Here is a 72,089-nt window from a genome sequence, read left to right as displayed (position 1 = left end):
GAATTAAGACAAATTTATAAGAACACAAGCCATACCCCAATTGATAAATGGTCAAAGGATATGAACAGACAGTTCTCAGATGAAGAAATTAAAGCCATCTATAGTCATATGAAAAAATGCTCTAAATCATTATTGATTAGAGAAATGCAAATCAAAACAACTCTGAGGTACCATATCATACCTATCAGATTGGCCAACATGACAAAACAGGAAAATGATTAATGTTGGAGAAGATGTGGGAAAATTGGAACACTAATACATTGTTGGTGGAGTTGTGAAATGATCCAACCATTTTGGAGAACAATTTGGAACTATGCCCAAAGGGCTACAAAAATGTGCATACCCTTTGATCCACCAATAGCACTTCTAAGGCTATATCCCAAAGAGATCAAACAAATGGGAAAAGGACCCACATGTACGAAAATATTCATAGCAGCTCTTTTTGTGCTGGCAAAGAATTGGAAATTGAGAGGATGCCCATCAATTGGGGAATGGCTGAGCAAATTGTGGTATATGAATGTAATGGCATACTATCATGATATAAGAAATGATGAACAGCGTGACTTCAGAAAAACCTGGAAAGACTTATATGGTCTGATGCTGAGTGAAGTGAGCAGAACCAAGAGGACTTTGTACACAATAACAGCCACATTATTCAATGACTAAGATTGTTAAACTGAACCCTTCTCAGCATTATGAGGATCTAAGACATCTCCAGAGGCCTCGGGATGGAAAATGCTGTCCACATCCAAAGAAAGAAGTATGGAAGTCGAATCGCTATCACTTATTTTTACCTTCTGTTGAGTTTTGTTTCATCTTTCTGATGGTTCCTCCTATTGGTTTTAATTTTTACTTACAACTTCACTAATGTGAAAATATATTTAATGGGAATGTAAATGTAAAGCCTATATCAGATTGTGCGCCGTCTTGGGGAGGGTGGGGGAGAGGAAGGGGGAGAAAAATTTTCAACTCAAAAGCATATGGAAGTGATTGTTGATGAATCAAAATTAATTAATAAAATTTAAAAAAAAAAGGAGAAGAAGGTTAAAAACAGCACTAAAGACCACAGAGAGGGCAAGAAAGATGATGAGGATTGAGAAAAGGCCATTCATTTTTGGAACTAAGAGATCATTGTTTACTTCAGAAAGAGCAGTTTCAGTTAAATGTTGAAGTTGAAAGCCAGACTGTCAAGAGTTAAGAAGAGTGAAAGTTAAATAAGTAGAAGATGGTAGCTGATAAGGATGCATAAAATGAGGTTTTTTGAGGATGGAGGAGATATAAGTATGTTTTTAGGTTATGAGGAAGCAGCTAGTAGACAGAGAGAGATTGAATATTAGTGAGAGAGAAGGGAATGATACATCCATAGGAGAACCATTTATAATAGCAAAAAGCTGGAAGCAAATTATGATCTCAAAAATTGTGTAGTGACTAAACAAATTTTGATAGATACATGTGATACAATATTATTGAGTCAAAAGGAATTACAAACATAATGAACCCAGAGAAACATAAGGAAACTTTTATGAACTAATACAGAGCAAAAAATGTGGAATGAAATGAACAATATACACAATGGCTACGACATTGTAAATGAATATGACACTAAAAGGCAACAAAACTCAGGGAAAATATGTGAAGCTAATGCTAAATGACAAAATAAAAGCCTTCTTGATTTTACAAATTATAATCTATAAAAATGGAAAGGTGGGGTCACTGCATTAGAAGATTTTGCTTAACTATTTTTTATGGGAAGCTAATGTACGTTTTTTTGGAAGTGACTGGTGTGTTAAAATGAAATGTATCAATAAAGAAACAAAAACAATCACTGATAGCTTAGTTCTCTAAGTTAAAGTTCAACTAGACCTCATGAACTGAGCTAATTGAGGATAGTTAAGTGTTTTCAGTAAGCTTATTTGGTATTCCTGGAGTATGAAATTCTCATAAATTATTCATACTTCTAAATTTTATAGGGATAGGGACAAGGACTGGATGCCTGAGAAATCAATTGTATAGGGAACTCCCAGGTAAAGAAACTCTACTGAGGCAGGTCAGAACCTTCTGTACAACTTAAGGTCTTAGAGAATTACCTGTGGCACTGACTGGGTGACTTGCCAGTTCATGTAGCCAATATATAATGAAAGGTAGGACTTGAACCCAGATTTTAGGGCCTTAGGGCCAGCTATCTATTATGGCTATCTACTGTCTTCCATAGATGAAAATATGTTAAATCTATAAGCTATGACATCTGTAACATATGAAATTTTTGGCCAATGGAGTATTTGACAGAATCTCTCATGATATTCCTTTTTAAAAAAAAATTTGGGTAATTGGGGTTAAGTGACTTGCCCAGGGTCACACAGCTAGTAAGTGTCAAGTGTTTGGTCTGAGGCCGGATCTGAACTCAGGTCCTCCTGACTCCAGGGCTGGTACTCTATCCACTGTACCACCTAGCTGCCCTGATATTCCTTTTTTTTTTTAACAAGATAGAGAGGTGTGGATTATATAATTGTACTATTAGTTAGCTTCAGAACTTTTAGAATGACTGGATAAAGAGTTATGATTAATTGATAATAAGTCTGGAATTCTCTAGTAGTATACTGAGGGATTGGTGCTTACCTTTTTTTTTATTCAACAGCTTTATTAATGATATGAACAAATACAGTATATTTATCAGATCTGCAGATGATACGAACCTGTTTTGCAAGGGATAGCTAGAACATGAGATAACAGAAATGGTATCTAAAAAATGGTGACACAGTAGAATGATAGGCCGAATATAATATGGGAAACTTAATAGGAGTGTGTGTGTGTGTGTGTGTGTGTGTGTGTGTGTGTGTGTGTGTGTGCGTGTGTATGTATATACCACTTAGGCAGAAAAAAAAATCACCTACATATATCCATGATAAGGGAGACTGGGCTGGATGTGCCTATACAGGAATTCATTTTTAAAGGTTCTGAGGATTTTAGTACACTACAAGTCCGATATGAGTCAATAGTGTGAGGTGATAATAATAATAATAAAATTCATGTGATTGTGGGCTGTATAGATAACAGTATAATATCCAAGCAAGGGAGATGATAACCTCATTGCAACCTGCCTTGGTCAGGCCACTTTGGAACTACCATACTTATTTATGGGTATCATATTTGAGAAGAGACATTGATAAGCCAGAGTAAGTCTAGTGGGGAGTAACTAGGATAATGCAAAAGAGTCATTTTAGAAATTCTAGGGAAGTTGAGCCTGGAGGAAGAAAGGGAGGATTTGGAAGAATATGATAACAGTCTTCATATATTTGGGGTGCCATCATGTAGAGGAGAGATTCGACTTGTTCTCTTTGGCCTTGTGGAACAGAACTGGGATGAATGGGTGAGAAGGACAGAAAAACAGATCTAAATTAAAAATGAGGAAGAATTTCTTGACAGGGATAGCTACCCCCAAATGAAGAGTTATCTCATAGCTGTAAATAGGTTGGCCTCTAGGTGACGCAGTGGCCCTCCCTTCTGTCAGTCCTCACCCCCACCCCACTCCTTTACTCAGCTCCCTACCCTCCTACTTCCCTGTAGGGGATACATTTCTACACCCAACTGATTGTATGTGTTATTCCCTCTTTGAGCCAATTCCAATGAGAGTAGGGTTCAAGTGATGCCCATCACTCAGTCTTCCATCTTCCCCTCCAACATAATAGGTCTTTCTCACCTCTTCATGTGAGATAATAAGGCCCGAGGTCAAATATAACCTGCGATACTTCCTAGCTGTGTGACCTTGGGTAAGTCACTTAATCTGTCTTTGTCAGTTTCCTCAACTGTAAAATGGGGATAGTAATAGTTCCTAAGTTGTTCTAAGGGTCAAATGATATAATATTTGCAAAATGCTTAGCAATGTTTAATAAATGCTTATTCCCACCACCATTGGTCTCCCTACCATGGAAACATTTCAAGACTGGATGACAATTTATCAATGTGTGCGAAAGGTTCATGATTCAGATAGTGATTGGACCTCTGAGGTGCCTCAATGTCTGTAATTTTAGAATATAAGTACATACAAGTGGTATGAACTAGGTACTATGAGAAGGTCCAAAGGAGAAAAAGACTAGTTTGCTATGACTTATAGAAACTGGATGACTTCATTCTAAACCCTTTGTAATTTTTGGGTATATAAAAAGCAGCTGTTTATGCACAAAGACATATCTACTTTAGATTGACATTAAGGGAGTGACTGAAAGTCATAGACAGGGTTTTCCAAGAGTAATAGCAAAGTTTTAGGTTTTCATAGCTTTAAATGGCATTAAATCTGTTGGGCTATCCTGTATAGTAAAGCACCCAGGGGGCATTTTAAGCCCTGAGCTACATGCTTGAGAAGCTGGGCATGTAATGAGCACTCCTGGTATACTCACCTCTGAGTTACCAGTTCACTCCTCTGATCCCCATACAAATAGGACCAATATCCTCACATCTAAAACTTTCCCTCCCAGTGCTTTCCCCAAGATCTTATCTAGTCTAAAGACATGATTAATCCTAACAATACTTTATAATTTATCAAATATTGCTAGCTCCAATTCCCAAAGGATTTTAATTTCTTTGCCAACTTCTGACCCTGAAAAGATTACTCATTTGTACATAGATTATAGTACATTTACTAAAGCAGATTCAAAATTAACAAAATACTATTGCTTTAAAACAAAAACAACAACACTAAAGGACAGCTAGGTGGAACAATGGATAGAGCGCTAGGCCTGGAGGCAGAACACTCATCTTCATGAGTTCAAATCTGGCCCCAGACACTAATTTTGTGACCCTGAGCATGTCACAATCCTGTTTGCCTCAGTTTCTTCATCTATAAAATGAGCTGGAGAAGGAAATGGCAAACCACTCCAGTAGCGTTGTCAAGAAAACCCCAAATGTGATCACAAAGAGTCAGACATAACTGAATAACAACAAAACAACACTCTAAAATAACTGAACTTTCCCAACCCTCTTTTGAGAACCACCTTATTGATTTCACAGAAAATGGAGAGTCTTTGGGACAGAAGAATTTGGTAGAAAAACGCTTCTAAGTGTTTCTTCCATACTGAAATCAGAAAGGGGAATGAGAAAATCATCTCATTACATGCCTCCTCTTCCTGGATAAACCAGGTGAAAATTTCTCTGGCTCTAGATTTCATAGGGACTGTTCTCAATTCCTAGGGTTTTATTAGGTGAGTTTGCCATTGGACACTTCCATGTCTTTGGTATCACAGTCTCTCTGACTTCTCCCCGCTCCCTGCCACCACAACCTTCATCCTTACCCTCTCCCCTGTCCCAGCTGGTGAATTTGAACTCCTAAAGGACTCACATTGCTTTGTGCTGTTTTATCAGGTCATAAGCATGACTTGCAGAGGCACAAGAGTGGGAGTCCCCCAACTGTCAGGGGTGTGTGTGTGTGTGTGTGTGTGTGTGTGTGTGTGTGTGTGTGTGTATGTATATGTATATGTGTGTGTGAACGCTGAGAGAGAGAGAATGAGAGAGAGAAAATGAGAGAGAATGAGAGAAAATGAAAGAAAAAGAAAAAGAATGAGAGAGAGGATGAGAGAGAGAAAGAGAGAGGATGAGAGAGAAAAAGAGAGAGAAAATGAGAGAATGAGAGAATGAGAGATGATGAGAGAGAAAAGGAGAAAGAGAAAATTGGAGACGATGAGAGAGAGGATAAGAGAAGATGAGAGAGAGAGAAAGAGAGAGATTCCTTTACACTTTTAAAATTTCCACTGGAGCAACCCTCCAATCATAATCCTTTGTGATATCCTTCCCAGAAGGATATCCCAAAAGACCTCTGGGTCTTTTTGGTGTCTAACAGTACCAAAGGTGCAGGAGAATCATATAACAATAGAAGGCCATGGCAAGCAGAGTTACATATAGAATGTAGGTAATTTAATTTAATTGCTTAAAACTGCACTGAGACTTTTGTGACACCCTGTATACATAGTACCTTGTAGTGAAATAAAAACTAAAACCACAATATCTTCAGATTTAAAATAAACATCTTACAGTTTAGAATGATGTCTCCAAACCTATTAAACTTTGCATACCCTTTGACTCAGAGATACTGCTTCTCTCATTGTGATTAGTTGTGTCCAATTTTTTATGAGCCCATTTGGGGCTTTCTTGGCAAAGATACTGGAGTGGTTTGACATTTCCTTCTCCAATTCATTTTATGGATGAGGAAACCGAAGCAAACAGGGTTAAGTGATTTGTCTAGTATCACAAAGCTAGTAAATGTCTGGGGCCAGATTTGGACTCATGAAGATGAGTCTTTCTGACTCTAGGCCTAGAACTCTATTCACTGCGATAGTTAGCTGCCTTGAATAGTTTTTTAGTAAATACTATTTTGGTTTACCTATTTGAATAGCCTCATAGCCTTTCAAACAATCAGGTCTATGATGTCTATATGATGTCTGAGTCTACTTGGTTAATTAATGGTTCTAATAAAGCCCAAGCAGAATTTATGGAAGAAAAATTTTGCATATATATACACACACACACATACGTATATATATACACACATATATACATATATAAAATATATATATATATATTATATATGTATATATGCATATATAATATATACATACACACAAACACACATATACATATATATACACACACATATACATATATACACACATATACATATATACACACATATACATATATATACATACACACACATATATATCTATATCCATATCTATATCCATATCTGTATCTATATCTATATCTATATCTATATCTATATCTATATCTATATCTATATCTATATCTATATCTATATCTATATCTATATATCTGAAAATAATGCTTTAAGGTATATCTAGTGCTTTCCTCAGGACAGCTTTGTGAAGTATCTTGTCCAAGTACTATTGTATTACAAATAGGAGATGAAGACTCTTAGAGGTCAAGAGATTTATCATGGAACTGTCCATAGAGTTAACAAGTTATATAGTCCATGCTAGAGGCTATATCTACCACCAATTCCAATTTGCCATTTCATAAATGCAATCCATTAGTCAGAAGGAGGCCTAGGATATTGACTTTGAGTGACTTAGCACAAATCCCCCCTGACTTTTGGGAAAACTACTTAAATATCTTCCTATACGTATGTGACTAATGCCTTATATGAAGGACTACATAGCATATCAACACATTTCAGTAAAAGAGATCAGTAATAGTTATCTCTTGTATATTCTAGGAGGGCAGCTAGATGGCACAATGAATAGAATGCTGGGCCTGGAGTCAGGAAGACTTATCTTCATGAGTTCAAATTTGACCTCAGAACCTTACTAGCTGTGTGACCCTAAGCAAATCACTCAACCCTGTTTGCCTCAGTTTCCTCATCTGTAAAATAAGCTAGAGAAGGAAATGACAAACCACTCTAGTATTTCTGCCAGGAAAACCCCAAATGGGGCCATGGAGAGTCAGACATGATTGAAAAGACTGAACAACAAAAACATATTCTAGGAGATGGTTGGCTGGTTTGTGAATCATTCAGGCTATTTCTTCCCCCTTCACCCTCTTGTTTCCTACTTTTGAATCATTTACATAGTCATTATCAAAAGATAGCGAAAAAGTTATAAATATTATCCACCAATTTTTTTTTTCGCAATTGGGGTTAAGTGACTTGCCCAGCGTCACACAGCTAGTGTCAAGTGTTTGGTCTGAGGCTGGATTTGAACTTAGGTCCTCCTGACTTCAGGGCCTGTGCTCTATCCACTGCACCACCTAGCTGTCCCTAATTTTGTTATTTCTTTGTAGACTGATAGAGTTTTCCAATGTTTTCTGAGCATAGAATTAATTTTTTATGCCCACATTTATTAATATGTGTGGGGAATGACTAAAAGAATTAATATACAACCCACTGAGTCTACGCTTTTCTTAACTTGTTCTTAAAGCCTTCATCTGACCTCTTCTTACACATCCCTACCCCCACTTGGCTACCCATGATTCAATTCTGTTTTATATCAGTCCTCCCCTGGTTTCCTCCCAGTAATTTTAGGTCCCCTACAGCTCTCTCCACATTGGCTTTCTTCCCATTCCCCTTAATTTCACTTGGTAATCTGTTGGTTTTCTATAAATTTTTCCTCTGATTCACCTAAGGCTGCAATAATTAAGTATGTGATAAATGATATATTGCTGAATATAGTGTAACTGTCATAGAGGATGTTAATAGTGATATCTAAAAAAAGTTTATAATTATTTATTGATTTAGATTATCATCGTCATTCATATCTTACATTAGCATGGATAATTGGATAGTATAGTAACAGTCTTTCTTATGCCATCTACCCAGGACCCCTTGCTATCTTCCCTGCTACTTCTCTCTCTTCATTACCTCCACACACAGGACCAAACTCAGAAAGACCGTAGGAGAGTTTATCCATTTAGCATTGGGACTCTGCTCTGGATCTGAGCTATCCTGACTTGGAATGAGTGAAGACTCACCTAATTCACTATATCCAACTGGCCCCAAACCATGCTTTATAGATATCTACTCTAGAAATCTTGCCAGCTGCCCTGTCCCTTGTGACTAATACCCTTTCTTCCCACCTATCCACTTGTTGCTCTTGGAATGATACTATTAGTGCTGCTGCTAGCTAACATTTATATAATACCTACTATTTGCCAGGTACTATGCTAAATGCATTACAAATATTATTTCATTTGATCCTCACAACAGCACAAGAGTAGATGCTTTTATTCCCATTTTACAGATGAAATCAATATCAATTGCCATTGCTTTCTGAAAAGTAATGATAACGAACTATTTTATGGCTCCACTAACCACTTCTGTGACTCTTCAGATCTAAACTCCATTCCCTGTCCAACACTCCACTATGTACCTCTGGTTCCACCTCCCCCACACCCGAATGTTAGTTCTTTGAGGACAAGTATAGTCTCATTTCTTTTTTACTTGTGTCCCTTGTGCTAGCATGTGCCTACCACATAGTATGTGCTTAAGAAATTATTTTTTATTCATTCATTCTAGTCTTAACCAAAACACCTCAAGACATAAGAATGTATTTTACTCTTTCTAAATGGTTCTAAACCAAGCTCCATTAAATAAATTGCTACTCTTTCATGACAGAGGAAAGTATAGTTTCTTCATTGAATCTGCTAAATTTAGTTAGTAAAATACATGATTATTGGGTTAATAGTAGCAAAGAAGAGACTTTCTCATCCTATCTTTGCATAAGTAATTCATTTATAGACCCTGTCCTCATTTGTGTTGGTATTTGACCTATGAAACAGTAAGTGTTTAACAAACATGGTGACTGTAGCTTTCAGGCAATGACAACATGTTAGTTTAAAAGTCATCAGTCAACTAGGAACCTAGCTTTCTTCCTTATCATATCACAGCAATTGGTTATTGTAGGAAGGAAGGATCTCATTTATTAACTGTGACCACATCTGGGCTTAAAGTCAATTAAAGGGTTATTATCTAATAAAGTACTCACAAATGGATCTTATCTTCGACTCATAACAAAGTGTCCTTTTATGTGGATATGTTTTGAAAGTGAAAGTGATCATTGACTATCTTCCATGGAAAAGTTAAATTAAAGGAAGTGGAATTGTAGAATTTTTAAACAGTATGGTTTCAGTGTCAAGAATAATGAAAATTAATTACCTTGGCCTACATCATTCACCCATAAAATGAAGAGCAAAGGAACAAGACTTCTTCAATAGATTTTGAAACACTTTATAAGTGTATAGTTGTAACAAATTGACTATGCTTCATAATACTTAACATAATTTTAGCCAAGTCATTTTGAACTCTGTCCACAAGTTTTCTCATCTCTAAAACAAGGAGTTGATGAGGCAGAATAGAAAATTAAAAAACAAACAAACAAACACTCCTGGATTTGGAGTTATAGAGAATTTGATTTCAAATCTTGGCTCTGTCACTTAATATCTGTATGATCTTTTGCAAGTGAGGGGATTGGACCAGATGATTCTAATCCAAAAGTTCTTAAGGTTTTTTGCATCATTTACCCCTTTGGCAAAGGAAACCAGCTTTATTGAAAGAAAGATGTATTTTTTTCTCCATCCAAGTACATTGGCCTTCCATCCACAAGCCCTTTAGGGGTCCAATGGACCTTCAGTTAAAACCCTCTGCCTAGTCCTTTCTAGATTGGAATTTACGATCTTATATATTAAAGGGACTTAGTAATTTCTGAAGTTTGTTTCAGCTAAAATACCTGTGACTATGACTATGACATTTGATAGTTTTGTGTGTGTGTCATGTGGAAGAAACACAGTTTGAGCACATATGATGCCAAATTATTTCTTAGATAAAAAATGTTCACCGAAGTCTGTCTGTTATAGATAGAAAACAAATATATGCCACATATCAGGATGAGGCGGTTTGGTATGACTTATGGATATGACCTGGATGAGATTATCAAGAAGTTGGATAGGCTTATAGAGGATATTAAAGAATATCATTATTCTGGATTTTTAAATTGCTCTGGAGACCTTTTAGCGCTGTAGGGAAAGTAGTATAGCTAAGTAGTGGGGACAGGAAGGCAATAGACTGTCAGCACATTTTTAGTTTTTTAAACATGTAAACAGTATTTTATTTTTTCTAATTACATGTAAAAATAGTTTTCAACATTTATTTGCATAAGATCTTGAGTTCCAATTTTTTCTCCTTCCCTCCATCTTCTTTCTCTTCCCCAGGATAGCACACAATGTGATATAGATTATATATGTGTAATCACGTTAAACCTATTTCCATATTAGTCATGTTGTGAAAGAAGAAATAGAACAAAAGGGGGAAAAAATCACCAAAAAACTAAGAAAGTAAAAATACTATGCTTTGATGTGCATTCAGACTCCATCAGTTCTTTCTCTGAATGTAGATAGCATTTTCCATCATGAGTCTTTTGGAATTGTCTTGAATCATTGTATTTCTGAGAACAAAGTTTATCATGGATGATCATTGCACGATGTTGCTATTACTGTGTACAGTGTTCTCCTGGTTCTGCTCAATTACTCAGTATCAGTTTTTGTAAATCTTTTTAGGTTTTTCTGAAATCTGCTTGCTCATCATTTCTTATAGCATAGTAGTATTACATTACATTAATATTCCCCAAATGATGGGCATTCCCTCAAATTCCAATTCCCTCTAAGGTCAACAATATTAACTAACATTGTTTTTTTTTTTCTATACAAGGGTGTGTGACAGTTAACTTGTATAATATATAAAGTAGTATACTAGATTTGGGATATATGGATGACATGCAGACCCTTTTCTCAAGGACCTTAAAATCTAATGAGGAGCAATGAATTTATAAATAATTGAAAGAAGGGAAGGATAAATAAGGTGGCAATATATGAGAAATTTGAGGAAGGAGAGATTACATATACCTGGAGCTATGTCACAGAAGGATTCATGGAGGCAGTGGGCCTTGAAGTAACACAGGGATTCAATGGATAGAGATGTGTTGAGAGATGGTTTAGGGTGAAGGAGTCCACTCCAGGTATGTGGGATGGTGTAAGCAAAGTCATGATATAGGAAAGAGCAGGACAAAAATGGAGGGAGGATGGAGAATGACTGGTTTGGATAAGATGGAAACTCTGTGAAAGAAAGTAAGAAAAAATAAGAGAGCTCAGGTAAGTTGGATCTAAATACTTAAGGACCTTTCATGTTTGAGTCATAAATTTATATTTTATTTGGTTGATAATAAGGAGATGTATTGACATTTAAACACAAGACTCAAGAGAAGCATAAAATAGGTAAACATGAAAGAATAATCATAAAGGTTTCCTATATGGGAAGTTGATATGTGTAACTCCTAAGAACTTTATCATTATTAGGGCAGTTAGAAGGTATCTACATAGACACAGGGCATACATGTGAGTTGATTATGTTGAGATGATATAAAAAAAATGAAGGGATGAAAAAGAAAGATGCTTTGGGAGAAGGGGAAAGGGACTGGTAGAACAGAAAATTTCTTGTATGAAAGAGCTGTGCAAGGAAAACATTTTATAGTGGAGGAGAAAATAGTGGGTATGTGTATGTATATATGTATATATGCACACACAAACTCAGTTGGGTATAGAAATCTAGTTTACTCAATAGGAAAATAGGTGGGGAAGAAGATAAAAGAAATTGGGGGGATGATAAAAAAGGAGGCAGTTGTCAGAAGCAAAATAGACTTTGAGGAAGGTCAGGAGAAGAAGAAATAGAAGGATAAACAGAAGAAAATAGGATGGAGGGAAATACACAGTAAGTATAACTGTGAATGTGAATGGGATGAGCTCACCCATAAAATGGAAGCAAATAGCAGAGTGGATTCAGAGCCAGAATTCAACAATATGTTCTTTACAAGACGCACACTTAAAACAGAAACACACACAGAAAGAGTGGCTGAAGCAGAATCTATTATGCTTTAGTTGAAGTAAAAAAGGCAGAGGTAGTAATAATAAATCTCAGACAAAGCAAAAGTGAAGAGACCTAATTAAAAGAGATAATCAGGGAAACTACATTTTGCTAAAAAGGGTGCTATAGACAATGAAGCAATATTAAAAAAATTGCAGCAAGTTTCTCTGGTAAAGTCCTCATTTCTCAAATATATGGGGAATTAAGTCAAATTTATAAAAATAAGAGCCATTCCTCAAATGGTCAAAGGAAATGAACATGCAGTTTTCAGAGGAAGAAATAAAGGCTATCTGCAGTCACATGAAAAAAAATACTTTAAATTATTATTGAATAGAGAAACGCAAATTAAAACCACTCTGAAGAACTACCTCACACATCAGAAATAACAAATACTGGAGGGTTTGAAGGAAAATAGGTACACTAATAAACTATTGGTGGAGTTGTGAACTTGTCTAAACATTCTGAAAAACAATTTGAAACTATGCCCAAAGGACTATGAAACTATGCACACCCTTTGATCCAGCAATACTACTACTAGGTCTGTATGTCAAAGAGATCAAGGAAAAGGACCTACATATACAAAAATATTTATAGTAGCTTTTTTGTGGTAGAAAAGAATTAGAAATTGAGGGGATACTCATCAATTAAGGAATGGCTGAATGAGTTGTGGCATATAATTTTGATGGAGTGCTACAAAACATGGCAAGACGTATATGAACTGATACAAAGTGAAGTGAAAAGAACTGGGAGATCATTATGCACAGTAACAGTAATGTTGTAATGATGAATAATTGTGAAAGACTTGGCTACTCTGATCAATACAATGATCCAAGATAATTCCAAAGGATTCATGATGAAAAAAAAAATACTATCACTTACAGAAAGAGAACTGATGAACTAACTCTGAGTGCAAATTGAAGTATAATTTCCTACCTTCCTTCCTACCTTCCTTCTTTCTTTTTTCTCTCCCTTCTTTCCTTCCTTCCTTCCTTCCTTCCTTTCCTTCCTTCTTTTGTGATATGGCTACTATGGAAATATATTTTGCATGATTTCTCATGCATAATTGATATAATTTGTTTTCCTTCTCTGGGTGGGAGAAAAAATTTGGAACTAAAGATTTAAGAAGAAAAGTATGTTAACAATAAATAAATATATACACAAATAAATACATTTTAAAAAGCTGTTTATAAGGCTGCCTATGGCTCAAACCCATTTAGTAATTTCTTTGCCAGTATATAATGTTAAGGGATTTGTATTTTCTTTACATTTTACTGGTAATTGCATTATTTTCAGTTATCTTTTGAGAAGAGACAAGAGAGAATTTCCCTTACCATCTTTGTGTTTCACAAGGATTCATAACCTGAGCATTATTTTCAACACCTTACTCTTCCTCCCTCCACATCAGTTGCCATACCTTGCCATTCCTATCACTACTACATACCCCTTTTCTCTATGCATACAGTTATTGTCCTAGATCAGGCCCTCGTCACCTCTCATCTAGACAATTATAGCAGCCTTTAAAATGGTCTCCCTACCTTAAGTCACTCTTCTCAAATTTGTCTTCTAAACAGTGGCCAAAATGAATTTTCTTAAGCCCTGAAATGACTTCTCTGCTCAAATAAACTTTGCTTTTCTACTCGGTAAGCATGGGCAGCTCCCTATCACCTCTAGGATCAAACATGAACTCCTTTGTTTATATTTTAAAGCCCTTTACAAGTTGCCCCTCTCTTATCCTTCCAGGCTTATTATAACATTTTCTCCCTTCGCCATATGTTATGATTCAGACAAATTAGCTCTCTCTGTTTCACATATATTTCCATGCCTTTGTACTAGTTGTTCTTCATGTCTGGAATGGCCTTCTTCCTCACCTCTGTCTCATAGAATATCTCTCTTGCCCATGCACCACCTTCTACTTTTTACCTTTTCTGATACTCCCACTGCAAGTGCCTTTCATCTTTAACTCCCTAGTATTTGTTATACATATTCAGTATATATTTGTTCTTCATTTCCTTAAATAGGTACATTCATCTCCTTTGATAAAAATGGAAATTCCTTGAAAGTAGGGATTATTTCATTTTTACCTGTGTATCCTCATTGCTTAGCACAATACCTGGAAGAAAGTAGGCACTTAATAAAAGCCTGTTGATTGATGTGTGGATTGAAAAGTATAATGCCAATGGTGGGCCCCATAGTGATGGATTATTTTATCCACAACACCTCTCAAAGACTGTCTACTGAGTCATAAGAGAGCTGGGATGTGCATTGGTAGTGTAGAGCTACCATGGTCACCAAAGTCGTGGAGAAGTCTAGGGATAGTACTGACTTTCAGATAAGTGAGGCAAGTGAAATGGGGAAAAATGAAAGTGTACGCAGGACTTATCCAAAGTCACTAGTAAAATCATGAGGAAGATTAACCATCAAACCTACATTCTCTGGCTTCCGTGACAACCCCTCTTTGTCTTATTTCCTATGCTATGCACTCTGCCATGGCAACCTTCTTAACAGACCTCCTCCATGTGTGTTTTTAGTATGGCCAACATTTATAGAGGCTGCTTAAACGGACCTTGAAACGCACTTTCCACTTTGTGGTGTTAGGTGGATTCAGATGTAACATTTGAATTGAGTCCTTATGATCACACACAGACTCCAGTCCTTCTGGGTCATTTAGAATCAATATCACTGGAAATTCCGTGCATGGATCAGAAGCAACATATGACCCACCACAGTCCTCACAGTTCATTATACTCTTTCATCTCCTGTAGGGTATCTGAGCTGGATTTCATTTGTTCATATATGGGGTTTGGTCTCTTAATTTTCTTTAAGAAAAGACAGATGTATGGATCCTAGTGGGAATGAAGGTATCATAGGTGACAGTTTCCCAGGGGATCTGTTGCATTGTTCTTTTTTTAAAATTTAAAGTTCAGAGGCTCATAGATTTTCAAACAATGTTAGGTATCATCTAGTCTAGATGTGTCAAACTTGAGGAGATCTTATGGTCTGCAAAATTCCCCAGTAAAGTTGAACTAGATCAAAATGTAATTTGGAAATGTTTAACAAAATAAATAGAAGTACAGCAAAACACAAATAATGTTAATTTTTTAAAGTCAATATGCAATTCTTAAAAAGATTTATTTTTATTTTCATTGGACACTACTGATTTAGTCCAACCCTTCTATTTTACAGACAAGGAAACTGAGGCCCAGAGAGGTTGATTACCTCACGGTTACATAGATAGTAAGTGCCAGTGATAAGATTTAAATCCAGGTCCACTAACTCCAAATTAAGCACATTTTCCACTTTACCTTATTTTCTCTCTAAATTTTATCATTGCCTTTTGCCTTCTCATTAGTTGTCTCACTCTTGACCTTTCTCTCTCTGCCTCTCTTGCTTTGAAGCCCCCTTGCAACACACAAAAAGAGTTAAGAAAAGCCTAATAGACAGCAAGCTACAATGGAAAGAGAAATGATTTTTGAGTCAAAGGATCCATGTCACCTGCTCTCAATCTCTTCTCTGTAAAATGAGGGGTTTGGACTAAAAAAGATTTTGAGGTCTTTTCTAGCTTGAGATCTATGATTCTTTGCTCCTGTGAACCAAAATGGCAACTGACTCTGACAATGCATGCCACATTCCAAATCCACAGTCTCTACCTCTCGCCTAAGAGGAAGAGGTCTGTGTTCTTTCTGGGCTCATTTTCACATAGTAGGAACACAATCCTTGCTGATGATGGGATTGCCTGATGTCTCCTGGAACACCCCCTCCCCCTACCATTCTTGCCATAGTGTCCATGCTACTGAAGTCCCATTCCATGATATGGGTGTTTGTTCTTCCTCAGATGCTCATCTGTGTCTGCTAAGACATTTTATATAATAGCCTCAGAACTCTGGTTGCAATTAGAGTTGTGATTAGCTGTCAGTGATGTCATACCCATGGCTATTTTAAATCCACTGGCCTAAGTGTTTCCCTTTTCTTAATGTACTATAGACATTCCGTTTCATGACAGCAGTAAGACACTTCAGGCAGTGTATTTCAACGCCAATATTGCTCTTCTCATGAAGTTAAGACACTTGGCCTCCAGCCTCCTGACTTAACAACACAATCCGAGTTATGCTATAATCACTCAGATATACATACATAGCCTGTAGTGTTTTATTGCTTAAATGGAGCCTGCCCCAGCCCCTCATCCACTGACAAGGTGGGAATGGAGCCTTCGAATGACTGTATAGAAACACATTGGGGAGTTGCATTTAGCCAGATCTCCTTGACTTTTCAGAAACTACACTGAAGCCTAACAAATATTTGGTGCATTTGCCATGCAAGAGCAAACCAACCCTCCAGCATCTCTCGTCTCTCTGCCAGATTGACTAACTGATGTTGCCAAATATCTCCCCCCTCAACACATTTATTGAACATTAAAACAGCAGAACAGCATTGAATGAAGTCCAGTAATTTTTATAGGATATATTTTAGTCACTAGACTTTGAAGCCTATTCCAACATTAATTATAAAGTTTCTGTGTCTGGATAGCATATTGTTAACAGTTATTTTGCAAGTGCTAATGGCAAGATGGATGATTTCCAATCGTTTTATTGAGGAAGTGGCGATTAAAATGTTGAGCACTGCAGCACACACAAAATAAAAATAACCTCACATACAGTGGGATGTACTTCACAACAATAACAACAACAACAAAAATATAAAGGAAAATTTTCCTTTTCAATGTGTGCAACAATCTAGGTTTCTTTTTTAAGTGCTTCTTTTGCATTTCTTGTATTTTGCTTTTCAAACAAAGCACCCTGAGGACTTTTTGGGGGGTAAAAATTTAAGTCAGCTTAAAACGTCAGAGACCTGGACAAGTTTGACATTGTTTACCAGGACATCATGAAACTATTATAAGACAAGTTGTTATCCATAGTCCTTTCACTAACAAATATCACTAAAATGAGATCATTGGCTTAGTGTGACAATTTATGAATCCAGAAATGCATGTGCTGTCTTTTCTGAAGCCTTTCGAAACCTCCCTTCAGCAGGGTTTTCCCTCCAGAGCTCTCATGTGTGGCAAATCTGCCACACACCACTGGCCCACCCATCACTCAAGTACACCCTCCTGATGCAGCCTAGCCCGCCAACAGTTATGCACAGTTGGCCTGTGTAAGCCTTGGATAGAGAGGAATAGGAAGCCAGCAATCGGAGCCCCACAGTGTTCTAGTGCACCAGGCCTTAAACCCAGTGATGTCTATAAGGGGGGAAGGGAGATCCAGAGGGTAAGGAAAGCAGATGGAATCAGGGTCTAATGTGACCCAGAATCATCTAGTGATACTTTGTCTTTTTATGTTTTATTCCTGATAATCTTTCCAACTTTAAGAAAGATGAGGCAGAAAGTAACCTCCCAAATTAATTCCTACATTTTGAACGAAGTCTCTTCTTTGGGGAAAACCTACAGAGATGAGTGAGCTGGCCATTGTCCAGATTTTCCAATTACTTTGTCTTTTGCATATGAATTACTGAAGTATTGAAGTATTGAAAACATTATTTAAAGATGTGGAGAAAGGATTTGTGATTTCATCAATGTGATGAAGTCTTGGTAGAAACCTTCCACTGATGCAGACTGATAATTTCCCTATGACTTATTAGGTCATAGGATTGTGGTTTAAGAGCTGGAAGGGACTGCAAAAGGTTATCTAGCTCAGCCTCTTTATTTTTCAGATGAGGAAACTGAGGGCCATGATGGGGAAGTGACTTGTTTAAAGTCGGGTAGTTTAATCCAGGGCCACTGATCTGTTTTAAACTCTAATAGTCTCAAGTGGTTAAAACTCAAAATTGTATTAAGACTTTTGGGACACACCCTATATTACCGTGGTTTATGTCATTTCAAACAAAGAAAAAGAAGATGAGTTTTCACTGGACTTAACACAAATACTTTCCCTTTGAAGCTCTATAGAACACATGGAAGAAGGCATCACTGCCTTTATGATGCTCACAGAACTGGAAGAAACCTTGCAGGTCAGTGATTCAGCTGGAAGAGTTAAACAATTTGCCCAGGATGTTGCTGCTACTTAGGGGCAAACTTAAGACTAGAGTTCAATCTTCCCCATTCCTCCTACAAGATTCCAATACAATCTCATAAACATTTATTAAATGCTTACTCTGTACATGGCATTGTGGTAAGTACTAGAGCCACGGAGACTAGATGATAAATAGTACTTGCCCTCAAAGAGCTTACATTCTTCTGGACAGGGGAAGGAAGTGATAAAACAAACAGATAAGTATTTACATGATAACTTGAGGAGGTAGGAGAGAGTACTAATGACTAGGCTGATGACAAAAGGCTTCTCTTAGGAGATGGCACATGAGCAGAACCTTGAAGGAAATTTGGAATTCTTTCCATTCTGCATGGTACCTCAGGTCATCTTGACTATTCAATTCAGATCACTTTCAGTAAAATTAATTATGTTTCAAGTGGTGCTCAAGCAAACTGATTTTATAACAATCTTATGTGTTATACTTTCAGGGATCTTTTAGAATAATAAATAGAATTAATGGTTTGCCATTTGTTTTTTGCTGGGGAACTATACCATTTGCTAACTGTGTATCTTGAATACCTAGCTTATTCCTCCACCATCCCCCCATACTCTCAGCCCCAGGTTGCTCTTAGCACTTCAGTGGAATGGTTCACTTTTTTTTACCTGAAAGTTCAAACTCTTACTAGTACCAACTTAGCCTTTATCTTCTACACTATAACATTCTTTCAGAAGTTTCATGAAAGAATTGTATCTTCTCTATGACATGACCTTGTCTTTTTAGGACCCACATATTACTTCCTTTAATCATTCTTCACAGTCCATTTCCTAAAAATCCTTTTCTCATTTATCTCAGAAAGGGGTATACCAGGGCAGGAAGATCAGGGGCTAAAACTCTTCTTTTCACTTAAGAACAATAAACATGGCAAGGAGATGGCCCCTATGGTTTTTCACTTTTCTCCCTTTCTCAGTGAAAGCATTTTCAAACATTGTTTAAGTACTTAAATGAAAAGAAGAAATAATCAATTAGATTTCCTATCTGTGCACCTGTCAAGCTGTATTTATTACATTTTAATTGACCTAACAGACATACCAGTTATTAGCATGAAAAAAGTTGTGACCTGGCTTCTCCAATATTTTGTTGGATAATTCTTGTGCTTTCTAAAAATCAAAGCAGATTATAACATTGATATATTGCCATCTTCATTACAGTGCTCAGTATTAAAACGGGAGCATTTGTATTCAACTAAACAATTAATTTTTGTTTAATTCTGATTAACATCTGATTCTGAACAATTCTTTATTCTGATTTCCCTTAGTATCTTCAAATTCAGTCTTGTATTTGATTTATTTGGTACTGATAAATTGTTTTCCATAAATTTTAGTTCTCCCACTTAACTGGCAGCCTTCAGAAGGCAGACTCATGTCTTTATTTCATACTCCTCCACCCAGTGCCCTGGACGATGTTCTACATACAGTGAGTACTTTAAAAATAGTGCACATTTATGGTAACAAACATTTTTATCTTCATAACAATTCTATAATATGAGTAGTGCAAGTACTATTATTTCCATTTCACAGATGAGGCTCAATATAGTTAAAATTACTTTCTGAAGTCCACACATTTGTACAGAATGAGTCCTCAAACCTAGGTCTTCAAAGTCAATGGTATGATTGCAGATTTAGATCTGGAAGTAACATTAGAGGTCAGCTAGGCCAATTCCCTTATTTTATAGATGAGGAAACTGAGACCTAGAGAGGAGACATGATTAGTAATATGAATAGTAAGTAGCAGAGCCTGTATTTAAATCCCAGAGCCTTTGACTCAAAATCTAGTGTTCTTTCAGGGCAATAGAGGAGAGGGGAATGGGGTAGCATTTATTAAGTATTTACTAAATTCCTAACATATGCCAGACACTGCTAAAAAGCCTTATAAATTTTATCTCATTTTATCCTGACAACAACCCTGTGAGGGAGGTGCTAATGTTATCCTCATTTTACAGTTGAGAGAACTGAGACAAAAAGTGGTTAAGTGACTTACCCAGGGTCACACAGCTAGGAAGTGACTGAGGTCAGATCTCAAATCAGATCTTCAGGAATCCAAGCTGAGCATTTTATGCACTGAGCCACTTAACTGCTGAACCTCTTCCCAATAGACCTCCTAGAATAAAAACACATTGACTGGATTAAAGTGTAAAATCATAGTTTGAATCCTTCACAGAATTATTCTTAAGAAAAACTACTGCATTTCTAACCCTCCTTTTTCTGTCCACGAATATGGCATCTAGTAAATAACAATCACTTTTTGGTTAGCTGTCAAGTTCTTCTCTAATGAGAGCATTAATGATCTGTTTCTTCAGATTATTTTCAAGACAGACAAACTGTTGGGGACAGTATAAAATGTCAATAAGAGAGACTTCAACATATGACTACATTGTCATAAGTTGACCTTTAAATAAATGCTATCATTTTTTAAAAAAATCTAAATTCCACGAACAATTTAGAAAGTGGAATGATGGATAGGTTTTTGAAATAGTTATAAAAGTAGGAATGAACCTTTGCTAAATAAAATCCTTGCCATGGAAAATTACACATGGAAAATTAAAGTAGTATACCTGTATGTGGTCAGGCCATATGGGAGCCAATTAGTAAATTCTTACCTTAAATGATACACCTGGAGTCCAAAATGTGTTAACCTCCAAAAGGTGGGCAATGTATTCCCAGGGAGTAATTATTGTGTGATAGGATCAGGTCTACTAAAAATAATTTGAAATGGCAAGTACATATATGATCCATTGGGTAGAATAGTAGTCACCAGTTATGGATGTTTAAACTAATTTTATGATTAATATTCCAGATTTCATTCTTAATAGCTAATCCATTTCCTATCCTCATGCAGAGTTCACCTCTGTCTCTTTGTATACGTCTGTGCTACCTTTGCTAAGGACTGACATTTGGATTTGGCCTAGTTCAGTGAATATTGGAAAATAATAGCCAATTATCTTCAAATACAAAGGTCCTTGTATTGAACTGCCCTCAAAAGGGGAATGTACTTTTAGTTGTTGCACACACTGTAGTCATGGGTTTGCACCTGCACCTCACGATCGCTAGAAAACATTTGTGAGATGGTAGTGCCTGTGAAACAAAGCAAATCACAATCCTACATGGTACGACCTCCGTGGAAGCCAACTCACAATGGTGGCTTTGTGACAGAAAGAGCACTGACTTGGAGTCAGAGCTCCTGGGCTCAAAGCCCACCTCTGATGCTTACTGCTTGTGCTACCTTACTCAATTAACCTCCCTGGGCCTGAGTGTCCTCATCCATGGAATGAAGATTATTGTTCATCCTTTGTTCCCAAAGAGAACCGATGGCATCAGCAGAGAGGGTTGAACTAGATCAGACCTGCACAACTTGGCAGTAGGTAGAGGCCAAAATTAAAACAGGCTAAGCTTCTTCAGGCCACAGATAGGTTAGATGAATGACAGACTGATGAAATTTGCTTGCCGCAGGTCATGTGACAAATGAAAGGACGAAGTGGCAACCCTACATTTTTCGTGGGCTGCCTGAAAACCTTTGAAGGCCACAAGCTTATGGGCCCTATGTTGTGAGACCTGAACTAGATGGTCTTTGAGACCCCCTTTGAACTCTGATCTAGGATCTCATGATTTAATCAAATAAACTAACCAACCAGATTGAGATTCTTGAAAGTACATATATAGACACAATAGGCAGTAGTTTAATGGGTGATCTAGCTTGCTAAACTGTTATGGCCACCAGGAATGAGTGAGAAACCCAGACAAGAAATACTATCAAGCAGCCCTGAGACTCATACCTATGTCACAAGTAGTCTAAGATAACAGTCTTGCTAGCTAATATTTACACAGTCTTTTAAGATTTGTTTTCAAAGTACTTTACATAAATTATCTCATTGGGTTCTCACAACAATCTGTGTGAAGCAGGTCCCATTATTATTCTCATTTTTCAGATGAGGAAACTGAGGTTGAGAGAGATTTAGTAATTGGTCAGGTGTCACTACCTAGTCCTACTCTGAGGGAGGATTCAAACTCAGGTCTTCCTGACTTCAAGTCCAGGACTCTCTATCAACGACATCATCATTTGTTTCTCTGGAAAGGATTACCAGTATTCTACCTGCTTTATAACTTTCACTTCATCAGCACAATCCTAGCAACGGATCTACAAGTGACAATAAGAACTCCCATTTTCTTTTCATTTTAAGGTTGACAAAGCTCTTTTATCACTATGAATTTGTGAGGTGGGTAAAGTGAGTATTATTAACTACATTTTACATTTCAGAAAATTGATGCTTAGCTGAGAGATTGATTTGCCCAAGGTTATGCAATTCATAGCACTGGGGCTGAGATTTGAATCCAGGTCTATTAAAGGATCATAGATTCAAAACTAGACAGGCTATCAGGGATCTTCTACACCAGGGGTCACCAAACCATGGCCAAAGGGCCAAATCTGACTTTTGGCTTGTTTTGTATGGCCAAACCATTCTTAGCTCCCAGGGCTTATGAAAACAGGCAGTGGGCAGCATTTGGCCCTCTGGCCATAGTTTGCCAATTGCTGATTATAGTCTAACCTCCTTGTTTCGCAGATAAGGAAACTGAGGCCTTTAGAGGTACTGAAGGTAGTAATGACAGAGTTGAGATTTGAAGGAACCCAGGCCCTCTAACCCCAAATCCAGCACTCTTTCCACTGTCCCACAATGCCACCATCTTTGTTACAAATACAATACTCTTTCCATTATGCTACATTGCCTTTCAAAGTATGTGGATATGTGCCTACTGTTCAGTCATTTCAGTCAAGTCCAACTCTTCATGACCCTACTTGATGTCTCCTTGGCAAAGACACTGGAGTGGTTTGCCATTTCCTTCTCCAGGTCATTTTACAGATGAGGAACTGAGACAAACAGGGTTAAGTGACTTGCCCAGGGTCACACAGCTAGTAAGTGTCTGAGGACAGATTTGAACTCAGGTCTTCCTGACTCCAGCCTGGATCTCTATCTACTGTGCCATCTAGATGCCCCAACCACAATCATAAATAATGCTGTCTATTCAGACAACTGCTTGGAACAAACATCAGTCCTGAAATTTACTTTATTACATATACTTCATTCTTACCTCAGAAGTACTTTTTGCTATCTTTATTTACCTAGATATGCCACTGTAGAGGAAATTGCTCACACTAAATAAACCTAACTAAATGTGCATTTGTGAGAGGGTGTCATTACACATAACTTTAACTACTTTCTGGCATTCCTAAAGTCAATAAAAATATTCAAACAGACCAGTTCGAAGGCACAATGTCATTCTCAATTTGTCTCTCCTTGTAGACCCCAGGCATCCTCCCCCACCCCATTGGAATTCTGCCTAAAATAAAACAGCACTAGCGTAGAGGTCAAGAACTTGGAAGGATTCATTCTTGAGGAACCAGGTACAGCTTGATTTAATATCAATATTTCATGCTTCAGAGAGTATAGTTCAGGCTGCAAGATAACAGACCATCATTTTTATGGCCATCCATCTGTGAAAAGCCATTCCTCAAAGCACATTGTATGAACAATCTAACAGCTTTTCATTTTAGATGTCACTTTTTTTTAAAAAAAAAAGTATATTCTTTTGATGCAAAATTGGGCTGTAGAGGTATTTCAAATCTAAAGAGCTCTACAGCCAGACTTATAAAGAATGTAGCTCCTCCCCCCCCCACAGCCCCTTAAATATATTACTGGGAAAAAAGGTGTAGAACACAAATCTTTCACATGAGGAAACCTGTCTTCCCGCTCATCCAAAACAAATGCTATCCTGCCCCAATACGTAACCAGAGAAGAAACGAGTGTGTATGAGTAGAGGTGATGGTGTGAGGAATGGTGGAGCAGGAAGAGTCATAGGATAGACTCAACTTTAAAAAAAATAGAATTCAAAAGTCTCCTGCACTTAAAACACAAGGGATATGGGCAAAGTTAGATTAGAAATAACACTAAAAATAGTTACCCATCTGGGAAAGCTCTACTATTCAAAGATCCCAAAAGATCTGAACTCATGAAAAGTAGAATTGATTTCAGATAAAACAATCAATAAACAAACATATCAGGCACCTATTATGTGTCAGGCCCTGTGTTAGGAGATGAGGATTCATAGACAAAAATGAAACAGTATCCGCCCCAAGGAGCCTACATCCTGTTATTTGTAGCAAGACTCCTCAAATGCTAAAAGAGGGGTGGGTGGAATCAGAGATTCAGAGTCACAACCTTAGAGGTGAAAGGAAAAAAAAAAGTCATGTAGCCCAGACCCTACCTGAAGGGAAATCTGCTCTACAAAATCCTTGAAAAGTGGTCATCCAGACTGTCTTTGAAGACTTCTAGAGGGACAGAGGAGAACTACTTGCAAGCAGTCCAGTTCAGTTTTGGACAGCTCTAAATGACAGGCAGTTTTTCCTTAGAGGAAATTCACATTTGCCTCCCTGCAGTTCCCTGCCCCCAGCCTGTTGTTCCTGTTCACTTTTCTGGGGCCAAGCAAAGCAAGTCTAAGCTCTTTTTTTTTCATATACTCAAATGCCTCTAAAGCTCCTTCTCATGTGGGTTAAGCAATATGTCTTCCTGCCACCCACCAAGCATTAGTGGAAATAACAATGAGAATGGTGAATTGGGACTACAGGGGCCTCTTTCAACACTAGGTATCATTCCAGGGTATGTACCTGATTCTGGGGGCAGGTAGGTGGTTCAGTGGATAGAATGCTGGGCCATGAAGTTAGGAAGACCCATTTTTATGAGTTCAAATCTGGCCTCATGTTTACTAAGTTGTGTGACCCTGGGCAAGTCACTTAACCCTGTTTGCCTCAGTTTCCTTATCTATAAAATGAGCTGAAGAAGGAAATGGCAAACCACTCCAATATCTTTGCCCAAAAACTCCAAATGGGGTCATGAAGAATTGACCTGACTGAACAATATAAAACCAGAATCATTAGACACCCAACAATTCTTCAGGAAATTTGGCAAGTCTTGCCCTCTGTTATATAATGGGGGACATATTGACAGCAAAAAGAGCAATGTGGAAAAGTGGACAAGTACCCCAAACCCAGGCTAACATCCCTGGAAAATTGGCTATACTCTTAAATCTGATTTTTAATTACCATTAAATATAATGGCAGTGTATACTTTGGGAGCTTAGGGCCACAGTGATGGAGGGTAGGGAGAGGAGAACATCAAGATTTAGTAGGTCAGTTGTATTGAGTCAGATTTAGTGACTTTCACATAGAGTACAGTTATAAGTAAGCCAAAGGCAAAATTTCTCCCAGTTAGTTCTGAAGAAGAGCTGATTTCTTAGAAGCTGATTTCTTGAGGCCTCACGATGTAGGAGGACTCCCTTGCAGAGACATATGGAAATGTTAGCACAGAACTAAGCATTTAGCACATCCACCATAAATAGTTTAGTAAATGAATGAAGTATTATTTAATTGTAAAGAAAGGCTGTTTTCAAGGAAGAGTATCTTATCTCTGGAGCTCAATTTTCTCATCTATAAAAAGAGGACACTGGACTCCATGACCTGTTCCCTTCCAATTCTAAATCTAAAGACCTACATCGAATTCTAGTAATTTAACTTCCACAATTAAGCCTAAGATTCTTATTTGTAAAATTTGTAAAATATTTACTGGTAGGGACTTTTCAGTACAATTCCAGCGACACAATATGCCTACTGCTCACAGCCCAGCCTAGGTAAGTACAGAGAAGCTCATTATTACTCTTACCAAATGGCTTGCCATTTGGTCATGGATTTTTGACCACATCAACCCACAAAACGAAGAAAAATACAAAATGTCCTTTAGTTCTTTGTGACTTCCTTCTGTTTTTTTTTAAGTTAAAATGACAGAGTATCATAGGAGGAAGAAAATGCTAATTATCAAGTGGTTTTTAGACCATCTATAAACATTAACTTAGATGTTCTTACTTTAAATGTGTTACACTTTTTCTCAGTGACCAATGAAACAAAACGAAATGTCAATCTTGACATTTTTTTTTTAGGCAATTGGGGTTAAGTGACTTGCCCAGGGTCACACAGCTAGTAAGTGTCAAGTGTTTGGTCTGAGGCCGGATTTGAACTCACGTTCCCCTGACTTCAGGACTGGTGCTCTATCCACTGCACCACCTAGCTGCCCCTGATCCTGACATTCTTGAAATAAATGAAATACAAGGCAAAAGTAAGTTGTGGCTAACTGGAAAGATTGTTGACTGTTTCTCCTCATAGAGACAAAAAAGGAGTTGTCAGAGTTGGTTTATCATGTGTCCAAAGACAACAAGAATCACCATTACATTAGACACTTGGTGATGTAGTATTTCAGTGTTCATGATTAGCATATAAAATAAAACAATAAAAGCAATTAAAAAAATAAAGCAAATAAACAAAACACCATGATGATAATGGCAGCATATACGCCAACATCTGCTAAAGGTGATATGGAATCCTTGGAATGTAGAAGTCCTGGGTTCAAATCCTACCTCAGACACTGTGTGATTCTAGGCAAGTCACTTACCTCTCTGGGCCACTGTTTTTTTCATTTATAAAATGAAGGGGTCAGATTTGATGATTTCTAAGGTCACTTCCAGCTCTAAATCTATAATCCTGATGATTTTATGAGGTTGAAGAAATTCTGTGTAGAACCCCATGAGACTTTCTAAATTAAATCAATATATACTTTAAAACTTCATGTCTTTAATGCAAAGATTGGCTTAGAGAAGGAAGGTATTGGAAAGCTTGATTAAGGAGTAAGAAACAAGAGAAGCAAAAGGCTTGCGGATTATATATTTACATAGTAAATGCGCTGTCTACAAGAAGAAAGCTGAAAGGCACTGCCCATTACAAGCTACATTGTGAAAAAAATGGATACATTTTAACCAACAAATTATAATTGGTTTCTGATAGGAGAGTTATTTGTGAATCAGCAAAGTACAGCTTATCTATTAATACATTAGAGAAAAAAATTAGAAGAATGAAATTGAGAAAAAGAAGCAACTTCAACTTGACCTGTTTAAACAAGCTATTAATGCTAAAACCTGGGAAACGAATAAAAGGAAAGCTATTGACAGACATTTACTATTTTCTAAGGAACTTTAACCACTATACTGCAATGTCCACAGGAAGGAAACCAAGAGTATAGAAACCATCTTCGGCAATGTGTGCTTCATATTCTTGCCAGAGATATATGGGAGCCAAAGGCAACATCAGTTTAGGATACAAACCCTTTTGTAAAATTTTACAGAGGAATATGGTGAAATTCATTAATGAATTACTAAGTGATTGGGGATATAAATAGGAAAGTGACTCAGTTATTGCTCTCAGAAAGCTCACATTCTACCAGGATGAGACAACACATATAGTAGATTTCACCTACAAGTAAGATAAAAAAGCCCAGTAAAGCAGACAGTAAAGCATCTTTTTTATTTTTTAATTTAATTTAATTTTTGCTACATTTTAAGTTCCAAACTTTCTCCCTCCCTCTTTATCCACCTCACCCTAGAGAAGGTCACCATTTTACACACACACACACACACACACACACACACACACACATACACACTACACACACACACACACACATGTGTACATGTATGTGTATATGTAAAATCATACTATACTTCTATTCATCACGTCTTTCTCTGGAAGTAGATAGCATCTTCTTTCATAGGCCCTTTGTAGTTAATTTGGGTATTTATGATATTCAGAATAACTTAATCATTCAGTTATTCTTAGAACAATATTGCTGTTACTACATACAATGTTCTCTTGGTTCTGCTCATTTCAATGCATTATTTCATGCAAGTCTTTCCATGCTTTTCTAAAATCAATCAGTTTATTATAGTATTCCAAATTATCTTCTTTGATGCCATTTCTATTGACAAAACAATTTTTATTTCTGATATTGAGTCATTTGGAAATGCAAAGGACTTTGGTGGAGAGAACTGGAGGACTGAGAGGCAGTGAAATGCTGGAATAAAATAACCTGGGTTTTTATTTCAGATCTTCCGTTGTCTACCTATGAGACTTTGGACAAATCACTTAACCTCCCTGTGCCCTACTTTCCTAAACTAAAAAAATTATGGAGTTGGATCAAGTGACCTCTAATGACCCTTTTAGATCTAAATCTATGATCTTATGTCCTCAAGAAACATCAGGAAACAGTAGGGAGAGAGGGTAGAATTAAAAAAAAAAACTTGGTTAGAAAGCTGATTAATGCCTATCAGCCTGAGAATATAAAGGATAAAACTTGAAGGGTGAAAACAAAAAAAATTAAAAAAAGGTTTCCATTAGAAAGTGTCTTTCCCATCTGTGACAGTGGAGCACCATATTTGTCCCCTGACATAATAATCTCAAGGACCTTTTTGAATGACTTGAAGGCCTCTAGAATCTCTGTAATTCTGATAGCCTACTCCCAAATTAGCTCCACTGGTAATGCCTTCTGAGTATCCCTGAAGAAATGGATGCTGAAATCACCAGTATAAAATTTCTGGAATGTTCTTCATCCAAAATGTCTCCATTCTTCAGATGAGGATCTTTCCTATCTCCACTTCCAGAATTTATGCTGTTGGTGTTTGAGGAAGGTCAGGAATTAGAAGATCCATAGGTAAAATAGACTGGGTATTTGGGAGCAGAAGGAGGTATACTACTCTGAGTGGGTTAAACTGAAGCAGTTAGTTGGTCTGTTGCCAACTGTCCATTTTGCAGCTTTGATTTCCTGTCCAAAGATGGTACTTGTTTTCTTCTGAGGTGGGGCCCTTGCGGCGAGTATATCGAGCATTATCTCAGCTTTCTCTGTTGCTTAACATATGGAATGTTCTCCTATGTGTTTTATAACTAGAGAATTGATAATAGCATGCATAGCCTCAGACTTCAACAATGGGAACTTGTTAATATATGGTCACTGGAAGCTGAAGGAGCTATGGTAGAAGAGTATAAACTGAGTTCTCCTCCTTCAACCTTAAATGGCTTCTGGTATTTCTGATCTAGTTGCCCAGCCTTTCCCTCAGGACCTTAATGCATATGGCAGATAGAGGAAGAGTCACCAGTATGGAATCTTCCAGGACATCAGCATTAAATCATCCTCTCTATAAGTACTGGTTGATTGACTAATTGATGGTTTAGAGGTTCACTGATGCTGTTTCCTATAGAAGGTACATCTGTCTCTCTGAATGCAAAGAAAGAGTATGTTCTAGATGTTTTCAAATAGACATCCAGAGCTTTGATTCTCAGGGTGGAAGCCTGTGGAGAACATGAAGATACAGACACAATGAAGTCAAATGAGGACAAAGGAAGGAAACAAGTATTTATTAAATATTTACTATGTGCTAGGCATTGCACAAAGTACTGGTTATGTAAATACAAGCAAAAGAAAGACAGTCCCTCCTTCAAGAAGCTTACATTCTAATGAGGAAATACCACACACAAAAGGGAATTGAAAAGTAGGAATTTGGAGGATAAAGGAACTTGGTAGGCATGAAGTTCAGAAGTCAGGAACAGGTCTGGGAAGGGAATGAAGGTAGGCTAGTTTGGACCCTCCAAAAAAATGGAGGCTTCAGGACAAATTCTCCAGTGGGAGAATGGGAGCAAGCCTTGCAGATGAATATTCCAGGGTGAGCAGGATAAAGGAATAGGAGACTCTTTCAGGACAACAAGAACATAAGTGCTGGAGGAAGTTCCAGGACAAACCAATTGTCAAGGGGGCATGGTTTTAAAATTTAAAACAAAAAAATATTAAGAACAGGGTTGGCAGGGGAAATGGGAACATTCTGCAGCTAGTGTTGTACTAACAAAGGGTATTATGCAGAAGTCATGTAGTTTCTAATGCCTGCTAGGCCTTCATGGCGAAAAGTGTGGAGGGTTCTATCCATAGCAGACATTAACATTGAAACTAACAAGATGGAGCCCAATGACTCCTTGGACTCTAAGAGGAGAAAACCCAGACCATGGTACAGGTAGTGCCAGGACCTGACCAGACCCGGAAAGGAAAGAAGAGAAAACAGAGCCTACACATTGTGTTTGCTAAAAATTCAATTAAAAGGATTTTCATTCTCATTAAAAAAAAAAAAAACGAAATTCAGTTAGATTTCCATCCCATTGAATTATATGGGAGAATTACAGTGGAAAAACATTTACATACTAGCTCTTCTGCATTAGATGCAACCTGTATGGTAAAACTAAAGAGTGTGCCTGGTAATATTATGAAAATGGGGTATTGTTTTTCTTTTTTAGAACTACATCCTGACCCCTTGCCCTTCACTGCAGGGGGAGTTCAAGCAGCATTCAGCCAAACTGGAATAAGGACACTCAAACAAAATTGGTTTCCCTCACTTGTTGCCCTTACTGCATCCCCATTTCTCATGCTACTCGAGACTGACTTAAGTTTGGGAAATTTGCCAATCATTTTTTAAGCCTTCTGTCTTTATTTTACAGCCCATAGGCTACAACTGACCAACACAGGGAAACATCTGTTGGAAGACAAGCCAAAAGCTACTAAGGACTTAATAATAGATGGTCACCTAGTCTTTTTTTTTTCAAACACTCTAGAGTGCACTGAATATTGAGTACAGTTACTGCAAACAAGTTTTTATTAATTTCTTACAGCAAGAGCTTGATGGCTCACTTCATCTCAGTTAATTACTGCTGGTTAATGGGCATCTAGAAATCTTGAGTTTAGAAGAAGGCAGAGTGGCTTTAGTGACTCTAAAATGCATCTTTTTTACTCCTCAGTGGAGGGTTGAAGTTCAGCCAAAGGTCTTGGATAATAGGAGTTTTTGGAGGATTTTAGCAAGCTCCCCTTTGGAACATTATCTCCATCACAAACAGCCATACATCATCTGGTAATCAAGGGGCAAGTTTTAGCTCGGAAAAGAGACTGTGCTGATTAGCTTTATGCAAAATGGAGAGGTCATCAATTCACAGACTGCAGGATCTTTTAATCCCATCAAATCCTATTTGCCTGGCAAGATTATCTGAGAAAATAAAATAAAATAAGTTGTTGCTGTACTAAACATCCCCAAACCCCAAAAAGGCTTCACATCCTACTGTTTACCTATTGTGTCTTATCTTTTGCTCTCAGTGAGATTTTGATGTTTAGAATTGTTCATAATCAGATACAGCATTGCCAGGGGTGGAAGAGAGGGAGGAAGTGCACTTATAAGACAGGACTTGTTAAAATGATATCAAGCTTATCACAAAACTATTCTAGTTATGATACCAGGTTGGAATCACAGAATCTCAGTGTCCATCTGACCCAATTCATTTCTGAAGCAGGAATTCTCTTGACAATACTCCTGATAAGTACTCTTCTAATTTTTATTTGAGGACCTTCAGTGATAGGAAGCTCACTACTTCATGAGGTAGTATATTTTACATTTGGACAGCTCTTATTGGTAGAAAGTTGACTCAATCAAATATTCAAATGAATCTTCAATCTCATTGATTTTGATTTCTTGCAATAAGGATCATTGTCTGTCCAAGCCTATCCATCTTGTATGGCTCTTATCTATGTCCTACCAAAAGTCCCCCATGGGCTATCTACTGGAGTCCTTCCTTGCTTCTGAAATCATAAGAATGCCCATAAGGATTCTCTGCTGCCTGGGATCATTGCTAAGACAGTGCTACACTTTTGACTATACATTGTTGCTCAAAATACTGCCTTGGTTTAACAGTTTGAATTTTTTTTTTTATTATTATGAGCTCAACTATCAACAGCAACGAGGGGAAAAATCACACAAAACCATAAAAAAGCTTTAATGAAATAACATCTAATTTGCCGTCCTCTGCTTTCTCTCTACTTATTAGATTATGTTACGTTAGTTTTTCATAATGATCAATGTTTGTGCATAGTGTTACAATGTACATGCACAACATTTCATAATGAAGGATTAATGCAGTATAAAAATCAACTATTCACTGGTTATCTTTCCTTCCTTCCTTCCTTCCTTCCTTCCTTCCTTCCTTCCTTCCTTCCTTCCTTCCTGTAAGTTCATTTATTTAAAAAAAATTCAGCAGCAAGCATTTTAAATTCATCTGTTCCTCACATTAGCCTACTGTTAAACAATTAAAAAAAAACACACCTAAACCTAAAAAACAAATCCTTCAATATATGTACTACAGCAAAACGAATTCTCATGTTATCCACATTGGAAACTATATTTCTCTTTCTACATGTTAAGTTAATCACCTCTCAGTTAGAAGGCAGGTATATTTCTTCCTCTGAACTCATGGTTTATCATTGCATTGATCAGAGTTTTTTAAATCTTTCCAAGTTGTTTTCCTTTATAATGTTATCATTCTATAAATTGTTCTCCAAGTTCTGCTTGCTCTGCTCTGCATCATTTCATAAATGTCTTCTCAGATTTTTCTATTTTATTTTATGTGATACTATCACTTGTTTAATCATGCATTCTTCTCCTATCCATAGATTTGAAAGGTTATTTCTTCCTTGCTTCTCTAAATTGCTTATGATGTCACCTTGTATGTCAGAATCATGTATTCATTTGGAGTTTATCTTGATATACAGTATGAGATATTGGTCTATACTCAATATGTGCCAAATGGCAAATAGTGAGTCTCCTCCTTAATTTTCTCCCCTCCTACTTTCTTGTCAGGTAAGATTGATTTCAGCTGATTGTGTATGTTATTCCTTCTTTGAGCCAATACTGATGAGAATAAGGTTCAAGCTATGCCTGTTGCCCACCCTTCCAACTTTCCTCCAACATAAAAGGCTTTTCTCACCTCTTCATTGAAATGATTTACCCCATTCTACCTCTCCCTTCCTTCTGCACCTCATCCCTTAATTATTTTTATGTTATGCCCTCACATTCACCTTATACCTGCACTCTCTGTGTATGTATATTCTTTCTAGCTGTACTATTAGTGGCACAATTTTTAAAAATTACAGTATCATCTTCCAGTGCAGGAATGTAGACAGTTCAACTCCATTATGTTTCCTTTTTCCTTTTCCTTTTTTTTCCATTTTCCTTTTTCCTTTTTTAGGCTTTTTTTTGGGTCTTAATATTAGAGGTCAAATTTTTTGTTCAATTCTGGTCTCCTTATGAAAGTTTGAAATCCTTCTATTTCATTGAATGACCACTTTTTCCCTTGAAATATTATGTTTAATTCCAACAAACAGGTGTTTCTCGGTTGTAATACTAGCTCCTTTGCCTTTAGCAATATCATGTTACATGACCTCTGATCCTTTAATGTTGCAGTTGCTAAGTCCTGTGTAATCCTGATTATGGCTCCCTGGTATTTGAATTGTTTCTTTCTGGCCACTTGCAGTATTTTTTCCTTGACCTGATAGTTCTGTAATTTGGCTATAATGTTCCTTAGAGTTTTTATTTTGGGATCTCTTTCCTGAGGTGATCAATGGATTTCTTAAATGCTTATTTTGGCTCTGGTTCCAGGATATCAGGGCAGTTTTCCTTGATAATTTCATTAAAAATGCTGTCCAGGTCCTCCTTTTGATTATGGCTTTCAGCTAGTCCAATGATTCTGACATTCTCTCTTGGTTTATTTTCCAGGTCAGTTGTTTTTCCAATGAGGTATTTTACATTTTCTCCTATTTTTCATTCTTTTGAATTTGTTTGATTGATTCTTGATGTCTCATAGAGTCATTAGCTTCCACTTGCCTAATTCTAACTTTTATCTATCTATCTATCTCTCTATCTATCTATCTTGGTGAGGCAATTGGGGTTAAGTGACTTGCCCAGGGTCACACAGCTACTAAGTGTCAAGTGTTTGGTCTGAGGCCGGATTTGAACTCAGGTTCTCCTGACTTCAGGGCAGTGCTCTATCCACTGCGTCACCTAGCTGCCCCTCTAATTCTAACTTTTAAAAGGTTGCTTTCCTCAGCTAGCTTTTGTATTTCCATTTCCATTTGGCCAATTTTACTTTTTAAGCAACTGTTTACTTTTTCCAAGCTGTTGGCCCTTTTTCATAATTCTCTTGCATCACTTTTCTTAGTTTTTCTTCTGCCTCCCATATGCTTTTTAAGTTCCTTTTTGAGCTTTTCCATGAGTTGTTTTTTTTTTCCTGAGCATGACACCCCTTCCCATTTTTCTTTGGGGTTTTGCCTGCAGGTGTTTTGACATTGTTATCATTTTCTGAGTTTATGTCTTGATCTTCTCTGTCATCATAATAACTTTCTATGGTCAGATTCTTTTTGTTGTTGTTGTTATTTGCTCATCTTTTTTGGCCTTTTCCCTTTCTTTTAAATTTGAGCAAAGCATTGTCTTAGGCTTCTTCTGCCAGTGGCTGCAGTCCCTGGCTTTTACCTGGTGCTGCACTGGTGCTGTCCTGAGCCCATGGGGGCCCTTTATTTCTAATGTCATGCTGAAGTGGAGGGGTAGAGGGTGGCTAGTGCTGCTGGAGGCCATAGTAGGTATGGCAGCTTCCTGGTGCTGAACTGGGTTCCCAACATTGGTGTTTGGGATGTGCTGAGGCCTGTGGGGTGTTTCTGTATTTCCCTGGGGCTACACTGAAGTACTTGGTGGTCTGGCCTCTGGAGGTTGCCTGTTTGCCTAGGGCTACACTGAAACAGGCAGGGGTTCTCGGGACTGGAATCTGCCTAGTGCCCTGGCTATGCTGAGGCATCTGGGGGTCTTGAGGTTGGAATTGCCTGCTTCACTGTGCTGGAGTTCAGGATCTCCTGCTGGTTCACTGAGATAGGACTTCCTGCTGGCTTGCTGGGATACTTGTTGTCCTGGATCACGTCCCCACTGTATTTATTTATTTATTTTTGGTGAGACAATTAGGGTTAAGTGACTTTTCCAGAGTCACACAGCTAGTAAGTGTTATGTGTCTGAGGCTGGATTTGAACTCAGCTCCTCTTGACTCCAGAGTCAGTGCTCTGTCCACTGAACCACTAGGTGACCCCCCACACATTCCCCTTTTAACCTGAGAGAGATAGACCTTCTTGCAATCTTCCAAGTTTTTTGGGATAAAAGATGGTTTCACCCCATCTTTTTGCTGGTTCTGCTGTTCCAGGATTAGTTTTGGTGTGCTATTTTGTGGTTGTCTGGAGGTAAATATGGGAGAGTTACAGCAATTTTATGTTTAATTCACTATGTTGGCTCCTAGACCTTCATATTAATTTTGTTATTATTTTTCCTACCTCTCTCTATGTGATCAGTTCATTTATTTTGGCAATCATGATTCTGTTTTTTATCTATCTAGGTATCTATCACAGTGATAGTTTTATTGGTATAGGGAATTTCTATTGAGGAAAATACCCCTCCCTATGCAATTCACCATTCGTCAGTTAGTTAGTCAACAAACATTTATTACTTGCTCTGCAAATTTTAGCCTTAGAGCTGTCTGGGGACATTGAGAGCTTAAGTAACTTGCCTTGAGTCATATCACTGATACTGTTAGAGAAAGAATTTGAACCTAGGTCTTCCTGACTCCAAGGCCAGGCTCTCTTTTACTACATCATACTTCCTATCTCATTCATACATTTCTTAGATAACTTGCTGGTTTATTTGACCCAACTTGATAGCTACAACTTTCTTCCCACCACCCTTGACAAATCTTTGTTTCTCTAGACCAGTGGATCCTCAGAGTTCTTGGCCTAAGGATATCTTCATACTCTTAAAAATTATTGAAGATCCGGACAAAGAACTTTGGTCTATATAGGTTGTATCTGTCAATAATTACTTTATTGGAAATTAACATATCTTAGTATTATTATGAAAATAATTTTGACCCCACAGACACCCTAAAAGGGAGCACAGGACACCCTAGAGTTTGCCAGATTACACTTTGAGAACCACTACTCTAGGTTTTCACTGCTCTTTATATGATGTGGTTCTAAGCCCCCTCATCACTTTTATCCCTCTCTTTTGTATATATTTTAATTTGTCAATATCCTTTTGGAAACTGAGCACAATGTTTTACAATACATGCAAAACGTTTTGTACACCTCAAAGCATTATAAATGGTATTATTTGTTGTTATTATTATTATTATATTAACATGTTAATTAAGTAATATATTACTATATATTACCATATATTATATTAACATTATTGTTAAAGTTATTGTTGTTGTTGTTATAGTTGTGATCTGACCATGCTTGCTTTTTGTCTATCCCATCACACCACTTAGATACAGCTGCTACCAATTCTACATAGGCACAAACAGATACAGGAGGCAACTCAAATATCCTTCTCACCACAGCATTTGAAGTAGTGATACAGTCATTCAGTACAGGTTATAGAAGGTTGCATCACATATTTTTTTGCACCAAATTTACACTGGTCTTCCAAGTCAATTTTGAACATGTCTGCACCACACATGTTGACACTTTATTCTCTTCAGTGGTTCTATGTTTCACGTACATAAGTCTTATCTTCCTGATGAGACTCATAAATTCTTTAGGTCAGGGGTCATGTCTTAACTTCTTTTCTATCCTTCTAGCACAATGTTGGTAACCAGATAGGTGCTCAATAAATGCTTGTTGAATTGAAGGAAATTTTTAAAAAGGTAGTAGAATAGCAGATTAGCAACTCCTCCAGTGTCCGTAACTGATCCTTCTCCATTGCCTTCAGTGGCTCCTCATCTTCTTCCTGACTTCCTAATGTGAATCTTCCCCAAAGATATGTACTTAGTCCTTTTTCTCTTCTCTTAACACTCTCTTCTTCTGAATATTCATTCTGATGACTACAATCTCCATTGCTCAGTGGGTGACTCCCAAGTCTATGTAGCTAGCCTGGCTCATCATTTTGTACTGTAGACCCATATCGCCTGTCTTTCGGACCTCTCCACTTGAACAACTTACTAGAACATCTAAGATAACAAAACAATAACTTAACCACACTAACATTTCTAGGACAAAAGGGGAGAAAATTGTTTCTGAAGATTGATACTGCCACAGAAGGATGGCAGCCATGGACGGAAGATAGATAATAATGGGGGATAGTATAGCATGTTCCCTTCCCACTGTCCTAGCTTTATAGGCAGTCTAGTGTCTCGCAGATGCCACAAACTGCCTCGTCCAATCCCAGACCCCAAGCCAGTCAGGCCTCAAACTTAAATAGCATTTTAGACAAAGAGATGATGGGGCACTTATATGAGACTGCTCCATTATCTATGGGGGAAGACAGTAGAGTAGCCTGGACTGCTGAAATCAGGATTCTGGGTTTCCCGATAAGGAATGGGAGATCAGGGACAGAGATCCAGGATCTCCTTAATTCTAACTGTGCTCCAGAAATCAAGAATGTAGGGAGGAAGACAATGCCTAGTTTGTAGAACAGTTGAAACATGCGTCCTGGGGACTCCAACAATACCAGTCAAAACAATGTTAACTGGATCACAATATTTCAAACCAATCATATTAGCTTTCTTAAACACTTCTTCATCTGACTTGTGTATTTCTGTCTGTGGTACTACCATTTGCTATTTTTCTAATTCTTAATTTTTGTGTCATCTTTGACTCTGACATTTCCTTTACCTCTCAGGTTTGATCAGTGATCAATTTTATCGGTTCCACATCATCTCCTATATGAATCACTCTTTACTCTCAATGCTACCACTCTGTTACGGGCTTTTACCACTTACCTGGACTGTTGTAATGGTATGTGTTCCCACGTGATATGTGTTCCCACACCTACTCCTTCCTTCTTCCCATCTATCCTTCATTTTACCACCAGAAAATCTTTCCTATGCATAGTTTAATCTTAAATGTCACTTTGGTACTCAAAAAATCATCAGTACCTCCTTGTTACCTCACTGAGTAAAGTTGAAACTCATTTGTCTGGATATCAAGGCATCACCCTATTTTTTCTAGGCTTATTTTGTATGATTCTTCTGCTTGTACTCTATGCTAGAGCCAAAGTGATCTACATAGATAAGAAAAGGTATGTGATTTGGAAAATGGAGATGGAAAAGCCTTGCAGAGGAGATAACATTTAAAGGAGGTAAGGGAACATTATCATCAAAAGCATGGAGAAACAGAAGGAATCAGTGTCTGCGTGGCAGAAAGTAGCTCAGCTGGCCTATGGTAAAGAGTTAACGTAGAGAAATTGTGAGCAATGAGACTGCACAATCAGATTGGGGGCCATATTATACAGTGTGTTGAAGACTAGGCCAAAGAGCTTGTATTTTCTTTTGTAAGCAGCTTTTGTTTGGGGGAATAACACGATCAAAGGAATGGGAGAAGGTAAGAAGAGCAGAACCAGGGAGACCAATCACTTGCAATCCTGAAATCCTGCAGGCACGTAGTTATAATGGACTAAACTAGTATAGGGACAGTGGAAATGAAAAAAAAAAAAGATAGGCGTAAAAGTGATTGTAAAGGAAGATGAAGAGGTATCGGTAATCAATTGAATGTGTTACTGTAGCTAAGAGGGAAAAATCAAAGAGGATTCTAAGGCTTCAAGCCTGAATAGCTGAGAAAATGGTGGCATCAACAAAATTGTGGAGTGATTATAGGGAAAAACAAGTGAGAGAACATGACTGAAATAAATTCAAAGTAAATGTTCCATCTATACTTGGGTCAATATAAGAAGGAAGGGCCATTGATGAGGCTATTGTTAGGAAAGTCCATTCTTTCATGGAGTGCTGTAATTCAAGTAACATAGAAAATCAAAAACTATTGTGTATGAGGTAGGAACAATTCCAGTGCTGTCTTATAAAGTGAAAAAAGAAAGCTTTTTTCTCAGGAAACATGAACTCACTAACAGAACTCAGAGTCCAGCAAAATTTAATTTCCCTGCAAAAGAGATGATGGCTACTCAAGGCATCTTCTAAATGTTAATAGGAACAAGATGCAAGGTTTGAGATGAGAATGTAGAGAAAGGGTGAATACTGTGCCTCAAGCCTTCCATAAAAGAACGGAATTTCTTTGTCTCATAGTAGATTAGCTGTTGAACAAGTATACAATGTTTGCCTCATTTTGATGAAGTCAGGTAGAAGAGGAAGATAATAGACTTTCCATAATTAATTTCCATTTAAATCTGGCTGTCATTAGTTGAGGAATGAAAGTTAAAACCATGTTGACAGCTATCTTTGCTCTAAGGGGATATTTAAATATTTAAGAGCAAAGAACTGAGTAGGGCACATTGGGGAATGCAGGAGGAAACTGGATTGTAAGTCATTCTAAAGCCATTAAAGACTTTCACTGTAGTTCAACAAAGGAGAAGCAAACTATTAAGAAATTGCTTTCTAAAATAGTGTGCTATAGTTATCCAACCAGCTCCCTCCAAAAAAAGGCATTTTTATTTATTTCAGTTGCCCAGGGAAAGAAGACAGAAAGACAGAAAAAGGACACTTATTTGGAATTCTGTGCAAGGTCATCTTCTGACCTTATCAGTGCTATTTCAGTATTACATTGTGAATAGAAAATAAAACTGAAAACATTCACACAGGATATTGCCATAAGGATGCTGACACTGCTAGATTATCATGATTTACTTAAGAACTTAAGATCAATTGACTGGGATGGTATTTATAAGCAAATGCTAAGGTCAAATAGGGTCTTCCCTTAGGTGGTAGATTAAAATAAGTTTTAAGCAGACAAACTGGAGCCTGATAGTGATATATTAATTATATGATCCCCAATGGCTATACTTAGGTTTTTGTTTTTTGGTTTTTGGTTTTTTGTTACAAGACACTTGTGAAATCAGTAACAAAATCAGGGGGCAGAGCTCCATTTTAGCTCAAGCCTGAGTGCAGTAGAGCTTTGACAGGTCTTGTCTGGGGATGGGTGGGAATGGGGGAAGGTGATCATGTGTGGTCACACCAGTGTTGACACTTGCATTATTGTGCAGATGCTTCAGTCTCACTCCATGTTTTAACTAAGTCACTAATGAGAAGGCCTACCTTTGGCACAGTGGAAATTCCCTTAATATCTTCAGTCATGACACTAGGAAGAAGATTCAGGAAAAAGAATCAATCAATGAACTAATCATTTTATTAATTTATTAATCAGTTTATTAACTGCCTACTATGTGCCAGACGTACTAAGCAGTGGGAATACAAAAAACAAAAGCAAATCGGTCTGTGTCCTTAAGAAGGTTACACTCTAATGGAGGAGACAACATGTATATTTATAGGTATAGATGAGACACATTCAAAGTACATACAAAGTTACCTTAGAGGAGGGCAGCTAGGTGGCTCAGCGGATAGAGTACCAGGCTTGGAGTCAGGAAGACTCAGCTTCTTGAGTTCAAATCTGACCTCAGATATTTACCAGCTGTGTGACCTTGGACAAGTCACTTAATCCTGTTTGCCTCAGTTTCTTCATCTGTAAAATGAGCTGGAGGAGGAAGTGGCAAACTACTACAGTATCCATGCCAAGAAAACCCCAAATGGGGTTATGAAGATTCAGACATGACTGAAATAACTGATCAAAAACCATACAGGAGAGGGTACTAGTTGCTGGGGGAAGCAGGGATCAGAAAAGTCCTCCTGAAGAAAGTAGAGTTTGGGCTACGTCTTGAAAGATGTTAGAGATTTCAAGAATTGGAGGCAATTCCAGGCATGAGGGATAGTCAGAGCAAAGACACAGATATGAGAGATGGAGTCTTGTGTTTGAGGAATAGAAAGTAAGCCAGTGTGACTAGACCACAGAGTATATGGAGGGGAGTAATTTACAAGAAGATTCTGATATTCCTAGGATTTCCTTCACTTTGGGAAAAATCATAGGATCATAAATTAAGAGCTGGGAGGGACCTTATAGGTTGAATCCAATCCTTTTATTTTACAATGAGAAAAGCAGGGCTTATAGAGGTTAAGTGACTTACCCAAAAAGCTGAAGTATTAAGCATCAGAAGTGGGATTTGAACCTGTGTCTCTCCTGACTCCAAGTCCAGTTCTTTTTCCACTGTACCATATTGCCTCACTGAGATTATTAGTAGAGATTCTCTCAAGATTGAACCTAGTCTGTTGTGACACACAGATTTCATATGCATAAGGAATATAATTCTAGTAGTAGTATGAAGGACAGATAGGAGAAAAGAAAGATTGAAAGTAGGAAGAACTATTATTAATATTGTCTAGGCAGGTGGAAAATGGCAGCCCATGATAGGGTGATGGCAGTGCATTAGAGAGGGTGCCAGGTACCAGAGATGCTACAGAGGTCTTAATGTTTGATTCCATATGAGAGAGGACAGAAAGTGAAGAGTTATAATCCCAAGGTTATGAGCACAGGAGACCAGGTGAATGATAATAAACAGAATTAGTGAAGTCAGAAGAAGAAGAAGCAGGTTTGGGGAAAGATAATAAAACTCAGTTTTGGACATGTTGAACTTAAGGTGTTTATGAGATATCCATTTGGAAATATCCTAAAGGTAACTGAAGATATTAGTCTGGAGTTCAAAAGAGAGAGTGGGTCAAGAGATACAGATTCAAGATCATAGGCATGAATTGGGGGAGGGAGGAGAAGGGCATTAGAATACCTCAAGGTGAGCTTCACCATTGGTCCTGAGGAGAAGGGTCCTGAAGGTCAGTGGTAGTGCTCACCCTAAGGGGCTAGCACATCACGCCCATGCTTTATGCACACCTATGTCTGGGAAGCATCTGCCTAGAGAGAGTGACCAAGGTGAATGAGATTGTGTAGGGAGATAGTCTAGAACTCAATAAGGTACAATTGAAGAAAACAGGAAACCAAGATGTAGGAGGAGAATGGAGAGGGTGTAGTGTGATTGAAGTCAAGGGGGGAAAGAGTATCAAGTAAAGAGGAAGTGTTCAGTTATGTTAAAAGCTGTGGAGAAGTCAAAGAGGGTAGGAAATGAACACAGGTTATTAGATTTGGTGATTAGGATGATAATGTTGATCTTAAAGATTGCAATTTCACTACAGAGGTGGAGTCATAAAGTAGATGATATGGGGTTGTGAAGTAATGAACAGTGAAGACTTGTCAATGTCATTTTTGTTTGTTTTTGGACTGAATTTGTGATTAAATTTGTACAAAGAGCTCTCAGATAAGAAAGTCCCTCTACCAATGAAGACTGGAACCAGCTGTGTAAGTTATAGTCTCAGCAGTTTGGGGTATCAATAGATTAAGTGCACCTACTATGATTCAAAGGTGAGACATGAATTCAAGTTCAATCTGAACCCAGCTAGGTGGTGAAATGGATATAGTTCTGGGCCGGACTCAGGAAGATCTGAATTCAAATATAGCCTCAGATAGTTACTAGCTAAATGACCCTGGATGATTCTCTTAACCTCTGTCTGCCACAGTTTCCTCAACTGCAAAACTGGGACAATGATAACACTTTCCTCCCAAGACTGTTGTGAAGATCAAAGTTGTAAAGTTATTGGCACAGTGCCTGGCATACAGTAGGTGCTTAATAAATGCTTGTTTCTTTCCTTGCTTCCAGGTCTTCCTGGCTTCTGGATGCCATATTACATCTCTCACATCTCCTTCCTTCTGCTGCTTTGGTCTTCAACCATGACTTTTCTCAATTCACATTTACTTTAATTTGCTCTTTAACTTGTGGCTGAAGTTATAGAATCACAGAATCAGAAAAGACCCTTAGCTCATTGTTCCGTTACTTGGTTATAGGCTGGTCAAGTTGATATCAAAAATCCCTTTGAATTCTTAAATGTGATGAGTCTATGATTTGGAATTAGACATTTAGGCTTATTCAAGTAAGGGGTAGATTCAGTGTCTTCTAAGGTCCTTTCTAACTATGTCATTCTGACTCTGTTTCAAAGAGAGATGGGTGTCCATTATACTACTGAGTCCATTATGCCTTCAACAATGAGGTAAAAGATGTATGACAGAGGCAGTTGCACAGAAATTTGTACAGAAATCCATGTTTAACTCCCCTACAATCAGGAGAATCAATTCCCAAATAATAGAGCATCTCTTGTGAGGAGGGAAAAGATCCCTGGATCTGTAGTTAGAGAACTTAGATTTGAATCCTAGCTTGGGCAAATCAATTGATCAGTAAGCATCTATTTATTGCCTACTATGAACCAGGCACTGTTCTGCACTCTGGTTTCCTTATTTCTCCCCAAATGAGTGGATTGTATGAGATTATTTCTAAGGCCCCTTCTGGCTCTAAACTCTGTGAACTTATTAATTTTTTTTCTTCCTCTCCAGTTCAACGTCTGGGACCAAAGAAAGCATGAGATATAGTGTTCCAATACCTATGGTCTTTTAGTGTCGATGCAGATAGGTTTTGTGAGATCCTGATTGGTTTTTTTGCTGTATTTAATTTTTTTTCTTGTTGCTTGCAATATTTTCTCTTTAACTTGGGAATTTTAAAACTCGGCTATGACATTTCTGTAAGTTTTCTTCCTAGGATATCTTTCATGTGGTGATCAGTAGATTCTTCCTATTTCTACTTTACCTTCTTGTTCTAGAACTTCAGGGCAATTTTCCTTAATAATTTCTTGTAATATTGCATCCAGATTATTTTTTTGATAATCTGGTAATCTGACAAAAATAAATGCTGAATGAAAGGATGTGACAATATTTGAAAATAGATGTCCATTAAATGCATCGATGTTCAACAACAACAACAACAAAAAATGCATGAGCCTGACAATCTCCATTAGCAGTGTGCTTTCTAGTTTTCCCCCAAAAGAATGTAAGCTCCTTGTGAACAGGGAATTTTTGTTGTTGTTGTATCACCAGTCCCTGTCACAGTGCCCAACATGTTGTAGGTATTTAAATGCTTGTTGATTGATGATTGTTTCTGTGCTCATATATAGCAATACAAAACTGAAGGAAGTAAGGATTCTTTGGGACCAGGCTGAGAAAGTTTTGAAAGAGGTGATCATTCTAAGATGTTCTATCCAAAGAATTAAATTTTCTCCTATCATCAATGCTGTGATGGATTGTCAGAATCCAGATGCAATTCCCAAGCGTTCACAGATCATGTCATAACTCATCCCCTCACAGGAACAAATAATCCAAGGGGAGGATCCAGGGCTCCCCTCCTGTCATGGTCTGACGCTATCAAGTGCCACACTGCCATCACCACCAGCTTCACCACAAGTGAGCGAATCTCATAGAAACAGCATAGTGAGAAAATATGGCCCCAGGCCAGGGAGCTCATTTCCAGCAAACACTCCCAATTGAGAACGTTCCAACTCAGCTGGAACGTCTGGTTATTGTTTGGCTCACCTCATGAGGTTTCCCTTAGGGCTTCTTTGCTATATATGATGGTAGTAAGATAGTCCAAAGCACTGGGGAATTCTATTCTCTTACATTGCTACATCCATTACCTAAGGCTAGGACAGGGTTTTCTTGACAATGGCAGCAGTGTGAGATGTGGTATGCCAAGTTCTGTAAATCAATTTTGGCCAGCTCCAAAAAATAGCCCTAAATTTAGGACCAAAGATTTTCCAAGTCAGCAATTCATTCAAACCTTGTCATAGTCATGGGCCTTGAAGGGTCCTTGAAAAGCCTCCTACTCCATCCTCCCACCTCTAGGCAGGAGTACACAGAAACCATGCTCTGAGGTCATGTACTATATAAATCAGATGGGTGGAATTGTTATACCATTGTGTAAGAATGCCAACCATCAGAGAGAAAGGACTAATTAAATATCAATGTGTCAAGCTTTTCACAATGTTAAAAACCATGTATATGTGTCAGGAAACACTGATTCATGCATGACCATGTTACATACATGCGAAGGGTACTGCTTGTGGGCCAATTTGTGTTAATGGTGAGAAAGGAACTGAGCCATATAAACTTTTTGCAGGCAGAAAAGAGTGTAGTTGCAGCTGTGTGGGTGACCTGGTGCCCTCTCTCCTGTGGGCATTGTTTGTGGTTCGTCATCATGCTGACCCTACTGGCCTCTAGCTATCCAGGATTAGGGATCATTTGCCTGTCCATCAGCACCCCTCCCTTTTGCTCTCAAGTTTACCCCCTCCTCTGTACTCCAGTCTGTCATTTAACTAGATGGCATGTCCATCAGACTTCTCAACTTATCTTAGAGAAGGGTACATTACCAATGTTATATTTTCACTTGAAACTCCTGTAATATGTCTTATAACACTGACATAATTACTTTCATAATTATCTCATAATTCTTGTCATGATTCCTAAGTTTTTAGATACTTATTTTTTTTATTTTTGTAATCTTTTTTGAAACTGCTATTATTTTCAAGCAATGTAACTTTGAAAAAAAACACTTAATTTAGCTTTATTATTGAGTTAATGTAGTACAGTAGAATGAAAACTCTGAGAGCAAGGATTGTAATTTTTTTGTTTCTGTATGGCCAGGATCGAGCATATATGAGACAGATAATACATATTTGTCAAATAAAATCATCCATATCCTTGTATCAAATATCAACCAATCTCTTCTCCTCAATCAGTGAATCAACAAACACTTAGTAAGCACCTACTCTAGGTCAGACACAGTATCAAGTAATAAGGATACAGAGATAAAACTCAAAGAGTCTCCTGCCCTCAGAGAGCTAAGATTTCATTGGAGCAGCTAGGTGGTGCAGTGGGTAGAGCAGTGAGCTTGGAACCAGAAAGACTCATCTTCCTGAGTTCAAATCCAACCTCAGATATTTACTATCTATGTGACCCTAGGCAAGTCACTTAACCATATTTGCCTTAGTTCCTCTTCTGTAAAATGAGCCGGAGAAGGAAATGGCAGACCACTCCAGTATCTTTGCCAGGAAAATCCCAAATGGGATCACAGAGAGTTGGACATGACTGAAAAATGATTGAATCTTTCATTGGAAAAAAAACAACATTTATACATATAAATAAATACAAACTATAGGCAAAGTACATATAATGCAATTTCAGGATTCAAGAAGGAGGGTAGTGATGGTAAGGAAAGTCTCATGTAGGAGGTGCTACTTGATCTGCACTTTGAAAATTGCTAGGGATTCTAAGAAGCAGAACTGAGGAGGGCACTAGCTCTCCTAATGAGACACCGAGAATGTGATATCAAACCCATAACTGTCTGCTGACAATATTATATTAGCTGTGGTTTGAGTACTACTACCTTTAGACTGCAAATAGGTGAAAAACTTGGATGGGATGGCAAACAAGCTCTTGGCAAAACCTTTCAAGATTTCTTTATTAGTCAAAGATATGGCTCTTCCCTCCACTTATACAGATTGTAACTCATCCATGACCATTCAACTTGGGTGATTGTTTCTCATCTCCTCCCATAAGTTTGCCACAGAGAGAGCTACCCAATGAGCTTAGGGCTTCCTTGAGTTGTTCTGAAATTGTAAGGGTACTAATGGAGTACATGTGCTTTTTAATGCATATATTTGTTTAATAGTATCTTTTGCTCTAATTTCAGATCAATTACCATTCCTATCACCACTGAAAACAAATGCTTATTGTGTATCTGCTATGTTATAAGCTAGGAATATGAAGAAATATATAACACAGACCCTGTTCTCAAGACTGTTAATAAATAAAACAAGATAGTCTAAGTGCCAAATGAGTCAGGATTCCAGGAGTTCAAAGGATGGAAAGAGACTAAGAGTGTAGGCAGTCAAGGCTTCAAGGAAATAAGTGGGATTTGTGCTGGGCTGAAAGTAGAATAAGACTTCCATAAGTAGAGAGGAGAAGGAAGGACAGTACACGCAAGGTAAATTGTGTGAGAAAGTTAAAGAGATGGGATTGTATAATAAGTAGAACAAATTGGCTAGAGTACAATCTGAGAGGCCAGTTCCCTTGTCTCATTTATCTTTTTATCTCTTCTAATAGTTAGCACAGTATTTTACATATAGCTGGCACCTAATGCATGTTTATTGAATGAATGAATGAATGAATGAATGAATGAATGAGTGAGTGAGTGAATAAGTGGAAAGTTTGTGAAGAAGAATCATAGAAGCTGAAGTTGGAGAGAGATTCTGGGCTCAGACAATATGAAGCAAATGAATTTATATTTTATTCTTCAGGCAATGAGGAACTATCAAAGATTTTTAAGTGGGATATAATATATACAGAGTGGTCTTTTGGATAGCAACATTTAGGCAGAAGTGCATAGAATGAATTGGAAGAAGGTGGAATTGGAGATTATGATTTAGGCATAAGGTAATGAGGGCCTCAATTTGAATAGGGACAGTAGACATAGAAAAGGGATGGATTCTTCATATATTATGAAGAAAGATAAAAAAAGCATTTGATACCTGACTGCACATTGTAGAAATGAAAGGGAATTAAAGATGATTCTATAATATGTTTCTGGCCTGGATGACTGGAATAATGATAGAGAAATTCAGATGAGGAATGATATATGGATAAAGATGATCATAACATCATAGAAATGCAGATTTTGAATTGGAAGAGACCATAGAGATCATCTATTTCAACTCTTTCAGGTAGAAAATAAAAGATTCTGGATTTGAACCCACATCCTCTGAATCCAAATGCAGCATTCTTGATTTTAGATAAGTTGGGTTTGGGATAATGAGGTCAGTAGTTTGAATCACATGGAAAAGTCAATAAGAATTTCAATTGAATCAGAAATATAGAATTAAGTTATATAAAACTAACATTTCATGTATAAAGCCAACTCTTTAGGGAAATAATAATAATTATACACATTAAATAGCTATTTTATCCCATGGAATCTTTTCCCAGTGATATCAAAATATACGACTTTGATAAATATAAATTTCTTAATTTACAAGGAAAGATAAAAAATAAAGACTTTGAACTTGAATCCAGAAGTTATAGTAAACCAGTGGATAAATGTGATGCTTAGATATTCCTTGGAAAGATCCATTGAGTATAAAACTGTCAAGAAGAAAGTGGTGACTAAATATGTTGAGACTCATTGGCATCCTGAAATCAATGTTGACTGATAGTTTAAACACACTAATACCTATGCAATACCAGTCAACATATACTTTTGGATTTATGAAATGGACCATAATAGTTTTGGACAATACTCTAACAAAAACTTGTACAAAATTAATGAAATTCAGAGCCCATTGCCCTAAAGCAGTTGTAGGAAGAACATTCCTTTCCTTAACAAGGAGGAATAATTTTAGAGCACACGATAAACAGGGCAAAGACCTACAGAAATATCTTTGGAATAAGTACGCATCACTTCATTAGGAATATTAAGTCTGGTAGCCATTGGATTTGATGAATATCACTGAAATTCTTGTCCTCTTCATGGAGCCTATGAAATAGCTAAGACCCAATTATAGAATTACAAGACCCTCCCTAGGTAATATCCAAATGAATTTTTAATCAATAGAGCCATAAATACTCAACATCTCCAAGCTTCATAGAATTAAAAGCTTTCAAAATATAGCAACCTAGTGGAGGGAATCAAAATCATTTGGAGACAGGATAAGGTACAGAATATCCTTGTTTCCTATCTGCTAATGGAGTTGTACTGAGGGTATCTTCATTGAGCCTACAGAGAATGAGCTTCCATCTTAACTCTTCTATTTATCTACCAAATAAAGTTCTTTTATTCACCTGTACAATAATCTATCTGGAGAATATCAAAGAGGCATTACAACTTGCCAAAACTATTTCTATTTAACCACATAAAAAAGAGATGAGACTAGGATGATAATAATAGACATGTTTATTGATTGATTGATTGAAATATACCTTTCTATAAGTTAGCCAGTGGGGATCCATCCAACATACTAGAGGCCTTCCTTACTTTCTTCTGACATCAAGATGGTAACAGTGGACCACTCTGCCTATTTATCTGGTGTCCTTCACTTTTTCCATGTGACAAGCCCATTACAGATTCTACTGGTGAAGTAGATCCTAATAACCCCCATGAAATTAATATTTTAATCATTCAGATTCTTCACTCATTTAAGATTTTTCCAACAAAACATCTTTTGTTTACTTACCCTATAGACATAATTATATCATATGGAAGACCCTCAGAGTGGCTGGCAGTCAAACCCAGGCTAGACGTGCACATTGCATTACGATATTTTATCTATAAACTTATCTCATAGTTAGCAGTTGTTGTCTTCCCCGAAGCCAAGAATGTTTCACTCTCTGAAGGCATATCTACTTTTTATTCCCCCAACCAAGAATTAGATGATCATTTAATATTTCTCATAAGCGTCCAGGACTTTATAGAATATCCTGTGCCAAGCCAACAGCAGAGTCCTTGTCTTGAAGACCTCACATTCTAATGCCACTTTAGTTGTTTTCAACATTACGGAATCATGATCCCAGCAGGGTTCCACAGAATTGCTAAGTCTAAATGGTGTGCTTCCAAATTTCTTCAATAGGCCATTTCAGCCCTTCAGCCCAAGAAATTGAAACTTTAGATGCCTTGTCTAAAACAATGCATGAAGAAGGTTCAGCTCTTGCCCTCAGTTTCTAGTCACTCCAGCTCCCACTTAAGTCTGTACGAGGTTCTAGCTTTACGAGTCATTGTTTTTCTAATTATTCATAGTTGGATACTTTGATTAAAAAAAGTCTCTGCTTTTTTTCAAAAAAACATAGTTCACTTGCTTAACCCTTGGCCTGAAAGACTTCAATTTAAATTAATGTCTTCCATTCACTGGGATCAAACCTCACAGAATTTTAGATCCAAGCAGTGAAATGCATCCTGGTCACTCTGTTGTTAATCATAAATGAAGTGCCCATGAATTAACTACATATGTGTTTCCTTTAGTGCCTAATTCAGTACTCTGCACATAGTAGGTGTTTAATGAATTGGTGTTTAATGAATACATTCTAAGTGTTCAATAAATACTTGATTGATTGAAATACCAAATCATTTCTTCAAAGCAGTTTCAAGGACAGCATGACTTTTGATTTGTTGTGATTTGCTTTGGAGTGAAAGATGATAACTGCACAGGGCCATGTTCCCATCTTGTAAAGTATTATGTAAGTGCTACGTAGAAGAAGAAACGTAAGGCCCAGGCCATAATATGAACTGTTTGTGGGTATTCAGAATTTGACTTGCTGTCTGTCCACATATTTTATTTGATTACTGTTGCCTTTTATTTTTAGATGAATATAATTTCCTCTTAACTGCCTCTTGCTAACCAAACACTGTCTTGGAACAAAGAAAAGCACTTAAGCAAAGATAATCAACAGAGTGACCACATATTTTGTCTATATGTTGTACACACACACACACACACACACACACACAGTATTTCACACTGGAGCTGGAATTGAAACAATATAGGAAGGTTCTGGTGAATAATTTCCAATCTTAGAAAGTTACACAGGACACTGAAGTTAGATGACTTGCTGAGAGTCAAAAGGCTAATATTACACATATATACATGTATAATATATACAAAATGTATATATTATATGTGTGTGGAGAGAGAAAGAGAGAAGGAGACAGAGAGAGAGAGAGAGAGAGAGAGAGAGAGAGAGAGAGAGAGAGAGAGAGAGAGAGAGAGAGAGAGAGAGAGAGAGAAAGAGAGAGAGAGAAACTATCATCTCTGGTGTAAGGGCTTGCTGAGTCCTTTTCAGGGCTGCTCATCCACCTTTGGTATCTACCTGACATTCAACTCTCATCTGTGGCTCCAAGAAGGTATAACATGTGTAGTGGCCATACCCTGGTAAACTGTCTTGGCAAGTGGGCTAAACTAGATTAAGGGCAACCAATGGGCCACAAACCTCTTTGTGATTAGGAGGGTGTGTACCCCAAGCATATGAAGATTTCACTTGGTGTAATAGGTGGATAAGACCACTTTGTTTAATTAGCCATTAAAGAGGCTGAAGCAGGCATCATGAAGTGCTTAGAGCTTGGTCAGACATCGAAGATGCAAGGGTCATCCACTGTATCCTGGGATATCACCAGTTATCCTGACTTTTGTTTTGCCACTGTACTTTGATGATTTTGGAAGAAAGAGTGAGACTGACTACTTTGTGCAACTCTGACTCACTTAAATCCAATTCACAAATAAATCAAGACATCACCCTGTAATGTCATTGGTTCTCTTCAAAAATCAAGCAGAAACAACATTACACACATATGCATATGTACATATATGTGTGTGTGTATATATGTATATATATATATATATATATATATGTATATATACCTTAGATGACTTTCAATTATTTTGTGAGAAAAATCTTTTTTCCTATTACCACAAGAGACAGAGTAGCAGGAGGTATGTGCTGCTTTTTTTCTTCTAAAATTTCCATCTAACAATGGCACTGTTAAGCTCACTGTTCAGCTTCCTGATCCTGAAAGGTTAACAATAGAGTTAAATTTGAAAGGGTCATGGCTAGGCAGGGAGAATGGTGAGTACAAAGGTCTGAGTGACTATAGGTGTGCATCTCACATAGAATATATATGTGAGACTTTTTTATCAAAACATTTTGCAAGTGATTTTTCATGGTCTTGTATTATTCTTGTGTCGTCATCCAGGGAGACAGGTACATTGTATGGAGAGCTAAATGTGGAGTCAGGAAGACCTGAGTTCAAATACAGCTTCATACACTTACTAGATGTGTGACCCTGAGCAAGCCACTTAACCTCTATCTGCCTCAGTTTCCTCAACTGTAGAATGAGATGATAATTGCATTTACCTCCCAGGATTGTCATGAGCATTAAATGAGATGACATTGGTGAAACACTTAGTACAATACCTGGCATCTAATAAATGCTTGTTTTCTTCCTTCCTTCCTTCCTTCCTTCCTTCCTTCCTTCCTTCCTTCCTTCCTTCCTTCCTTCCTTCCTTCCTTCCTTCCTTCCTTCCTTCCTTCCTTCCTTCCTTCCTTCCTTCCTTCCTTCCTTCTTTCCTTCCTTCCTTCCTTCTTTCCTTCTTTCCTTCTTCCCATCATTATACTGGACAATTGATTCTATGTGACTTTTGGATGCTGCAACTGTTTGACATTGGCACAATTGAGAATTGATATTATATATGAAAGAAGCATTTGTATAATGTCCTATTGCCTTTTTCAGTAAGTTCTTAGAGAGCAAGAGCTTTTTTCTATGTAATGTAATGTAAATGCTCAGACTATATAAGCAATAAGAAAGCTGAGTAGGAAATAATTATTACTTTTTCTTGAGTTGCCCTTAAAAAATAGCACAACAAAAACAAGTAACCTTTAAAAAGCCTAACCCTCCAGAATTTTATTAATGTCTCACTTTGGTATACAAGTATTTTTTACAGGTCATTTAAGGGTTGGTATAAGCTGGGTGGTCTTTTATTGTATTTCCTTGTCCAGAGTTAATTGACTATAACTTTCCTTTAAAAAAAAAGTTCTGGTATATTTGCTGCTCTGGCTCAGAGGGAAAAAAATGTGGCTTATGACATTATGACATCATTACTAAGATTGGATTCACTAGAGGTCAAAGTCTGACCTTATATGAAGTGTGTGTACTGTTCCCCACTCCAACACAGTTATATACAGATAACCAGTGGCAAGACTTTAGTCTTCTACAAAGGGCATTTTAAACTGATCTCTTGGTCTTATCATAATTAATCTGAACTGTAAGTTAAATTATTACAATTTCTGGAAACACAAATTTTTAGCTTCCTGAAATCAGTTAGGGTCACTGACATTAAATAATTACAATATAATATGCATATGTATAATACATACATACCCTTAGATTGTGTACCACATTTTATATATGTGTATATATATGTGTGTGTATGTATGTGTACATATATATATATACATATATACATGTATAAAAATAATTAAATATATAGGTTATGAAAAGATTAGTGTACAATATAGACATTAACATGCAATACTGAAATGCATATGCATATGTACATATATAGCATAGTGTATTTAATTAAAAGATAGAATATATATAACTTTAACAACTATGCATTATTGAATGCAAATATACTATATATTTAGTATCTACCAACTTTTAAAATGTATGGCAAGTAAGAGAATATGATTTACATGTGCACATATTGCATAGCATAACTTAAATGCTTGTCTGTAATATGCACATGTATATAAATGTGCAGTATCCATAAATGTATACTGTGATTTCAAATATGCATAATTAGGTTTGAATAAAACTGGTATATTACTGTCTTTTTGTTAGATCAATCAACAAATATTTATTAAGCATCCACAAGTTGCATCTACCATTAAGCATCTACCAAGCAGATGTTGAAATAGTGAATAAAACATATTTATGTATTCTGAATAAATGCACCTGTAAATATACACATGTATGTGTATAAACATATGCCCATAGACGCATACATATATGTGTTTATATGCATATGTGGTTATAGCTATTAAGATTTATATTTATAATTGGGTTTATTATTTATTGGATTTGGAGTTTGTGTCTGTGCCTGGGGTTGAATGCATGGACCCTCCTGACACTAAAGTGTGAGCAGACTAATACTATATAATTTCCAGAAAGATTTTTTTCCCCACAGCAATTCTGTGCAAGCCCAATTAGAGAGCCTCGTTTCCTGACAGCCACAAACATGGGCTTGGAAAAGTTAGCAGAGGAAACAAGCTCAGTGAGTGTGACAGCACACAAGGAAACACCAAATCAGAGCACATGGGAGTAGAGCTTTAAGAGTAATGCCTCACTGGTTAAAAGCTAGACTTTTTTGAGTTTAAAAAAAAACTTTAAACATAAGGAAACTTCAGTTTTAACATATAAAAGTTGAAAAGAGATGAAAGGAATTAGAGTCCTATAATCATTGAGCTGAAGGAGGCATAAAAGATGGCTTGACCCTGAGACAGAATAACTCCTAGACCAGTAAGAGGAAATGTTATGGAGATATGCACTATTCTACTTAAAGTCTTTGAGAGAAGAACCCCCTCAGTTTGCCTCAATATTCAAGCCCAATACTGATCAACCTTTACTGTTAGGAAGTTCTGCTTTATCTCTGCCCTGAATTTTTCATGTTCAGTTTAATTCAATTTTCTCTTGTGTGGTCTTTACTGAAGATGGAAAACACCTGGTTACTGAATTCCATTTGGTAACAGGGGAACTGATGAGAAAGCCAAGTGCAAGCAGTGTTGACTATGCGAACTAATATGGAACTGGTGATTCAAGTGATGTAATTTGTACAAATACTTCCATAATGTGATTCATACTAAAATATGTATCTGTATGTACATCTCAGAACATGATTGGGATATGACAGAATGCTGTTGTCACTTTCATGTTTGGGGATTGAAGAAGGTTCTTCTCAAGGTTCATATGGTTAATTGACCTTTCTATTTAACATCTGACTTCTTTGTTGCCAAGACTAATGGCATATGTCTGTAATCCATGCTATCAGGGAGGCTGATGCTGGCAGAGAGATCATTTGAGCTTAGGAGTTTTGAACCGTAATAGGCTAAGTTGATCTGGTATCCACATTAAGTCCAACATCAGTATATTCAGGTCAGGTTGACAAGCATTTATTAAACACTCGCTATGTGCCAGGCACTCTACTAAGCACCAGGAATACAAACACAAGCCGAAAGACAGTTCCTGCACTCAAGGATCTTTCTTATATCACAATAGCACTAACCTCCCAGGGTTGTCAAGCATCCACTATGCTTCTAGCCTGGACAAGAGAGGAAGACTTAATCTCTAACTAAGTTCTTTCTCTCTCTCTCTCTCTCTCTCTCTCTCTCTCTCTCTCTCTCTCTCTCTCTCTCTCTCAATAGAGCTTATCTGCCTATTGACCAAATATGAGTATTCATTTAGAATTCTATCAAATTCACTGGTGGTAATGAAAGGAACATTGCACAGAGGTAGACACACAAGTTGGATTTTGAGGTTCATAAAAATCCAGAATCGTGGGAAAGAAGTGTTATGGCTTATTGGAGAAATAAATGTCTTATCCAGAGAATCAGAGTTCCTAGGCTCTAGGGGTCCTGTTCACTATGGCCAGGGATGTAAGTTCTGCCTTATTCTATAACTTTGGCTAAACAATTTTGTCTTCCCTTGTCTCTTTAAAAAATATATTGCAAATATTTTACATTTGTTGCTACTTCATTTGGTACTGTCTGAAAAATAATCAAGTTGTACTTGTAAAATGTTTCCATGTTCTCAGAAAATACTACATAGACACAGCAACATATTATTATCATTATGCATAACAGAGGCAAAAAAATTGCCAAAGTGTTCCTCTAAAATTTTATACCTGTTTTATGTACTTTAAGAGAAATGTGTATCATATGCTTTTGCTTATTTTATACTTGGCTCATCAAATTTGTGCTCTGTGGGGATGGATAGCCAAGAAGTCTTGTATATGTCAAGACCTCTCTCCCCTTGCAAACATTGGTTCAATATGACAAAGTCTCATAGGATCTCGGATTTAAAAACAGATTCTAATTCAACAAATGCTTGTTGAATTCATACTCCATACATGGCATTCTTCTCAGTGCTATTTTTAAATTTAAGATTCTCATCAGTGCATCAGTCAATTAAAAATTATAAGCACCTCATATGTGCCAGGCATTGTGCTAAATGCTGGAGACACAGTCCTTTCAATTGGGAAGACAACAAACAAATGTGTACAAACAAATTATATACAGGATAAATAGAAAATAATTGAAAGAGAAAATTAAAAGAGAAATAAAGGGAGTTGGGAAAGAATAGTTGGGACTTGAAGAAAGCCAGTAGACAGAGAAAAGGAGAGTATTCTAGGAATGAAGGACACAGAATATTCCCAGAATCTAAAGATAGAGTATCTTGTTCATGGGACATCAAGGAGGCCATTGTCACTGGATTAAAGAGTACTTGGCAGGGAGGAAAAATAGTGGAAAGCAGTGGGGGTGGGAAAGGTAATGAAATGAGAGACTTTGAATGCCAAGCAGAAGATTTTGTATCTGATCCTGGAGGTGACTGGGATCCAGTGAAGTTCATTCAGTGAAGGGAGAGGGTGTGTTTGTGAAGGGGATGCTCATACCTGAGCTTTAGGAAAATCACTTTTTCTAAAAGTGATTCCTAGAAGTGACTTCTAAAATCAGCTGAATAGCGAATGGATTGGAGTGAGAGATTGAGGCAGGCAGACCCACCAGCCAGCTGTTACAATAATCCAAACATGAGGTAAATAGGGAGGATACTAGAATGGTAGCAGTGCTAGAGAAGAGAAGCGGGGGAGAGAGGTGAAATTGACAGGCTTTGGCCACAGATTGAATATGGAGGCGACAGTCAGTGAGGAATAGAAGATGACACCTAGGTTGTGAGCCTAAAAGACTAGGAGCATGGTGTTGCCCTTGATGGTAATAGGGAAGTTTAGGAGAGGGGAAGGAGCAATTTTGGGGAAAGATAATGAGTTCATTTTTGGACATGTTAAGTTTAAAATATCTACTAAACATTTAGTTTGAGATGTCTAAAAAGCAGTTAGAGATGCAGGATTGGAGGTCAGGAGAGGGGTTGGGGCAGGATAGATAATTTGTCTGACTTACTGGCTCCTTCTATCTGTGCCATTTTTAGGTGAATGGATTTTATGAGTTTTCTTTCCTCTGTCGGTTGGATTTTTCAAACAGTAGCCTTGAAATTCAGTTCAAGTTATTCTGAGAACTTTACTAGGAAGAAACTCAGGAAATTTAACATGAAATGAGCTTGCTTTTATTTTCAGGACCTACTTTACTTTCTTGAGTATTTTTAGTATATAGTTTGTATTTTTAGCTTCCTTTGTAAACAAGATTAGCAAATTCAAAGGGTCTGTCATTAAGATTTAATTCTGGTATGATGAAACTATGACTATAAAACCTATTGGATTTCTATTCCTCATTTCTAGTTGCCTTTTTTTTGTGATAAGCATCTTGAATGGTTAGTCAACAAGTAGTTATTAAAACTTACAATGTTACAGACACCATTTTAAGCATGAGGGAGACAAAGAAAGGCAAAAGAAAACAAAAAAAACCCACCACAGTCTCTGCAGTCTTGGAGCTCACATTTTAATGAGGTACACAAAATGCAGTCTGAAAATATCTACGTACTATATGTAGGCATATTTAATATGCTATATGCACAGTACAAATGAAAGGTAATCATGGAGCGACATCACTAATGTGGAACATGGGTAGGAAAAGGCCTTCTGGGAAAATTCCATTTGAGCTGTGTCTTGAAGGATCCAGGGAAGCCATGAGGCAGAGATGAGGAATGAAAAAGAGCATTATGAATATGGAGGACAATCAGTGAAAAGATACTAGGTAGGGGAGATGAAATGTGTGTGTGTGTGTGTGTGTGTGTGTGTGTGTGTGTGTGTGGTAGAGGGAAGGATCAGCAAATAGGCCAGTGTAGCTGGATGATAGAGTGTGTGGAGAAGGGTAAAGTATAAGAAGACTGGAATAGTAGGAAATGGTCAGGTGATGAAGAGGTTTAAATGCCAAACAAGGAAATTTATGTTTGAAACTGGAGATAATAGGGAGCCACTGGAGTTTTTTGAGTACGGGGAGTGACATAGTCAGATCTGTGCTTTAGAAAATTCACATGTATGTCTGAGTGGAAGATGGATTAGAGCTGGGAAGATACTTGAGGAGAGCAGCTAGGAAGTATTGCAATAATCTAAGGTGTGGGGTGATGATAACTTGAGACAGGGTGGCAGCTGTGTGAGTTGAGAGAAGGTGACAAATTTGAGAGTTGTTGCAAAGATAGAAACTACAAGATTTGACAATGAATTGGATATGTTGGGTGAATATGAGTGAAGAGTTGAGGATGGCACTAAGGTTGTAAGCCTGAATGACTGAGAGGAAGATGGTGCTCACAGAATCTGCAGCAAAATCACAAAGAGAGAATGTTTTCAGGGAAAAGCCAATGACATACCAATATAATGAGACTATTTCACAGAGTCAGATGAAAGGATCTTCCATCAATATCAAATGATCAGACAGGTTGGCAGACCATGAATCAGCAAGTTAGGGAAAATCTCAGCTCAATCAGAGACCCAGGTTTTTGCTTTACATTCTGCAGGACTGAGGACTGACCTATTCCAAAATTGCAATGCCTCCTTACCTTACAAATCCCTATCAATTTCATACTAACAGATGGGACTTGCTTAGTGAGCAAATAGCATTATAATCTCTCTAGCATGTATGTGTCCCCAATTAATGCTCCTTCAGGCATAAAACAGGAGAACACAAAGAACATTTTGAGGGGTAGGGTTTTTTCTCCATCTTTTAAGAGAAACATAGATTTAGCGTTTCTTTATTTTAAAAGATGTGCCCGCCCACAAACATCTGAGAAACATCTGTGGACAAAATGCCAGAATGCATAGTCGAATTTTGACTCACACCTCACCACCCACCAAGACCCCTGTCAACTCACAATAAACACCTTTCTAGCATCTGCCCCAGAGAAAGAAACGCCACATTACCCAAAGGTCAAAGCAAACAGATGTCACTTATTCTATACCCTAATCATATCCATATTCATCACTAGGATACTACAAGTGGGAGCAGATTCCAGCAGCAGGGCTCTTCCAGTGAGAAATCTTTGTTCCCTTACACCCCCTCCTCACAATTCAAGGAATGGCACATTTATGTGGGGGAGGGGGGTTCTCCTGAGGTTGTCACTACTCCTTGATGACAGATCCCAAGATGGAACCTTGGGAGAACAGAAACAGGGAACTCTTTATAGTTGGCTCTTATCATAGTAACACCTATTTCTTGGCTTAGGAGAATTTCTAGAGTGTAATAGGTCATGACATTTATATGTATTGACCGATTTTTAAAGCAACTTTTCCAGTGATGCCTGTTTTATTCTCTGATGTAGTGTGTTTCTTAATCTTGTTACAGAGGCTCAGAAACTTTGGGAATGGGCACTTATCATTTTATTACTGCAATAATGGCCAAGAAAGAGGTAATAACAGACTATGATTAGAAAGAAAGAGCCTGGTTGGGGGACATGGTTCCATTTTGTATAGTCATCATTGAGAATGACTGACTTAACTCAAGATGCAATGGAAAGTATTCTGGAGTCAGTAGATCTAGGTTTGACTCTCAACTCTGCCATGGGCTACTAGTATGACCTTGGGAAAGTCACTTTTCCTAAGCCTCAGTTTTCTCATTTATAAAATAAGGAGGTTGGATAAAATGACCTCTAAGGTCTTGTATAACTCTAATTTCATGAAGAGGGATAGTTTGTTATATGAAACACTGTTCTAAGAATATTATTTTTATCATGAGAGATATGTTTATTTTATTTTATTTAATTGGTCTTATGTCTATGTAAAACATACAACCTGTTGTACACAATTGAAAGACATACAAAAATGTGTGTAAGGGGTATACTTTTGTCACAGAGCATCCAGAGACTGCCCTGAAAGTCTTATTGATGTTCAAATTTTTCATGCTACAGTAGACATGTAAAAGATCACTATTTTTTTTAATTACTGGACCATTGATTTACTCATCCTCAAAGTGTGTAAGTTCAACAGTTGCAAATTTTTTTTAGCATAATTATGAGTCTGAAGCTAATCCTTGAAGATTATAGGTTGGGCTGTCTAATATGTGGCATGCTAAGACATTTTGTTGTCTTTCACCTCTGGCTTTGTATCTTTCATTAGAAAGAAGGCAGGAAAATTTGCTGGAATTAAACTCTCAAACAGCATATAAAATTGAAAGTAATCATTATTTGTTGAGCACCTACTGCACCTAAAATTTCATGCTAGACACACATCTAATTCCATTCCAAACTTATCTAATCCAACAGGTATTTATTAAGCACCCACCATGTACAAAGTCCTATTCTAGGTGTTGGTGATAAAAGGACATAAATAAAAAAGCCCCATTGTCCTCAAAGAACTTGTATTCCACTGGACAAGAGAACATGGACCCAGATGAGTATAAACCTATCATGGTCATTTGAGGAAGAATAGAATGCTAGCTATTAGGGAGATTAGGGGGAAAAAAACTTCCTAAAGGACTTGGCATGAGGGTTGAGCAATGAAGGAAGTCAGGGATTCATTTCAGCCATTAGCAACAGGCTTTGTGAAGGCATGGAGGAAGGAGAAGGAATGTAAAGTTTGAGGAACAGCAAGTGGACCAGTTTGTCTTGAATGAAAGGAATGTGAAAGAGAAGAATGTGAAAGAGAGAAATATAAAAGAAGCTTGGAAAGGTGTACTGAAGCAAGATCGTGAATTCCAGGCTGAAAAGTTTGTGTTTTATCCTAAAAGCAATAAGGAGCCTCTGAAGGTTCTGCAGAAGGGAAATGGCTTCATATTAACTTCAGGAAGATTATTTGGATAGCTGTGTGAAGAATGCACTGTAGCTTTGTATCATCAGACCTGAAAACCAGGCTGTCTGAACTTTTCTGAGTGATGATAAAAAACATCTCTTTGAGCACAGTCTCATTTATCCAGCTGCCCCCTATTTAGAGCTCTAGTTTATTAAGACCACCTTGCCAAGGATGCTACAGAACAATTACCTACATGCTGGAGGTATCTTGGGGAGGCAGCTTAAAAAAGAAAGCTCTTTGGTGACCTCACTCATGTAGAAGAAGAATCCAGAAATATTTTGCTGTGTTAGACTTTCACATATACATGGATTGTGGCGGGTCCCTGTCAGTCTGGATACATGAGGTTGTGATAGAGAATAACTGAATTCATGCATCCAAAAATGCATCAGCCTGAGACAGCAACTTAAATGAAAATTTAAATAAGTCTTTGAGTTAGTGTCGAATTTCAAATTCCAATGATTACTCATAGCTTTGGATAACCTCTGTCAAACTTCTTGTCCATTACATTAAAAAAGTCAACTGTGCATAATCTTTTTTATTTTACATAGCTAAAGTGAAATTGTCTTGGTGCTCCACGGAACTATTCAGAAAAGAAAACAATAGTTAACTTTCATTTCTACTACAAGGGACCAGTTTTCAAATGGTGTGACCAAGTGATGGAATGAAACTATAAAATTCACCATAATATTCTACTTGCTGCCTGGCTTCGAGGTAAAACCTCCATATTTAATCCAGAACAGTCAAGGATTTTCCCATTTCAGATTCAAAAAACGCCCAATAACAAATATTTTAGCAAACATGGGAAAACAGTTATATTTGATCAGAGAGATTTTTTAATAAGCCACATAAGCCACATATTTGCCTCCTCTTGATTTCCTCACTCACGTTTTATCCTTTGTAGCTCTATATTTCTTTTCTATTGATTCCTTCTCTTTCTCCCCTTTGGTACCAGCAGCAGTGGGCCTTCTGCCAGACCTGAACTCAACCACTTCCCTGGGAATGTTGTCCAGTTGCTAATTTCACTACCGGAACTGTGTTCCTGCACATTCTGGCCCATTTCCATAAATGCCTCCACTGGAAAAAAGGGTCTGATGGTTCTTTGGATAATGGTAAACACATGTAGCCAATGCTGGGCTATACTTACAGAGCCAGAAAGCATTAGTAGGTATTTTAGTTGCTGGCAAGAGAAGATCAGTGGAGAAAACATCATCTAATCCAAGAATCCAGAGGAACCTCATATACCAGTAATTTTCATGCACTGATGAGGTTATTTCATTCTTCTTTTTTAAGTTGACTAATTTGAAAGGAAGTTCAAAGTATTATGAAAAACCAATTTAAAACTTTAAAAACTGTAAGGGGAAAAGGAGAATGCTTGAACTTGTTTATATTGGAAACTATTTCCATTTTAAGTGGGGCCCTTTGATTCCTTAAGTCTACATGGGACCTTTGGCTTTCTCAAGTACACAAGGGACATATTGAAGAGTGTGATATCATTGTTTCATGAACTTCTCCTAACTCTAATCATATTAGTCACTTATACTGTCAGTGTTAAGATGATACAAAGGAAAAACTGAAAAAATGCAATACTTTCCAAAGAGCAGCTGTAATTATTTCCTCGTCAATGTACTTTACCTTCATCTTAGGTGGCTTTTTGCTCCGCCAGAGGTCTTGTACCTCAGGGGCTGATTTGGCTGTATAGCAAGAATGATGTAAAAGCCTATGTATACCTTTTGGTCATGGAGATCCAGTACCAGGCTAGGCTTAAATGCAAAGAAGTCCCCTTTGAAGAAAGTATTATATAAATTGATATTGAGTAAGGAAAGTAGATTTTCAGATTTAACAAATTGTTTATTCTCATTTGTGTTCTTGTTATTTCTGACCTAGATGCATCCCTGAGGGTAGGGACCTGGAGAATTGTACCTGTGTATTCTTGCTGAATGTGTTTATTATACTATGTTGAGTGTTCATATTTAATAAATATTTTATAAAAATGATTTATTGCTTTGGTTTGAACTCTCTAGATTGTGAGGTTGTACTTGGGGTTAGCCTTTAACTGGCCAAAGACAGTTTTTTCTTCCTCTCTTTTAAATTAGTTATCTCATTGACTCAACTTCTCCAGATTGTGAAATTGCACTTGGAGTCAGCCTACAACTAGCCCAAGATAATCTTTCCTTCTTTTATTTTCAACGAAGCTTGTGAAAAATTCATTTCAATAGAATATTCTTTCACTATTTAGTCCTTCTCTTGATGAGGCCCTCTAGGTGCTGCCATTTGCAGATGACATATTGCTGATTGCAGCAAACCCTAAAATACTACTGAGCGTTCTTGATGAAATCTATGAGCATTCATAAGAGATCAGTCTAACAACCTATGCAAGTAAAACCATATGGAGGAAGAATGTTCATGGTTCAGATTATGAATGCAGTTGGATGGACAGCCCATTGAGTTACTCCATGGAAACATAGATCTTGCACAGGCACTGTGATGGACAATGAACTAGAATCAGAATCGAGTAAGAAGAGAGCAAGTTGGAATTGCCTTTGGAAAACTGCTTAGTACCTTTAATGATCCTAAGTTCCCTGACATAAAAATTCATCTTTTTAAAAGCCAGTACCCTCTTGGTGATGCTAGAGAGCTATGGAACATGGAATACCACAACTTTAGAAGAATTTATTTTTAAAATTTAATTTAAAGTTGTATTTCATTGTATTTATTCCAAATACTCTCCCTCTCCCATCCATTGAGAAGCCCAGGAAAACATAACCCATTACAAATATGTATAGTCACGCAAAACAAATGTCCATATTAGCTATGCTTTTTCTTTTAAAGTGATAAAGGGAAAGAAAGGGGAAAAATGCTTTAATCTGGACTCTGGGTCTATCAGGTCTCCATCTGCAAGTGGATAGCTTGTTTCATCCTGAGTCCTTAGGTGGGTCATTACATTAATCAGAATTACTAAGTGTTTCAAAGTTGATTACCCTTACAATAGTGCTGTTACTGTGTTCTGCTCACTTCATTTTGCTTCAGTTAATACAAATTCTTGCAGGTTTCTCTGAAACCATCACCTTCATCATTTCTTACTACACAATAACATTTTATCATATTCATGACCACAACTTGTTCAGCTATTCTCCAAATCGTGGGAATTCCCTCAGTTTCAAATTTTTTATAACCACAAAAAAGCTGCTATGAATATTTTTTTTTACACAGAAGTCTCCCTTATCTCTTTGAGACATAGACCTAGTACTGGTATTATTGGATCAAAAAAGCACAAATAGTTTAATAGCTTTGGGGGAATAGTTACAAAGTGCTCTCCAGAGTGGTTGGATTAATTCACAGCTCCATAAACAGGACCTTGGCCTTTTCTGGAATTCCTCAATTTATCAATGTCCTACTGAAACTCTAGCATCTAGAATTATACACAATACTCCAGATGCGGTTTGATCAGAGTAGAGTACAGAGGAACCATTACTTCCTTATTCCTTGAAACTATGTTTCTTTTAATGTTGCCCAATCAGTTAGAAAATTGGTCAACAATCATAAGTTAGGACAGTGCTTACTCTGTGTCAGGTATTGTGCTAAATGCCTGTGATACAAAGAAAATCAAATAAAGGGGGGAGGGAGAGAAGGGGGAAGCATATATTTTAATAGTAGAGACAATATGTACATAAAGGATACAAATATAATAGATGTAGTAGGTCAACTAAAAGGAGAAGGAATTATTAGTAGGTAGGGGGTTGGGAAAGGTCACTTAAAGAAGGATAGGATTTAATCTTACCAGAGAAACAGAGACAGAAGTGAGGTGTCAGAGCATTCCAGGCATGGTGCCTAAATAGTGGAAAAGCACAGATATGGAAGATGAAGAGTCCTATTCAGCTAGTAAGCCAGCATGGCTGGATCATGGAGTGTTCGGAGGGAAGTAAGGTGCAAGAACACTGGAATGGTAGGAGGGGGTCATGTTATGAAGAGCTTTGAATGACAGAGGATTTTAAATTTGATCTGAGGGGTAATAGGGAGCTCACAGCCATCTGAAACTGCTGGCTGTTGCTTGTGAGGAGCCAAGGATGAATCCCTCATCTGGCCTTAGCTCTGGGTGAATTTTTTTCCCCCTCCTTTCTACATTTCTCAGGGCCAAATCTTAGTCTGCCCTGCTAGTGACTATCTGAGGCAGTATCTCTGAGCCTAGGACTTCCTGATGGTAGGTCTAGTTATCCATCCGCTAGGCAACACCACTTCTACTCTCCTCTTTAAAACATATTCGCCCTAAAAAACACTTGTTGCACAGACACTCTGAGGATATGAACAAATTATTAAGTTAAATGAGTGAATAGTCTGCAATAGCATCCAAATGAAATGTCCATTGTACGCTGCCTCGTGGCCATATGTTACAGGGAGCAATTGTCATGTGTCCATTCACCAAACAATTCAAGCATGATATTAGTAGTTCATCAATCATCTTCATCTAAAGGCTGAGCACCCCTTTTTTATTGGGAGCAGGGGAGACTAAGTTTCATCTTTTGTTTTATAACAGATGGGCATCAAATCTTTACATGGTGAGATGGCACTTTGGTTCTTAGACTAGCAGCTCCGTGTTGTTCACACTGAATATATCTGTTGGGTAATGACAGCACACATTTACCAGGGATCAATAAAATAATGTTTAATTTCCTCTTAAAAAAGACACCACTTGGATCTGGTTAGAAAGAAAGGGATCCTTTTCTTCATGGCCACAATTCTATAAGTAACTTCTTAGGAATGTTTAGTTTCTGCTGGTGATGAATTTTTTTTGTGTGTTTTACATCAAGACATTTTGATCAAAGAGTCAATGAAAATGAGTAATACAGAGTGCATGGGAAATTTTGTGTTAGCTATTGGCACAGAATAAATTAAGCAAACACCCAAAACCTGGGTTAATCATGGGATGGGGATCACCAAAGCCACTAATTTTAAGAAGAGTTAATTTTGAGAAGATTGAAAGTGTCTTTTATTGTCATTTATGAAAAAGAAGTCAGATATAAGGTTAACAGCTACTCTCTGCAATATACAACAGACAAGAGTAGGGAATCCAGATTGTTCCATGTTCAATGGAGATTAGAGTCACAATAACATAAGCTGAAAGTAAAGAATAAGCTCATTCTTAATTTCATTTAGTTATTTATTTATTTGTTTGTTTGTTTGTTTGTTTATTGTATCCATCCCTAAACGAGTCCCTTGGCCTCATAGTTCATCATGTTGGTCAAAGAGAAATTACACAATAGGTCAACTACAGTAATTAAAATTTCCTAGTCTCTCTTCTAAATACTTAAGAAAATAAACTTTAAAAAAATACAGCATAGGTTGGTGGAAAGAGAACTAGATTTGGAATCATAGGATATGAATTTGAATCTTGACTCTCACACTTGGTAACTATTATCTTGGCCAAGTCATTTCACTTCTTTGGGCCTCAGTTTCCTCCTCCTTAAGGAGGGAGGAATTAGGAAAGAGAAAAGTTCCCTCTGAAATCCCTTCTATCTCTAGATCTATGAGACTACCCTTGACTAACTGATTAAGAGTACTAATTTATTAAATAATAAAGAAATTACCTCACTAAGAAATGAAGTTTTATCCAATGAGCAAATGATTTTGCTTCTGTTATATGCAAGAAATCATTCTAGATTCTGGGAGATATAAATATACATAAGATACAATACCTGTCTTCAAGTAGCTTACAATCTAATCAGAAGGATAGCCATAAAATCTCCATAATAAAGGAGAAAACATTAAAAAGTGCATGAGACAAATAAAAACAAAGGATTTCAAAGGCCAGTGAGGCAAATAGATCATTTGCAGCTGCAGTGATTAGGGCAAGCTTCATAGAGGAGGATTCTAATTTGACCTTGAAGAGCGAGTAAAATTTTAAAAGGCAGAGATGGAGAGAGGAAAGCCTAAGGAGAGGGAACAACACATGAAAAGTGATAAAGGCAATAAAATGTGGGCTCATGAAGGTGAGTCATGTGAAATGAGGCTGAAAGTAGTTTGGGGACAGATAATCTAATCTTTGAATCCCAGCTTCAGGAGTTTGGGTTTACTTTGGTAGACCAGAGCTATTGAAGATAGTAGATAAATGAATATTAGAATATAATTTCCCTGCAGAAAAGAGACAGTGTTTAATTTATTTTCATATTTCTGCCAATGCTTCACATAAAACTGAAATTCCCAAACACACAAATAGATTTGTTGTTCCTTGCATCAATGCATACCATGATCCAAGCATTTCTGCTCATCCTGGATGACCGTTTTCCATGGCCTTCCATAAGTTTGCCAGAGGAAACAGACAGGGGGAGGTAGGACAGAACTATGATTTTATTAGTGAAGGGAACTTGCAGTAAGAAAACTCCTGTTATTGATGAAAATACAATCCAATCCAACAAATATTTATTAAGCATCTGCTGTATGCAAAGCACTGTGTGAGGTACTGGGGATACATTTAACCCCTACCCTCAAGGAGTTTGCAAATCTAATGAGGGAGGAGATAACTTGCAAAAGGAGGAAGGAAAGGGGATGTGGGTAAGGGACACCAGAGCGTACCTGGAGTAGAAGCATCTTGTTCCATGGAATTGAAATGAGGTAGGGCAGTACATGCAAAATAGGGAAATGAGGGGTAGACCACTAAATGCACTTAGCTTAGGTGGATTAAGTCAAAGAGCTAGATCAAAAAATAGGCATTAATAATTATGTGTCAGCTTGGAAAGAGGTCTCTGCTGTAGTGCCCAGGTATTTAAATTTAGCTGTGTATTGCTTAGTGTATTTCCCAACTATATGGATGAATACAAGGTGAAATAGTGGAAAGAAATGCTAAAGTGGGAGTCAGAGGACTTGGGTTAGAATTCCCACTCTGTCACCTGCTACCTGTGTGACCTTGGCAAATCACTTTCCCTCTCTGAGCCTCAATTCTTTCATCTATAAAACAAGGGCAATTGGACCAAATTAGGGGTGGGGAACCTTCAGCCCTGAGGCCACATGTGGCCTGGGGTGTGACCTTTTGACTGAGTCCAAGTTTTGTAGAACAAATCCTTTTATTAAGGGGGTTTGTTCTGTGAAGTTTGGATTCAGTCAAATGGTCACACTTGAGGACCTAGAGGGTCACATGTGGCCTTGAGGCTGCAGGTTCCCCACCCTTGGATTAGATGATCTCAACGATCATCTGATTCTCAGTCTAGGCTTCTAACTTTAGGTCCATGACTCTATGATTCCATAAATAGCATGGATGGCATGCTTATCAATTTTTCAGACTAAGTAAAGCTATGAAGGATAGTTACCACATTGAATGAAAGTCAGAATCCAAACAACAACAACAAGAACAACAACAACCTCACACAACATTCTAACAGGTTAGAACTTCAGACTGGATTCAATAAGATTAAATTAGAGATAAATATTAAGGCATACACTTGGGTTAAAAAATCAACTTCACAAGGTCAAGATTGGGGAGACATGGCTGGATGGCAGTTTGTCTGGAAAAAAAAGGGATTTGGGAGTTTTGGTGAACTACAAAGTCAACATGAATAAAAAAAGTTCAATATGGTCATGAAAAAAGCTAATGTGATTTTAAATTGCACAAAAAAGGCATAGTATACAAGATTAGGGAGATGACAGTTTTTCTATACTCTGATCTAACCAAAAGATGATAGAATTAGAGCTGGAAGGGACCTTTGAGGTCACCGAATACAATCTTCTCATTTTACAGATGACATATTCAGGGACTCATCATTAGTAAGAGCTTGAGGCAGGATTTGAAGCCAGGTCCTCCTGACTCTAAGTCCTGTGCTCTATCTACTGCAACTCACTGCCTCTGTGTGGTTGTTATGTTCTAGGTGCCACATTTTAGAAAGGACGTTTGTCAAGCTAGAGAACGACCAGAGGAGTGCAACTAGGATGGTAAAGAGCTTTGAAAATTGCCATTGATTGAAGAAACTGAGGTTGTTTAGACTAGAGAAGAGAATGTTTAAGGGGTACATGACAATTGCCTTCAAGTCCTTAAAGGGCAGCCATGTGGGAGAAGGATTAGGCTTGTTCTCTCTGCTTCCACATGGATGAACATGGATCAGTGAAGAGAAATTTCAAAGAGTAAAGTTTGGGTTTTATATCAGGAAAAGTTTCCTATTAATTAGAATTATGCAAGTTATAGACACATATGGCAATTTCTCCCCTTCACTAAAAGTGTTTAAACAAAGTCTGGATGACATGTCATTATGTTATAAAGGTAAATCTTCTTCAAGTACAGGTTGGATTAAATGACCTCTGATGTCCCTTTTACTTCTTAGATTCTCTGAGGTGTAATTGTTATGGAGAAAGATTAAAAGTGAAGACACCCAAAGGATATGAACAGGCAGTTTTCAGATGAAGAAATTAAAGCCATCTATAGTCATACAAAAAAAAAAGCTCTAAATCACTATTGATTAGAGAAATGCAAATCAAAACAATTCTGAGATACCACATCACACCTATCAGATTGGCCAACATGACAAAACAGGAAAATGATAAATGTTGGAGAAGATGTGGGAAAATTGGAACACTAATGCATTGTTGGTGGAGTTGTGAAATGATCCAACCATTTTGGAGAGCAATTTGGAACTATGCCCAAAGGGCTATAAAAATGTGCATACCCTTTGACCCTGCAATAGCACTTCTAGGGCTATATCCCAAAGAGATCACACAAATGGGAAAAGGACCTGCATATACAAAAATACTCATAACAGCTCTTTTTGTGGTGGCCAAGAATTGGAAATTGAGAGGATGCCCATCAATTGGGGAATGGCTGAGCAAGTTGTGGTATATGAATGTAATGGAATACTCTTGTGCTATATGAAATGATGAGCAGCGTGACTTCAGAAAAACCTGGGAAGACTTATATGGTCTGATGTTGAGTGAAGTGAGCAGAACCAAGAGGATGTTGTGCACAATAATAGCTATGTTGTACGATGACTAATATTGATAAACTTAACCCTTCCCAGCAATACAAGGATCTAAGACATCTCCAAAGCCTTTGTGATGGAAAATGATATCCACATCCAAAGAAAGAACTATGGAAGTTGAGTTACTATTTTTTTTTCTCTTCTGTTGAGTTTTGTTTCCTCTTTCTGGTGGTTCCTCCTATTGGTTCTAATTTTTACGTAAGTAAAATTACTAATTTCACACTAATGTGAAAGTATGTTTAATAGGAATGTATATGTATAGCCTATATCAGATTGTGCTCTGTCTTGGGGAGGGTGGTGGGGAGGAAGGGGGAGAAAAAATTTAAACTGAAAAGCATATGGAAGTGATTGTTGATAAATCAAAATAAATTAATAATTTTTTTTAAAGTGAAGACACCTATTAGGAAGCTATTGCAACAGATTAGGTAGACGGTAATGAAGTAGGGTGATCACTATGGAAATGAGGAGATGATAGATGGAGAGTAAGGGAAAGGATGGAATCAAAGATAACACAGAGGATTTAGACCTAGATGATGAAGAGAATGTGCTTCCATTGAATGAATGAATAAGGAAGTGATGGGGCCATCACCAGTCATCTTGACTTTTGTCTTGACACTGGACTCTGATGATTCTGGAGAAGAGAGTGAGGCTGATGACTTTGCATAGCTTTGCCTCACTTAAATCCAATTCACACACAAGTCAAGACATCACCCTCGTGATGTCAGTGCTGCTCTTTGAGAACAAAGAAGAAGAAGAAGGAGAAAGGAATGAATTAATTAATGGAAAAGCACATATTAAGCACTTACTAGGCACCAAGCAGTGTGCTGAGGTTTGAGCATACTAATAAACAAACATTCTCCTGATCAATATAGTAGTCCTATCAAAACAGAAAGTAGATTTAGTCTGGCAAGATTTGTTTTTGACAAATCCATGGTGTTTCATTGTGACAAATTCTCTTTCCCAGCATTCACAAACTATCCTCATTCAGAAATCACACTGGAAAGATTTTTAGCCTTTTTTCTTTGGTACCCTGGGATATATTTCCTCTGAAAATAAAACCAAGCGGGCAAAAGGGGATCTAAGGCATAGGTGAAAGGGTTAACCTTGGTCAAAAGAAGGATTATTTCTTCCTCTAGAGAGAAATAGAAGACTAATTCCAAGGTATTGAAGATTTGAGGAAGTTCATATCAGACGGCCTCAGTCTAAAGGAAGATATGAAATTATTAAACACAAATGAGAAAACACCTTATTGCTGAGTGAGTACTGTTGTTTGTCCTTCATTCTCAGAAAGGACCATGACATCAAGAAGGTGATGCCATGATTTGCAAGTGAATTGGATTTAAGTGAGAGAGGGCTGTGCCACGTCACCAACCTCACTTTCTTTTCTGGAACCATCTGGGTCTAGTGGCAAGATATAGATCAGGATGACTGAAGATGGCCCTGGATGCAGTGGGAGACCTTGACCTTTTTAAGCTAAGGTCTTCAACAGGTCTCAGTTTTACTGAGGCAATGCCCATTCAGTGATTAAGGCCAGATAAGAAATGAGACAGACACTTTACCTAGTGAAAAAAAATCAATCTGGGAGGCAAAGATCCTCAGCGTTTCTGGCCAAAACAGAAACAGTTGCTATCTACATTCATTTTCAGCCAAGGGCCCAAACAATGATCAAATGGGGCTTGGTCTGGGACCTATTGTTGGTCAGAGGAAATTACAGATATTAGAGCCAGAGTGATTTGGGTTTAAGGCATAGTCTTTCAGAAAGTAATCTAGCCCTTCCCCCTTGCTTCTATATCACTGCTCAGTCTGGCCCCCTAACTCCCCTGCCATGGCTACCCTCAGTGTCAGACCAGAAAACCAAGCCAAGGTAGAGTAAAATAAGCTGGAGAGGGAAATGGCAAACCCCCTCCAGTATTTTTGCCAAGACCCCAAATAATGTCATGAAAAGTTGGACACAACTGAAATGTTACTAAGCAATAAATTATACATATAGTATATCTAATAGCAGGCAATGTGATATAATGGAAAAATTGGGCTAGGGTTATTATATTTAGAGGTGTAGTTTCCATATCTGTAAAATGAGATTAGACTAATCGGCTTCTGCAATCCATTTCGGCTTTAGATCTCTAATCCCATGATTACATGCATTCTAGTTTTGTCATTTACTTGTTGTGACACTTTGTGTAAGTCAGTCACTTGGCCCCTCTGAGCCTCATTTTCCTTATTGTAAAAGCAATGTTTGTACATCTCTACCATATGTGGTTGTTGTGAGGAAAGTGTCCTAACCCTGTCAGGTTTACACAATTGAAATACAAATAACTGCATGTAAATGGGTCAGGTGTCAGCTAATAGGATATGATTTATTATCTCTGAATGAAAGCTCTCCAAACCTTTGCCATCAGGGATCAAATTCGGACAGGTACTGCCAAGCTGGAAAGTATTGTCCAGTTTTACTAATGCACTGTTGGTGGAGTTGTGAACTGATCCAACCATTCTGGAGAGCAATTTAGAACTACATCTGAAAGTGCTATAAAATTGTGCATAACCATTTTGCCCTTCTATAGCACTGCTAGGTCTGCATCCCAAAGAGATTTTTAAAAAAGGAAAAGGACTTACAGATACGAAAATATTTATAGCAGCTC

This window comes from Phascolarctos cinereus, unplaced genomic scaffold, assembly GCF_003287225.1.
Source record: "Phascolarctos cinereus isolate Bilbo 61053 unplaced genomic scaffold, phaCin_HiC Scaffold_5;HRSCAF=322, whole genome shotgun sequence".
Taxonomy (NCBI): domain Eukaryota; kingdom Metazoa; phylum Chordata; class Mammalia; order Diprotodontia; family Phascolarctidae; genus Phascolarctos; species Phascolarctos cinereus.
This window is presented reverse-complemented; position numbering follows the sequence as displayed.